This window comes from Triticum urartu, chromosome 1 (genome assembly GCF_003073215.2).
Source record: "Triticum urartu cultivar G1812 chromosome 1, Tu2.1, whole genome shotgun sequence".
NCBI classification, from domain to species: Eukaryota; Viridiplantae; Streptophyta; class Magnoliopsida; order Poales; family Poaceae; genus Triticum; species Triticum urartu.
In genome coordinates, this window is record NC_053022.1 from 209161156 (window position 1) to 209233244 (window position 72089).

Consider the following 72089-nt stretch of genomic DNA (forward strand, 5'->3'; position numbering starts at 1 on the left):
GCGGAGTGTTTTACAACTTTGATAACCTCCGTGGTATTATTCCTTTCAAGTTGTTCAACTTTTCAAGGTTCTTTGGTTTCACTCGTTTGTCCAATAAGCAACTTAATTTTACCTCTTCTCTTTCTCTTCCGCTTGCCCTCCGGTGCCATTCTAGATCTCGGGTCGAGATCCTCTCATAGTGGTGGAGTTTTGTAACGCCCCGAGACCGATGTGCCAGGTGTCCTCTAGTTATTCGTTGTTGTTGCATTGTCATTGCTTGCGTGTCATGCATTGCATATCATGTCATCATGTTCATTGCATCATCATGTTTTCAAAACTTGCATCCGTCCGGGTTCCCCCAGTTCCGTCTGTTGTCCGTTCTGAGCCCAGACACACTTGCACGCGCCCGCGGCACATCCGAAATATTATTTTATAAGTGGTCGGAAAATGTTCTTGGAATGGGATGAGAGTTGACGTATGGTCTTATTATAGTGTAGATAGACCGCCCGTCAAGTTTCATCGCATTCGGAGTTCGTTTGATAGCCCAACCGTTAAACTATAGCGGCATTATAGCCGGTCTAACATCGGACGTTTTCGTTCTCCGGAAACAGTCGCCGGGTCTCTCTCTCCCCTCTTCTCTCAGCCCAAACCGCTCTCCACCGTCCTCCTAGGCCCATGCCTACCCCTCTCTCGGTTATGCCCGTGGCCCTCCTCGCACGCGCGCCTGAAAGCTGTCCTGGACCCGACCCGGACTGTCGCTACCGTTGTGTCCGGATCATCCCCAAAAATCTACAAAATATCATTGTTTTCTCATTTGGACTCCCTAACCTATTCATCTCCGATCGTACGATTTTGATCAGATGATCCAAAATACTCCTTCCTCTCTACATTCTGGTATATATAGCAGTCCACACCTAGCCCAACCCTAAAATCTAGCTCCCTTATCCCATCACCCGCCGCCACTTTCCAAACCCACCTCAGGATCCTCCTAGATCCTTTCTCACCCAACCAGCAAGCCCCCCTCCTCTGCTCGACCTTCCCCGTTCCCCAATCCATCGGCCCCCTGCTCAAGCCCTTCTCCCACGCCCGCGTGCCCGAGGAAACGCACGAGGCTGCGCCTCCTCGTGCCGCGCCTCTGCCTCGCCGGTGGTCGCCGTCCACCCAAACAGGAGCAGCAGGTCGAACCAGCGCCCTCTCCCTCGGTCCCTCCTGCCCGTCTTTCCTTCTCCAGCTCTCTCTCTCTCTCACATCGCTCTCTCTCTCTCGCAGGAGCTTCTCGCGTCAGCCATGGCACCTGCAAGAACAAGTTCGCCGCCGCCAGAACCTTGCCTCACCGGATCCACCGCCCACTTCCGGGAATCGGTTCCCGTCGGTCTCGCCCCGCATCCGATGGTCATCCCGCCATCTTTTGTCGCCGGAAGCACCAGCGCCGCCGCCCTTGACTTCCTGGAACACATGCGTCCCGAGCACCCCTATGCTGCGAGCTGCCTCCCGCGCCTCGATCTCCTTCAAGACCGTCCAGATCCGCTCCATGCTGCTATTCCTGACCTTCTCCATCGCCCGCTGATCTCCTGCCTCTGCATCGTGCCGCCACCATTGCACGTCGTCTGCATTGCCGGCCTCCCCTACTTCCTGCATTGAGGAGGAGAAGAGGGAATGCAGTCAGCGCCGCCGCTCTGGACCTCGCGCTCGCCCGCTCGTCCAGCATTGACCGCGCACGTTGCCCGATTGGGCCAGATCCGCGTGTGGGCCTCCTTACCTCGCCCAGGCCTAGCGCCCTGCCGGTCTCCCTGCGCCACCGACCGGCCCATAAGGCCTGGTGAGTAGCCCCCTGTTCCTGTGCACTATTGGGCCGGCCACTGTATCGGCCTAGTTCCTGCTTTTTTCAGATCTGCGTTTTTAGTATTTTTTTCAGAGACAACAGTTTTGCAAAAAACCAATAAAAATTCATACGTCTAATAACTAATTAATCGTGGATCGGAGTAAAACAATTTATATATAAAATATGCTTAGTTTTTCATCTATTTTCATAATATGCCATTTCCATTCATGTTCAAAAGGTTTTAAATGATGTTTGGTTAAATTTGCTCCTATGCGATGTTAAAATGCTTTTATTCATAACTAAATAACCGTAGCTCCATTTTAAATAAACTTTATATGTAAATGGTGTAAAAAATGCCTAGTTTAACATGGTGTACTCACTTTGCATGTTTAACAACTATAGAATATGGTTTAGGGCAGAACAGTACCATAACCAAATATGCACATGAGGAGTTTCCGGACTTCTTGTTTATCGTTCCGGCCTCATTTAAACTTGCCTAGATAGGTAGTTTTCATTTGCTTCACCCTCTTGCCATGTTTAACAACATTTAATATTGTTGGGTACATAAACGAGATCGAACTAAATAACTTGAACGTGGTGTTTCGTCAATATGCAACGGAGTTGCATATTGAACTCCACTTAATTTGTAGGATTGTTTGTGCATTTTGCCATGCCATGCTTCATTAAACCGGACATGCATCATACTTGGTTGTGCATCATGCCATACTTATGTCATGGTTTACTATGTTGTTTGCTTCTTTCCGGTGTGCTTCTTCGGGTTGGTTCCGATAACGTCGTGTTGTGAGGACCCGTTTGTCTACGTCCGTTTGTCTTCTTCATGGACTCGTTCTTCTTCCTTGCGGGATCTCACGCAAGATGACCATACCCTTGAAATCACTTCTATCTTTGCATGCTAGTTGCTCGCTCTTTTGCTATGCCTATGCTGCGATACCTACCACTTGCTTATCATGCCTCCCATATTGTTAAACCAAGCCGCTAACCCACCTTGTCCTAGCAAACCGTTGTTTGGCTATGTTACCGCTTTCCTCAGCCCCTCTTATAGCGTTGTTAGTTGCAGGTGAAGATTGAAGTTTGTTCCTTGTTGGAACATGGAGATGTTGTTCCTTGTTGGAACATGTTTACTTGTTGGGATATCACAATATCTCTTATTTAATTAATGCATCTATATACTTGGTAAAGGGTGGAAGGCTCGGCCTTATGCCTGGTGTTTTGTTCCACTCTTGCCACCCTAGTTTCCGTCATATCGGTGTTATGTTCCTGGATTTTGCGTTCCTTACGTGGTTGGGTAATAATGGGAACCCCTTGACAGTTCGCCTTGAATAAAACTCCTCCAGCAAGGCCCAACATTGGTTTTACCATTCTCCACCAAGCTTTTTCTTTCCCTTAGGTTCTGCAGACTCAAGGGTCATCTTATTTTAACCCCCCCCCCTCGGGCCAGTGCTCCTCTGAGTGTTGGTCCAACTAAGCGATGTCCGAGGCTACAAGGGGCAACTCTGGGCTGGCTTACCCGACGTCTTGCTCATCCTGTGTGCCCTGAGAACGAGATATGTGCAGCTCCTATTGGGATTTGTCGGCACATCTGGGTGGCTTTGCTGGTTTTGTTTTACCATTGTCGAAATGTCTTGTAACCGGGATTCCGAGTCTGATCGGGTCTTACCGCTAGAAGGAATATCCTTCGTTGACCGTGAGAGCTTGTTATGGGCTAAGTTGGGACACCCCTGCAGGGTATTGATCTTTCGAAAGTCGTGCCCGTGGTTATGGGCAGATGGAATTTGTTAATGTCCGGTAGTAGAAAACCTGAAGTTGGCCTTAATTAAAATGCATCAACCGCGTGTGTTACCGTGATGGTCTCTTCTCGGGGGGTCCGGGAAGTGAACACGGTGTTGGAGTTATGTTTGACGTAGGTTGTTCTAGGATCACTTCTTGATAATACTTTTATTGACCGTGCTTTTCCTTCTCTTCTCGCTCTCATTTGTGTATGTTAGCCACCATATATGCTAGTCGCATGCTGCAGCTCCACCTCATACCTTTACCTTTCCCATAAGCTAAAATAGTCTTGATCGCGAGGGTGCGAGATTGCTGAGTCCCTGTGACTCACAGATACTTCCAAAACCAGCTTGCAGGTGCCGATGAGTCCGTGCAGATGACGCAACCAAGCTCAGGAGGAGCTCGTTGAAGATCTTGTCCTTTGTGTTGTTTCGTTCTAGTTGATCAGTAGTGGAGCCTAGTTGGGGTCGATCGGGGATATGTGTAGCATTTGGGGTAGTCTTCTTTTATTTTGGTTCCGTAGACGGACCCTGATTATATTTAGATGATGTAATGCTTTATTCATGTATTTGTGTGAAGTGGCGATTGTAAGCCAACTATGTATCTTTTCCCTTATTGTATTACATGGGTTGTTTGCGAAGATTACCTCACTTGCGACTTTGCTTTCAATGCGGTTATGCCTCTAAGTCGTGCTTCGACACGTGGGAGATATAGCCGCATCGAGGGCGTTACAAGGAGAGTGAAGAACAAAAGGAGGAAGAGCGGGTTAGCTACCTGTGCCCACCTCCTAATGAGAGTAACTCTTCAACTCATACATTGATTAATATTCCTTCGTGCTTACCGAAGGATGATTGCTATGATGATTGTTATGATCCCGTTGATTCATTTGAAATATCCCTTTTTGATGATGCTTGCTATTCTTGTGGCCAAGATGCCAATATGAATTATGCTTATGGAGATGAACTTTCTATAGTTCCTTATGTTAAACATGAAATTGTTGCTATTGCACCCAAGCACGATAGTTCTATTATCTATTTGAATTCTCCCGACTACACTATATCAGAGAAGTTTGCCCTTATTAAGGATTATATTGATGGGTTGCATTTTACCGTTCCACATGATAATTCTGATGAATATAATATGCATTTGTTTGCTGCTCCAACTTGCAATTATTATGAGAGAGGAACTACATCTCTGCCTCTCCATGTTTCCAATATGATAAAATTGCAAGAAACTGTTTATACTATGCATTGGCCTTTACTATGTGTGCATGAATTGTTCTTCTATGACATGCCGATGCATAGGAAGAGAGTTAGACTTCTTCATTACATGATAAATGTTGTTTTGTGCTCACTACTAAATCACAAATCGTTGTTAATTAAAATTGGCTTTGATATACCGTGGGATCCGGGCGAATTCATTAGTTGAGCACCTTATGCCTAGCTTAATGGCTTTCAAGAAAGCGTTGCCAGGGAGACAACCCGGAAGTTTTAGAGAGTCATTTATTTCTGTTGAGTGCTTTTATGTAGTTTAAAAACAAAAAAATAAAGAGGGGAACCCATAACTTTTCAAAAAGGAAAGTGAAAGTGAGAGAGACAAGCATTGTTGAAGTGGGGGAGCTCCTCGAACTGTGTTCATGCTCATGGAAACTTTGTGAATCTTGATTACAGAAACTTTCCAACAAAAATAATTATCCCAATGCTCTTTTGCTTCACTTATATTTTTTAGAGCGTGGGCATATCTTTTGAATAAAGAATTAAACTCTCTTGCTTCATCTATATCTATTTAGAGAGATGACAGGAACTGGTCATTCACATGGTTAGTCATAAAATCCTACATAAAACTTGTAGATCACTTAATATGATATGTTTGATTCCTTGCAATAGTTTTGCGATATAAAGATGGTGATATTAGAGTCATGCTAGTGGGTAGTTGTGGATTGTAGAAATACTTGTGTTGAAGTTTGTGATTCACGTAGCATGCACGTATGGTGAACCGTTATGTAACGAAGTTGGAGCATGAGGTATTTATTGATTGTTTTCCTTATGAGTGGCGGTCGGGGATGAGCGATGGTCTTTTCCTACCAATCTATCCCCCTAGGAGCATGCACATAGTACTTTGTTTCGATGACTAATATATTTTTGCAATAAGTATGTGAGTTCTTTATGACTAATGTTGAGTCCATGGATTATACGCACTCTCACCCCTCCATCATTGCTAGCCTCTTCGGTAACGTGCATTGCCCTTTCTCACCTCGAGAGTTGGTGCAAACTTCGCCGGTGCGTCCAAACCCCGTGATACGATACGCTCTATCACACACAAGCCTGCTTATATCTTCCTCAAAACAGCTACCATACCTACCTATTATGGCATTTCCGTAGCCATTTCGAGATATATTGCCATGCAACTTCCATCATCATCATACACATGACTTGAGTATTTATTGTTGTAGCGACCCGACCTCAAATGGCCAAGCGTCTATGTATCCATGCCATCCCTGGATCGGTATGCTGGCACACACAGTACATCAATGTATATATCAAAGTGCAATCACATGTATCAATAACGTAAGGCAGATATATATACCTCTTAAGTCTCAGCGGAAACAAACATAAGGGTGTGGAGTCCCATCAACACCAACGGCAAGTTGAGTGTAGACTGTAACTTTACAACATAACTCTTACTCATCATAGAAATTCCTCCAACATAAGATGTTGCAGCCCTATAGGTCAGTACATTGAATGTACTGGCAAGTCACATCACAAGAATAATGAACCTATTTGTACATGCAATTTGGCTGGTGAAAGCTCTAAGTTTTGTTTTTGCATAAAGCTAGTTTTTCCGTAGAATAAAAGATATTATTCTACCACTACTGTATAGCATAGGATGAGTTGGCAAACCCAACTCAATCCATTCCCAAAGTTTCATTTAAAACCCAACTTTTAATTAAGAGTGATGAGATCTCCCAGCATTTCCACTACTAGATGCTCAAGTTGTCTGTAACCAGGGACACGGCTAATCGATTAGGTTTTAACACTCTGCAAAGGTTTGCGCACTTTTCCCATCAAGACTCGATCGCCTACCTTGAAGTTCTCGCACTGCCTGGCGTTTCAAAACAGGATGACCGAGACATAGTCTTTAGAAAATGTCCCCCTTAACCCACGGATAGGCCGGTACACCTACATCATTCTACATCTGCTAGCCCAGCCTGGAAGGGGTCACACTAACTACTCAACTAAGCCAGCACCCATATTGGCTTGTGGCTGCACATGTAAGCTTCTAGACATGAGAATACAATTGATCTCTTTGAGCCTGGGAGGCCGACCACTAGTGGTGCACCACCATGGATTAAGCATGCATGCTCCTACTGTACTTCGCCACCACTCAAACCAAATACCGCCCAGGTAGTTCATTTACAAGTCTTGGTCCGGATTACTACTTTTTCACTCATGTCTCACCATGAACACTTCCCAATTCCACGTATACATTTGCGATGCAGAAATAAACTTACACGGTGGTGACAAGGTTGTATAGATCAGACCTACGTCAAATGAACTACTAGGTAACGGCATAGCCATTTGGCAACAATAAATCCTACCATGCAATCCTACCACAAAAGGACTAAGTGCATAATATAAAACATAGGTGATTGGAAGAATGGTCAAATGTGAACTTGCCTGGTAATAGTTGATGAAGATAATATCGCCCTCAGAAATTTACTTAATGGAACTATTCGTCACTCTCCGATGAAAATCTATAAAGTCAAACACTGCACTCACATAAGCAATCATTTCAGAGAACCAAGAAGAACATGCAAAGAAAAAAGTCTTGGAAAAACCAAATGAACATTCAACACACTTAACTAGCATGGAAATATGCTAGGTACAAAACAACATGTGACATAGGGTACAAATATGTGATGTGTACTAAAGTGCATACATTGTTGGGGGTCGTTGCAACAATTTAAAATTTTCTACGCGTCACCAAGATCAACCTATGGAGTAATCTAGCAACGAGGGGAAGGGGAGTGCATCTACATACCCTTGTAGATCGCTAAGCGGAAGCGTTACAAGAACGCGGTTGGTGGAGTCGTACACCCAGCGATTCAGATCGCGGTCGATTCCGATCTAAGCGCCGAACAACGGCGCCTCCGCGTTCAACACACGTACAGCCCGGTGACGTCTCCCGCGCCTTGATCTAGCAAGGAGAGAGGGAGAGGTTGGGGAAGACTCCGTCCAGCAGCGGCACGACGGCGTGGTGGTGGTGGAGGAGCGCGGTACTCCAGCAGGGCTTCGCCAAGCACTACTAGAGACGAGGAGGGAGAGAAGTAGGGCTGCGCCTTGGGAGAGAGAGAGACTCGCGTGTTGTGCAGCCCCAAAACCTCCACTATATATAGGGTAAAGGGCAAGGGGAGGCGCCCTAGGGTTTCCCCTAGGCGGGCGGCGGCTAGGGCAGATGGGATCTCCCCCATGGGTGACTTGGCCCCCAAGCCAGGAGGTGGGAACCCTAGATGGGGCGCCCCAAACCCCCTGGTCACGCGGGAATAGGTGAGGGGGCGCACAGGCCCTTTGTGGGCTGGTTTTCCCCATTCCCTTGGCCCATGAAGCCCCCCAACACTTGCAAGGGCTCCCGAAACACCTTTCGGTCATGCTGGTCATCACCCGGTACCTCCGGAACACTTCCGGACTCCAAAACCCTTCGTCCAATATATCAATCTTCACCTCCGGACCATTTCGGAACTCCTCGTGATGTCCGGAATCTTATCCGGGACTCCGAATAACATTCGGTAACCGCGTACATAATTTCCCTATAACCCTAGCGTCATCGAACCTTAAGTTTGTAGACCCTACGGGCTCGGAAATCATGCAGACATGACCGAGACATCTCTCTGGTCAATAACCAACAGCGTGATATGGATACCCATGTTGGCTCCCATATGTTCCACAATGATCTCATCGGATGAACCAAGATGTCAAGGATTCAGTCAATCCCGTATACAATTCCCTTTGTCTACCGGTATAGTACTTGCCCGAGATTCGATCGTCGGTATCCCGATACCTTGTTCAATCTCGTTAATGGCAAGTCTCTTTACTCGTTCTGTAACACATCATCCCGTGATCAACTCCTTGGTCACATTGTGCACATTATGATGATGTCCTACCGAGTGGGCCCAGAGATACCCCTCCGTTTACACGGAGTGACAAATTCCAGTCTTGATTCGTGCCAACCCAACAGACACTTTCGGAGATTACGGTAGTGCACCTTTATAGCCACCTAGTTACGTTGTGACGTTTGGTACACCCAAAGCATTCCTACAGTATCCGGGAGTTGCATAATCTCATGGTCTAAGGAAATGATACTTGACATTAGAAAAGCTTTAGCAGACGAACTATACGATCTTGTGCTAGGCTTAGGATTGGGTCTTGTCCATCACATCATTCTCCTAATGATGTGATCCTGTTATCAATGACATCCAATGTCCATGGTCAGTAAACCCTGACCATCTATTGATCAACGAGCTAGTCAACTAGAGGCTTACTAGGGACATGTTGTGGTCTGTGTATTCACACATGTATTATGGTTTTCGGTTAATAGAATTATAGCATGAACAATAGACAATTATCATGAACAAGGAAATACAATAATAACCATTTTATTATTGCCTCTAGGGCATATTTCCAACAGTCTCCCACTTGCACTAGAGTTAATAATCTAGTTCACATCACTATGTGATTGTAATGAATCCAACACCCATGGGGTATGTTCATATCTTGCTTGTGAGAGAGGTTTATCAATCAATGGGTCTGAACCTTTCAGATCCATGTGTGCTTTACAAATCTCTATGTCATCTTGTAGATGCAGCTACCACGCGCTACTTGGAGCTATTCCAAATAACCGCTCTACTCTACGAATCCGGTTTACTCCTCAGATTCATCCGGATTAGTGTCAAAGTTTGCATCGACGTAACCCTTTACGATGAACTCTTTTACCACCTCCATAATCGAGAAAATTCCTTAGTCCACTAGTTACTAAGGATAAGTTCGACCGCTGTCATGTGATCCATTCCTGGATCACTCTTGTACCCCTTGACTGACTCATGGCAAGGCACACTTCAGGTGCGGTACACAGCATAGCATACTATAGAGCCTACGTCTAAAGCATAGGGGACGACCTTCGTCCTTTCTCACTCTTCTGCCATGGTCAGGTCTTGAGTCTTACTCAATACTCACACCTTGTAACACAGCCAAGAACTCCTTCTTTGCTGATCTGTTTTGAACTCCTTCAAAATCTTGTCACGGTATGTATTCATTTGAAAGTAATATTAAGCGTTTTTGATCTATCCTTATAGATCTTGATGCTCAATGTTCAAGTAGCTTAATCCTGGTTTTCCATCGAAAAATACTTTTCAAATAACCCTGCATGCTTTCCAAAAATTCTACATCATTTTTGATCAACAATATGTTAACAACATATACTCATCAAAAATTCTATAGTGCTCCCACTCACTCCTTTGGAAATACAAGTTTCTCATAAACTTTGTATAAACCCAAAATCTTTGATCATCTCATCAAAGCGTACATTCCAATTCTGAGATGCTTACTCTAGTCCTTAGAAGGATTGCTGGAGCTTTGCATACTTGTTAGAATCTTTCAGGATTGACAAAACCTTCTGGTTGTATCACATACAACCTTTCCTCAAGAAAAACGTCGAGGAAACAATGTTTTGACATCCTATCTGCAAGATTTCATACATAATGCAGTAACAGCTAACATAATTCGAACAGACTCTTAGCATCGCTACGAGTGAGAAAGTCTCATAGTAGTCAACTCCTTGAACTTGTCGGGAAACATCTTAACGACAAGTCGAGCTTTCTTAATGGTGACACTTACCATCATTGTTTGTCTTCCTTTTAAAATCCATTTGCACCCAACAGCCTTACGACCATCAAGTAGTTCTTTCAAAGTCTATACTTTGTTTTATACATGGATCCTCTCTCGGATTTTATGGCCTCAAGCCATTCATCGGAATCCGGGCCCACCATCGCTTCTCCATAGCTCGTAGGTTCATTATTGTCTAGCAACATGACTTCCAAGACAGGATTACGTACCTCTCTAAAGTAATACGCATCTTTGGTAGAGACTTGATCCGAAGTTTCATGATCACTATCATAAGCTTCCACTTCAATTGGTGTAGGTGCCACAGGAACAACCTCCTGTGCCCTACTACACACTAGTTGAAGTGACGGTTCAATAACCTCATCAAGTCTCCACCATCCTCCCACTCAATTCTTTCAAGAGAAACTTTTCCTCGAGAAAGGACCCGTTTCTAGAAACAATCACTTTTGATTCCGGATCTGAAATAGGAGGTATACCCAACTATTTTTGGGTATTCTATGAAGATGCATTTATCCGCTTTGGGTTCGAGCTTATCAGCCTGAAACTTTTCACATAAGCATTGCAGCCCCAAACTTTTAAGAAACGACAGCTTAGGTTTCTCTAAACCTATAGTTCATACGGTGTCATCTCAACGGAATTGTGTGCTGCCCTATTTAAAGTGAATGTGGTTGTCTCTAATGCCTAACCCATAAACGATAGTGGTAATTCGATAAGAGACATTATGGTATGCACCATATCCAATAGGGTGCAGTTATGATGTTCGGACACACCATCACACTATGGTGGTCCAGGCGGTATTAGTTGTGAAACAATTTCCACAATGTCTTAATTGTGTGCCAAACTCGTAACTCAAATATTCATCTCTATGATCATATCATAGACATTTTATCATCTTGTCACGACGATCTTCAACTTCACTCTGAAATTACTTAAACCTTTCAATAATTTAGACTTGTGTTTCATCAAGTAAATATACTCATCATCTACTCAAATCATCTATGAAGTAAGAACATAACAATATCCACTGCGTGCCTCAGCACTTATTGGACTGCACACATCAAAATGTATTACTTCCAACAAGTTGCTTTCTTGTTCCATCTTACTTAAAACGAGGCCTTTCAGTCATCTTGCCCATGTGGTATGATTTGCATGTCTCAAGTGATTCAAAATCAAGTGAGTCCAAACGATCCATCTGCATGGAGTTTCTTCATGCATGTCTACCAATAGACATGGTTCGCATGTCTCAATCTTTTCAAAAACGAGTGAGTCCAAAGATCCATCAACATGGAGCTTCTTCATGTGTTTTATACCAACATGACTCAAATGGCAGTGCCAAAAGTATGTGGTACTATCATTACTATCTTATATCTTTTGGCATGAACATGTGTAATTGAGATTCAATAAACCATTCATTTTAGGTGCAAGACCATTGAAGGTATTATTCAAATAAACAGAGTAACCATTATTCTCCTTAAATGAATAACCGTATTGCGATAAACATAATCCAATCATGTCTATGCTCAACGCAAACACCAAATAACAATTATTTAGGTTTAACACCAATCTCGATGGTAGAGGGAGCATGCGATGCTTGATCACATCAACCTTGGAAACACTTCCAACACATATCGTCATCTCACCTTCAGCTAGTCTCTGTTTATTCCGTAGCCTTTTATTTCGAGTTACTAACACTTAGCAACTGAACCGGTATTTTAATACCCTCGTGCTACTATGAGTACTAGTAAAGTACACATTAATATAACATATATCCAAAATACTTCTGTCGACCATGCAAGCCTTCTCATCTACCAAGTATCTAGGGTAGTTCTGCTTCAGTGACCATTCCCCTCATTACAGAAGCACTTTGTCTCGGGTTTGGTTCAACCTTGGGTTTCTTCACTAGAGCAGCAACTGATTTGCCGTCTCATGAAGTATCCCTTCTTTCCCTTGCCCTTCTTGAAACTAGTGGTTTAACCATCAACAATTGATGCTCCTACTTGATTTCTACTTTCGCGGTGTCAAACATCGTGAGTTGCTCAAAGATCATCATGTCTATCCCATATATGTTATAGTTCATCACGAAGCTCCAATAGCTTGGTGGCAGTGACTATGGAGAATCATCACTATCTCATCTGGAAGATTAACTCCCACTGGATTCAAGCGATTGTAGTACTCAGACAATCTGAGCACATGCTCAACGATTGAGCTTTTCTCCCTTAGTTTGCAGGCTTAAGAAACTTGTCAGAGGTCTCATACCTCTTAACGTGGGCACTAGTCTGAAATCCCAATTTTAGTCTTTGGAACATCTCATATGTTCTGTGACGTTTCAAAACGTCTTTGGTGCCACAATTCTAAACCGTTAGCATTACACACTGAACTATCATGTAGTCATCAAAACGTGTATGTCAGATGTTTCCCAACATCTACAGACGATGCTCGAGGTTCAACAAATTGAGCGGTTCATTAAGGACATAACCCTTCTGTGCAGTAATGAGGACAATTCTCAGTTCACAAACCCATTCCGCATAATTGCTACTGTTAACTAAATTTTCTCTAGGAACATACCCAAAATAGTAGAACCAAAGCGTGAGCTACGACATAATTTGCAAAGACCTTTTTGACTATGTTCATGATAATTAAGTTCATCTAATCAAATTATTCAATGAACTCCCACTTAGATAGACATCCCTCTAGTCATCTAAGTGATACATGATCCAAGTCAACTAAGCCGTGTCTAATCATCACGTGAGATGGACTAGTCATCATCGGTGAACATCTTCATGTTGATCGTATCCACTATACGACTCATGTTCGTCCTTTCGGTCTTCCGTGTTCCAAGGCCATGTCTGTACATGCTAGGCTCGTCAAGTTAACCTAAGTGTATCGCGTGTGTAATTCTGGCTTACACCCGTTGTATGCGAACGTTAGAACCTATCACACACGATCATCACGGGGTGCTTTGGAACAACGGACCTTAGCAACGGTGCACAGTTAGGGGAAACACTTTCTTGAAATTTTAATGAGGGATCATCTTATTTATGCTACCGTCGTTCTAAGCAAATAAGATGTAATCATGACAAACATCACATGCAAATCATAAAGTGACATGATATGGCCAATATCATCTTGCGCCTTTGATCTCCATCTTCGAGGCGCGGCATGAACACCATCGTCACCGGCATGACACCATGATCTCCATCATCATGATCTCCATCATCATGTCTTCATGAAGTTGCCTCGCCAACTATTACTTCTACTAGTATGGCTAATGGTTAGCAATAAAGTAAAGTAATTACATGGCGTTTTCATTGACACACAGGTCATAAATAAATTAAGAAAACTACTATGGCTCCTGTCGGTTGTCATACTCATCGACATGCAGGTCGTGATTCTTATTATAAGAACATGATCAATCTCATACATCATATATATCATTCATCACGTCCTTTTGGCCATATCACATCACATAGCAAACCCTGCAAAAACAAGTTAGACGTCCTCTAATTGTTGTTGCATGTTTTACGTGGCTGCTATGGGTTTCTAGCAAGAACGTTTCTTACCTACGCCAAAACCACAACGTGATATGCCAATTTCTATTTACCCTTCATAAGGACCCTTTTCATCGAATCCGATCCGACTAAAGTGGGAGAGACAGACACCCGCTAGCCACCTTATGCAACTAGTGCATGTCAGTCAGTGGAACCTGTCTCATGTAAGTGTACGTGTAAGGTCGGTCCGGGCCGCTTCATCCCACGATGTCGCCGAATCAAGATAAGACTAGTAACGGCCAGTAAATTGACAAAATCGACGCCCACAACAACTTGTGTTCTACTCGTGCATAGAAACTACGCATAGACCTAGCTCATGATGCCACTGTTGGGGATCGTAGCAGAAATTTAAAATTTTCTACGCATCACCAAGATCAATCTATGGAGTAATCTAGCAATGAGGGGAAGGGGAGTGCATCTACATACCCTTGTAGATCGCTAAGAGGAAGCGTTACAAGAACGCGGTTGGAGGAGTCGTACACGCAGCGATTCAGATCGCGGTCGATTCCGATCTAAGCGCCGAACAACGGCGCCTCCGCGTTCAACACACGTACAGCCCGGTGACGTCTCCCGCGCCTTGATCCAGCATGGAGAGAGGGAGATGTTGGGGAAGACTCCGTCCAGCAGCAGCACGACGGCGTGGTGGTGGTGGTGGAGCGCGGTACTCGAGCAGGGCTTCGCCAAGCACTTCGAGAGATGAGGAGGGAGAGAAGTAGGGCTGCGCCTTGGGAGAGATAGAGACTCGTGTGTTGTGCAGCCCCAAAACCTCCACTATATATAGGGGCAAGGGCAAGGGGAGGCGCCCTAGGGTTTCCCCTAGGGGGGCAGCGGCCAGGGCAGATGGGATCTCCCCCTTGGGTGACTTGGCCCCCAAGCAAAGAGGTGGGAACCCTAGATGGGGTGCCCCAAACCCCCTGGTCACGCGGGAATAGGTGAGGGTGGCGCACAGCCCCTTAGTGGGCTGGTTTGCCCCCTTCCCTTGGCCCATGAAGCCCCCCAACACTTGCAGGGGCTCTCGAAACACCTTTCGGTCATGCTGGTAATCACCCGGTACCGCCGGAACACTTCCGGACTCCCAAACCGTTCGTCGAATATATCAATCTTCACCTCCGGACCATTCCGGAACTCCTCATGACGTCCGGGATCTTATCCGAGACTCCAAACAACATTCGCTAACCGCGTACATACTTTCCCTATAACCCTAGCGTCATCGAACCTTAAGTGTGTAGACCCTATGGTCTCGGGAATCATGCAGACATGACCGAGACATCTCTCTGGTCAATAACCTACAGCGGGATCTGGTTACCCATGTTCGCTCCAATATGTTCCACGATGATCTCATCGGATGAACCACGATGTCAAGGATTTAGTCAATCCCGTATACAATTCCCTTTGTCTACCGGTATAGTACTTGCCCGAGATTCGATCGTCGGGATCCTGATACCTTGTTCAATCTCATTACGGGCAAGTCTCTTTACTCGTTCCGTAACACATCATCCCGTGATCAACTCCTTGGTCACATTGTGCACATTATGATGATGTCCTACCGAGTGGGCCCAGAGATACCTCTCCGTTTACACGGAGTGACAAATCCCTGTCTCGATTCGTGCCAACCCAACAGACACTTTCAGTGATACCCGTAGTGCACCTTTATAGCCACCCCGTTACATTGTGACGTTTGGTACACCCAAAGCATTCCTACGGTATCCGGGAGTTGCACAATCTCATGGTCTAAGGAAATGATACTTGACATTAGAAAAGCTTTAGCAGACGAACTATACGATCTTGTGCTAGGATTAGGATTGGGTCTTGTCCATCACATCATTCTCCTAATGATGTGATCTCGTTATCAAGGACATCCAATGTCCATGGTCAGGAAACCATGACCATCTATTGATCAAAGAGCTAGTGAACTAGAGGCTTACTAGGGACATGTTGTGGTCTATGTATTAACACATGTATTATGGTTTCCGGTTAATACAATTATAGCATGAACAATAGAAAATTATCATGAACAAGGAAATACAATAATAACCATTTTATTATTGCCTCTATGGCATATTTCCAATATACATGGCATAATAGTAAAACTATCATAGACAAACCATTTTTGTGTGGAAAATGTGTGACAATGGTCCAAGTGGTAGGGTTTGGCTACGGTGACATGGTGCAAAAAGAATCACATCAATTGAAGCTACGGTTTAGGAGATATGGCCAGTTGAAGTTTGAATTCAAACCTAAATAAATTCAAATTTTAAATTAGCCTAAAGTTTTCAAAGTTGGTTCTTTGGATAAAGCTATTCGAGACGAACATTTTGCCGCTGGTTTTGTCGAATTTGGAATTACGGTTAAAAAGATACAACCATTCGAAGTTCAGGGACTAATCTCAAAACTCAAGGACTTCACTGTGAAAATTTTATTCACGACCAGGTCCTTGGCCACGTGGCGGCTCGTGGTTGGCCGAGGAGTGTTCGCTACAGAAGCTATGCCGCAAACGACCGTAACTTAGGCAAAACAGCGGCGACGGCTAGAAAAATAATTGAACCAGAGATCGGTTTGACTAAACCGAATGGTTTACTAAAGCCCACGGTTAACCGATCTAATTCAAATATATATAAAAACTTAAACTAAGAGAACGGGGCAGTGTCTCATGGTGGTGACGGTGACGAACAGGAGACGATGGCGTGGGCGTTGGGCGGTGGACGGGGCGGCGGCTCCGGCACTCCTCGACGATGGGGAAGGAGGCGTCGGGGTCCGGCGCGACGTGGGCAATCCGGTGGTGGCGGCGGCTCCGTGCTCTGGTGAGGACGCAGGTCGTGGGGGCGGCGTCACCGGCGGTCCTAGGGGCACAAGAAGATGTTAACGGGATGCGCACGGACTCGGGTAGTATCTTGGTGAAGAACAACGTGTTCGAGGCGGCCTTACGGATGACGGCAAACTCCGGCGACGGAGCTTCGGCCGGTAAGATCCACACGGCGATGGCAAGCGGTGCGAGGGGCGAGGGGGTGTGCGAGTTAACTGAATGGATAGAGGAGGTCGAGGGCTCTTTATAGGCGAGCTTAGGGCGTCGGGGAGCAGTGGGATAAGCCTCATCCCGACAGCTTAGCCCAGCGGTTGCGGCATGCGCGCACGGTGTTGCGTGTTTATCCAAGCGGGAGGTTAGGGACGATGGGCGGGCCCCATGCGTCAGCGGCAGCAGTAGGTAGCGAGCGAAGGGAGGAGCGAGCGGCTCGTGCGTTCGGCGCTGTGACGCTGCCCTCCAGACGCTTCCGTGGGCTGGCTGCCCTAGCGCTGCGGCTGGGCCTTGGCCTCGTCGGCTTGTGGGTAGGCCGGTGGGCTCGCGCGCGCGTGCGTTTTTTTAAACAGAAAGAAAACTCCAACAGAAGTAAATTAAATAAAAAATATACATAGGCATATCATATACCAAAATGTTCAGAAAAATACCCCGAATAAGATGAACTATTTTTCAAGTTCAACTAAATTCCATAAAAAATCATAAAAGTCAAACAGTGCTACTATTGCATTTAAAATCAATAAAAATCAATTTTAAATAGCAAAATAATTTCAAAATTATTTTCTCCTAATTTTATATTGAAGGGAATCATTCTACCCTTATTTCCATTTATTTATTTTTAGGAGAAAAATATTTTGAATAGAAACTCAAATAACTCCCAACTGGATTTTAATTTGGAATTTCAAACAACTTCAAATGGAAAATGAGTTTCAAATAACTTCAAAGTGACTTCCAATTTATTTCTTTGAAACTTCCAACTCTTTTTCTTGAAATATAAAGAAGTCATTTTATCTTCCCTCATGAACTCATTGAGTTGCTTAAAGTTTCCAAATTTAAAAATATTTCAAATGGAAATTCAAATCATTTTCGAACCCCTTTTCATTTCTTTAAATGGAAGAAGTCATATTATCTTCACTCTAGGGTTTTGTAATGAAATGAATTTTGAACTCAGGGAGATCAAAATGCAAGATGAAAAGGTTGGGGAAAGTCCTTTTATTCCCTCTCATTCAACTTTCAAAAAGTTTTCAATTGCCAATCATTTTCACATAATCAAGCACACAACAATCAAACAAACAATCATAATAATTTTGTTTAATATAACATTCCAAAATTTAGAATTTTGGGATGTTACAAACTACCACCCTTAAAATAAATCTCGTCCTCGAGATTCGGAGAGGCTAGAAAGAGGTTAGGTTTGGCGGGTCTCCTTGCAAATCCATTCATCAACACACGGTATGGGGTGCTACCACCCTTAGAAGCATGGTCACGGTTCCAACAAAAGTCATGTACTCCATCCTTTGCATTGACGGTGTCGGTCTTCCCATATTCTTCGAGATAACTCCTTCACTTTTGCTCTTCTGGTAAGGGCATGGCCTTTTCCTCAAAATCAGGAGTCCTTGCATCAAAATAGGATCCTTATGAGACTTGACAGGTCTGGCGCCAATGCGAAACAACTATCGAAAACCTCATGGTGGTCGACAATTTTTGGTTTCTCTTGCAGGAAATGGGTCTGGGTTGAACCTCACCGCATAACCTATAATTGGCAATAGGTGCATGTACAGGGTTTCCATCATCCTACCATTCTAAGGTTTTTGGCTTATCGCGTCAACACTCTTCTAGGGTTTCAAGGCTCTCTGGTTTTCTATCAACATATGATAGCTCATGATAGAAGTCTCTGGTATGGGGGCCAATCCATCCTGTACTTGAATCATTACCATATACGCAGATAGTGAATCACATTTGCTAACACTTGGGCATCCTCACAAGCATTGTAGAACTTCTCTTCTCCACGAACCGGGTTCGGGTAAATCCCTTGGTTCTGCAAGCCACACAAAATCTCTATCGTTTCTTCACAACTCTCAGGTTTTACGTAACCTCCTATGAAACGTATGCTGATGAAATCATAGCTTCTTTCAGAATTATTTTCTTCAACGAGATTGTGCTTCTTTCCTTATCAAATCCTGGGTCCTGTGGCTTATGGCCCACTTCAACACTTGTATATCTTTAACTCGTCCTTGGAGTTACTATTGGTCCATATTCCAACATTACATCTCCTTTAAATCCAATAGTACTTCATTCCTTCATACTCTTGGGGTAACCATCATAACTAAAACCCAACTCCAACTCATTTGTCCAAACTTTACTCTATGGAATACATTTTCTTTTCCATTGGTCAGGTGTTCACACAGACAAGTATCGCCAAAAAATGCACTAGTTCATCCATAATTCTCTTCATATCAAATCCTTTATTACATCCTTAACCACTACTCAAAACTCAAATTTCAAAAGTACTCTATTACAAAAGATGCCATCCACATAGTTTGGTATGGTCAAGCATTACTTCCATCTTTATTCATTTGCCCTTTTTCAAGATGCTTCAGTCCCACTAGAATTGTGCGATGTGATCCTTCAAATCATCGAGGTTTTGCTTCATTGTGGTGGCCATGAGCTTCATCTCCATCATCTCTGCATGCACCTCCCTCAGGTATTCCTGAGTGTGAAGGAGTCTTGCTTCTAGTATTTCTCCAATCTGACGTATGGCTTCCATAGCAGCTTCACGAACAGAATCAAAGAATGTTGCTCGTGGCACTCGAGAAATGAAAAAGTGTTGACCCATAGCCTTTGGGCAAACTCCCTTCCCATGGTGGAGGTGTACCTCCACATACCAAAGTTCAACTCCCTTCTCCATGAAAGGATAACCCTTGTAGACTGCATCTCCATCAAGAATAATATGCTTCATCATGTCCCTCAGGATCTTCGGGTAATCCTGATCACTGGTCAGGGTCATGATTGTTTCTGGGCCCTTCAGAAAAGACTCGTAAAGGGTTGTCATCTGTAGGTCTAAGATAGAAGGGGTACTCACGATACTGTATGTATTTCCTTGGGTGAAATGTGGTTATTTTTTGTGGAAAGGTTTGGGGTCAGCTTGTCCATGGGTTCAAGGTTTAAGTCTGGGTGACATAGTGAGAGAGGCACTCACAATCAACTCATAACATTTCATATGAGATTCCAAACACCTCAACTTTTATTGCTTTACGAACAATTACAATTTCCATTTCATAACTCAACTCAACATCCCCAAATATAAAAGTGTATTCCACATTTATTACATGCTTTATTCCAATATCAAGATCTCAACTACTCAGCTCAAGCTTTCCTCCGATCTGAACATTCCCTGGCAAAATGTCCTACTCCTTTGCAGCGTAAACAAATGACGTCAGACAAATATAGGGGCTTCCTGGTGGTTATCTTGGCCCCTTGGGTCCTTGGCTTCCTTGCTGGGCATTTGCTAGCATAATGACCTAAATCCTTGCACCTGTAACAAGTGATATGACTTAGGTCCTTTTCTGCTGAAATTGGGTTGTTCTGGGGACACATGCTCCTTCTCTTACTGGACTTCTTTGTTCTGATCAATTCTTCTATCTCATGTGGATCAAACTCCACTTCTTCTATCGGGAAGTCTCCCGGATACTCTTGGTTTTCCTTCATGCAATACTGTGAAATATGTCCTTCTTCTCCACATGAATAGCAAGCATTGGAGTAAAATCTGTTTAGGCTTTCTCCATCAGGGTCGTCAACATCTTCTTTCATCACCCGTTTTCTTAAACTTTCCCCGAGGGCTTCTTTCATTGCTTCCTTCTGTTGCTTGGAAATTTCTTGTACCTTGGGGAAAATATGACACTGGGCAGTGTAGTGCATAGTTCCTTCAGACAAGAAACAAGCAACCTGCCTAGTTGGGCATTCTTCAACTCGGTGATTTGCTTCACAATGAGGGCATCCATCCTTGTGTTCCTCATGGGTATGTCCTATCTCACTGCAAATCTTGCATGCACAAGGTTTCTTCATTTTATTGCCATAGGGCTTCTGAATAAGACGAGATCTCAGTAGAGTCATCTTGAATTCCTCCCATGTTTTTGCTCCATTACATCCTTGTATGGCCTGATGCATTTTCCACCAGGTTGCGGCACTTTTTGTAAAGTACTGAAGAGCGTATTGAACCTCATACTTCCTTGCAACGAATTCCTCCTGAAGTGATTCTCCATGTTTTGAGTCCATAGCTCTGCCTCTAACTGAGTGATCGGTCCAGAGAATACAATACATCTTCATTTATCATCTATTGGGTCCAAGGGTTTCGGGATGAGATAAGATGGATAGAGAGAGATAGACACAATACGAACAATATAGTTTTGAAAATAAGTTTTATTTGTTGCTGTCAAAAAACACACACATAATATGACAGATCCCAAATCATCGCATCTATCATGAGTATACAACAAGGGTTTGGTATTCTAAAGGTCATATAAATCTTGGAATTCTTCTAAATCGTTAACGCCGCCCCACCATATATGTGAATTTTGGGAAGTGAAATCAACGTGAGACAATGCACGAGGACGGCACGAGGCAGGGGAGCGCGCCCGGGCCCTCGTGCCCTTCTTTCGCCGCAAGAAAGCTAATATCCGGATAGAGATCGTGTCCACAATTCAGCCCGATCAGAGTTACGGATCTCCAGGAATTTAAGAAACGGTGAAAGGGCAGAATCAAGGAGCGCAGAAACAGAGAGAGACAGAGAGACAGATCCAATCTCATAGGGGATCTCGCCCCTCCCACGCCATGGAGACCATGCAACAGAGGGGAAACCCTTATCCCATCTAGGGAGAAGGTCAAGGAAGAAGAAGGAGGGGGGCTCTCTCCCCCTCGCTTTCGGTAGCGCCGGAGAGCCGCCGAGGCCATCATCATCACCGCAATCTACACCAACAACTTCACCACCATCATCACCAACTATTCCCCCCTCTATGCAGTGGTGTAACCCCTCTTTTACCCACTGTAATCTCTACTTAAACATGGTGCTCAACGCTATGTATTATTTCCCAATGATGTATGGCTATCCTATGATGTTTGAGTAGATCCGTTTTGTCCTATGGGTTAATTGATGATCGTGATTGGTTTGAGTTGCATGTTTTATTATTGGTGCTGTCCTATGGTGCTTTCCGTGTTGCGCAAGTGTGAGGGATCCCCGCTGTAGGGTTTGCAATATGTTCATGATTTTCTTATGGTGGGTGGCGTGAGTGACGGAAGCACAGACCCGAGTAAGTAGGTTGTTTGCGTATGGGAGTAAAGGGGACTTGATGCATTGTAATGCTATGGTTGGGTTTTACCTTAATGATCTTCAATAGTTGTGGATGCTTGCTAGAGTTCCAATCATAAGTTCATATGATCCAAGAAGAGAAAGTATGTTAGCTTATCCCTCTCCCTCACATAAAATTGCAATAATGATTACCGGTCTAGTTATCGATTGCCTAGGGACAAATAACTTTCTTGTGTGACAACAAACTCTCTACTAAAAATAACTTAGTTGTGTCTTCATCTAAACAGCCCCTACTTTTGATTTACGCGCTCTTTATTATCTTGCAAACCTATCCAACAACACCTACAAAGTACTTCTAGTTTGATACTTGTTTTAGGTAAAGCAAACGTTAAGTGTGCGTAGAGTTGTATCGGTGGTCAATAGAACTTGAGGGAATATTTGTTCTACCTTTAGCTCCTCGTTGGGTTCGACACTCTTACTTATCAAAAGAGGCTACAATTGATCCCCTATACTTGTGGGTTATCACACGTTAATAGGCAACATATGTAGAACTGCAATGTTTGTTGTACCTCCCTTTGTTCACATAATGTTTTTGTATTACCACAGCCTATTTAATGGATAACATGTAATATTATTTTTAGTACTACTCGCCTTCACTTACTTGTGGGTTCCATGTGTGTTCTCTCTCTCTCTCCTCCCATTCTGCGTTTAGACGCATGGGCAAACACGAAGAACTCGCGGGCGATGTTGCCGTTGACCATATCTGGATGCGTTCACAAGTTACGACACCAGTTTCACGTACTAGCAGCACTAGTCAGTGTGTACATGCAATGCATGTTAATTTGGAAGTATATTAAGTGCATGCGGATATTAAGTAGGATATTATTTGCATGTTGTTACGTGATTAGCACTATTTTTGGCATAAAATTAACTGCACGCTAAACAATTTGAGCGCTCGACATTGAAGTAGTCTAGGTCGTTGGATGACAAGAAATGCATGTGGCTTGATGACGTTATATATTTAATTTGATACGGCTCTAGCAGAACATTCAATCGATCGAACCATAGGTTTCGCTCAGTCTGACTTTGACTTCAAATTATACGATGATCGATCTAAGGTAAACGGAAATGATAAATGTTTCGATTTTAAGAATGGCAATCCGAACGTTTTTCATGGTAAATTTAGATTATGCAGCGGCGGCGGGGGCGTCTTGCGGTGGGAAGTGGCTCCTCTGCCGTGCTCTGTGTGTTGTCGGGCCACTAACCGATGGTGACGGCGGCGGCTTGCGCCTTTGTTGGCGTACTCCTGGACGTTGGACTAGCTTCAAGGAAGACCAAAATGTTCTGGACTTCGGAGAGAGTTAACTCGCAGGAGGAGGCGACTGGCATTGGTGCAAGGAAGCGGTCGACGGCGGCCATCCATGCTGCTGAGGGGGCACTGGCACCCGCACGGGGACATGCACTGTCAATGGTGCGGCGGAGACATTTGTGTGCATGGGCATTGGCTCGGGCGCACACGTTAGTGCACGCGCAGGCGCATGCGCTAGCAGGTGCACGGGTACCGGCATGGGTGTGCATGTCAGTGCACGCGCAGGCGCATGCGCTGGCAGGTGCACGGGCGTGTGAAAGTCGGCGGGGACCTCGAGGAACTCCATGGCATCAAGATCGGCGACAATGTGCGGATCCCAGCCCATCAATGCCACGGGGATGGGCGCTGGCGCAGTCGGGGCGACGGGAGCCGGAACGGGAGTGGGGACAGGCGCGGCGTCTTCCCGCAAGGCCAGTTCAAGCTCGTCCCAAAGCGCCTTATGTTCTTGAGACTCCGGCTGGGTGTCTTCCTTGGGAAACTAGAAGACTAAGGGCAGACCATCGTGATGCGGCATGGCGTATGTTTAGGTCAGGCTAGTTGGTGGTAGACGACAGGAGAATCGGAGAGGAAGAGAGAAGATTGTAGTGATACCGGGTAGTGCGGGGTTGATTTTAAACTGCAGCGCCCGCGACATTAAAAGTGGGAGCAGTTGGGACAAAGGTGGGCGGCGGAGCCTGGTCAAAGGGCTCGCCTCCCGGTGAGCCTGCACACCGGTCTGCTCGCACGCCTCCCTGTCAGCCGGCGCAGCGGTCTGCTAGCACGCCTCCCGTCGACTCACATGCTTGCTCGGACGGCACCTGTCGATGAGAAGCGGGACTCGTGGCGGCACATAAATGCCCACGGTTTCAATAGTGAAAATGTTTGCCTTAACGTGATAGGTCTTTGTTCCAAAATACCTTGGCTCTTCATTTGTGCAACTTGTCATAAGTAGCTTATCTCACATTGAAGACAAAAATTACGAAGTAATTTTTGTGCCATATCACGTGACCATGCTCAGTTTCAAGAATTTATGGTCACTTTTGGATTTTGTGAAATTTAAGATCCAGGATTCAAAACAATATCATAACCTGCTTCATGCAATAAATTTTCAAGCCTACATCTGTCCTGTTGTATTTCTTAAGAAAGGATTTGGTTAAACATTTTGCTTAGTTAGACTTCAGACAAGTTATATATGCAGAGTAAAAGGATAATCCCTCTGTACCAGTGCTTTGCCTGATATATTAACTCAAGTACTAGGCACGAACAAACTGGCTCAATTTTGTGCTCATCCCGCTGTAGTAGTAGTAGTAGTAGTAGTAGTAGTAGTAGTAGTAGTAGTAGTAGTACTAGGCAATGCAGTTGACGGGTGACCTTGGCGAGCGGCGAGCGAGGGAATTGAACCGTGCTCGGCATGGTAGGTAATGTTGTCTAGTTACTAAAGCATCCCTCCGTTGTTCATCGGTAGTCATTATGGACCGGGGACATGAGGGGAATTTCCTAGGGCTGGAATTCTGGCCGCCAGATATTTCGACTCGAAACACGGAGGCTCGACTGGTTGGGGTTTCCTAATGTGCGTACCACGCACGCCACCATAAGGACACGAGCCCGGTTTTTTTTGAGGATCGACACGAGCCAAGGTCTGGCTAGTACGCTATTGGGTCCTACCATTCGAGAATACGAAAGGAACCTTTTAAATTGCTGAATGAATCTATGTGTATTACAATGCCCGTATTTTCTTTATAAATACTAATGTCAATGTGCTAATTGATTTATGACGAGTTGTTGAATCAGAGTGAGTTTGTGATATAGTGATCTCAACATGGATTTCACATTTCATGGTATCCCTAGTAAGTTTTTCAATGCAAATTCAAATTTAAAAGATGAACAATATGGAGGTGAGAAAACTTTGTATGTACCAAGCATATGACCACACACACACACACACGAACACAACAACGATCCAATAAGTATAGTGCATCTATTTTTCCAAACCATGCATGTATGAAACGAATTGAAAAATACTGTTTCTGTTCCTAAATATTAGTCTTTTAGAGATTTCAACAACTGACTACATACGGAGCAAAATGAGTGAATCTACACTCTAGAATATGTCTATATACATCCGTATGTGCCAGTACATTTGAAATCTCTAAAAAGACTAATATTTAGGAACGAAGGGTGTAAAATATAAGACATGCATGGTCCTCAATTCAATATTTGAAATGAACATGAAACTGAAACATGAATATTAAGTCTAATACTATAGTACATGCAAATGTTGTGTTTAATTAGGCGGAGCTATGATTGTCGGGGGTCAACCCCTCCACCTTAGATAAAATTGTGAAGCTCTCTTTAGGGTTGTTTAGAACATATTTGTCCCCACCCTCCCAACCACCGATTGGTTGTGCACCCCCACCCCTGCTCCCCGGAAGAATATCATGTGCCCCCATAACTTAGATGCTATATGCCGATATGAGTTGCTTGGAGCTTGTAGATCTGAGATATAGCAGCTCACATGATGTCTTAATATTTTTACAGGAAACCTTGAAGAGTTTGAGAATTTCACACAATTTGTACAAAAACTACTTAGATGCCCTTAGATCCCATATCCAACGACCTTGAAGCTCGTATCACAGTAGCATCTAAGATGAAGGAGGACATCATATTCTCCTGTATGTAAGAATATCATGTGCTACCACACCTTAGATGCTTTGGTCATACAAGATCTTTGGAGCCGTTCGATTTGTGTCCCAACACCTCCTCGGTGGTTCGAATGATTTTTTGCAGAAAAGCCCCCAAAGACTTTGGCCACTGCTTACAAGCACAAAGACTGCTCAGATGCCATTGGATATTAGATCAAACGACCTCGAAGATCGTATCACCGTAGCATCCAAGCTGCGAGAGCACCTTATGTTTTCTCACACGGGAGAATATGAGGTGCCCCGCACCGTAGATTCTATGGTGCTACGAGCTCACAGAGATCTAGTGGCCCACACTAGGAGGTTTGAATGTTTTTGCAATATATGGCTGAGAGAGTTTGGGAATTGCGCAGAAAGTACAAGTACTATGCATGTGTCATCTGATCACTGATCATACGACCTAGATGCTCATATCACTGTAGCGGGTAATTAAGCTACGGGGAGCACCTAGTATGAGGTACGGGGAGCCGTTGGATCCAAGATGCAGTGGCACACATGAGGCCTGAATGTTTTATTTGCAAAAAAACCTTTGGAGAGTTTGGAAATTGTGCTTCCAAGACTACTCCCACGCCATTGGATCTCACTTCCAACGGTGTAAAAACTCGTATCACCATAGCATCTAAGCCGCGGGGTGGATGTGATATTCTATGCCGCTATCATTTTTGTTCGTAAACTTGCAAAATATGTGTAACTCATGCTGTTACTTGTCTAACCGTGCAAAATGTTTGTTCAAAAAAACCATCCTACACTAAAATATTGGAACAACACACGGGGGTCCCACTTGTCATTAATCAAATTTGGACCTAAAACTAACAAATCTGAAAGACGAGATTCGAACTCTCAACCTGGACTACAAAGCTTCGATAGCCTAAAACAACAACGGTTGTTGGCATTGTCCCATAACTTGATTTTATACAGTATTACATTGAGTAGAGTAGTGTAGAGGGAGTGCCTTGTCAACACGTGCATGACCATTGACTCACTTACTGGTGGGTCCCAGGTCTACGACCTCTCTCTTCTCTCCATCGTCTAACCTTTGCACGGGCACACACGAAGAGCGGCTCTAACTTGCCGTGGTGTTATTATAACTAAAAAAAGCTTGGAAAATAGAAGAATCACCTAGATCAAGAGACGCTGTGGCTGGTCGAGACGGAGCTAACGAAGCAAGTAAATGAGTCGTCAAATCATGAAAGACCACCTTTCCCGCCGAGTACATCAGTGAAGCACGGTGGCTAGCTAGTTGGGCTAGTTCGACCGATTAGATGGGTCGCCGCCACATTTGTTTTTTACCCCTTTTTTTATCTAATTGCCGGCACATAAATTTAAATATTCATCGCGGCGTTGCTCTAGTGTTTGGGTGCAGCGGGATTTTTAATTTTTTGATTGACGGGAGTAGGCGCGACAGGATTTTTAATTTTTTGATTGACGGGAGCAGGCGCGGCAGCAATTAGTCACGATGACTCCGCCTGTAAAACCCATTGCTCCCTGATGTGAGAAGTCGTCGACTGGTGTTTTACCATGGTGAAAACCAAAAGATTCCCCACTGCTCAGCTGGCTCCCTCCGCCTTCCCGTAGATTGCATTGCCTTTCAGCCGTTTCGCCCCCTGCATCACCAACGTCGTGTGCCTCGAGAAGAAGAGGGACTTGGGTGGTGTTTAGGCGCCCTCTGCATGGGCATGTCCATGTCTCGGCGCAACATGACCGTTGGATCAAACTCAGACGATGCAGATCAGCCACTGTAGCACAAAGCGTGTGGGTGTGTTTGGTTGCATTCTCATATCAATATAGTTGTTTCCTCTTCGTGTATTTGTGTTAACCTACTAGTGTGGACTCATGCACCCTTCATGCACTCTGCCAAACACCCGAAAGTGGGTCGAGAAGGGATCTTTTTCTCCCATCCCGTGCACCCTTCATACACCCTGCCTAACACTATTCGTGCTTCATATGGTTCATGTTTCGTGGAGTACTGTAGCACCGTACTCTCCGTGCACTGTAGACCTAGTTCTGTTAACATTTATCTCACCGTTCATTCTCGACCGGACAGTCAAAAAAGCGGTACTATGTTACTACATTACTGTTCATATAGTTGACATGCGCACACCATCATTTTTTGTCATCACATCTTACTACACTAGCAACACGATTATGTAGTACTGACGTATGAACCACTGCACATGCATAGTAGTAGGGGCACTGTGTATGTTCAAGTGGCTGCCATGTTTCGCACTCCTCCATCGTAAGAGTGGAAATGCTTGCTTAATCATTTTTTTCTTTAGAAAACAGTGGAGACGCTCTACCATGTGGATCCTCCTCTAGCCATGCCCTAAATTACTCACTTTCGCCGATGTGTGGGACAGCCAGCATCGGGGTCCACCAGCCGTGCACTAAATTACTCCGTAGTAGGGTGACAGTAGACTACCCTGATCGAAGCGCCGTCAAATCAAAAAAACCTCCTTTCCAGTAGTAAGTTGGACCGATGAAGCAACCATTATTTCACTCTTATCTCTTAGCTTCCTCTCTACCCAACTCGCTTCTCCCTCATCTTGTTCCTCATTTCTTCAAGAAAACCACGACCTGCTTCTATCATTGTTGTTCTCTCCCAAAGAAGGAAAGGTAAGCGCATCAATGGTGTTGATTCTGGCCAAGGCCCGGTCTTGCAACCCAGAGACTGATCCTATAACTCCCTCTTTGTTCTTCTTTTGGGTCTGTGATTATGGTTTCTTTTCTTTTATTTCTATTTGATAGTTTCTTGATGGACGCTAGAGCACCGGCCGAAGTGATGTCTATGGCTCTGGCCAAAATCGTCGAGGCTCAAGGTATGAAGAAGCGCAAGCACCCTGCCGAGACTACCGCAGACAAGCTCAAAGCCATCGCCCTGTCCAAGCCCCCCACTCCGGGATCCCTCATTAAGCAAGTTCAGGTAATATCCCTTCTAGACGATCTTTTTCTCGATCTTGATCGTGTTTTTTCATCTAACACGCAGTACTAGTACTAGTAGTACAACTTTCTGGCTGATCTTGCATGTGATTTTTGTGTGCCAAATGACGGTTCTAAATTCCACTTTTGACCAAAACACGCGAGAGGTTGACACTGATTTCTTATAGATTACTTTCAACTGGAGTACTTTATGAACATCAATGCTACCTTTGAAGAGGGTATATTTGCCTCAGTAACTTGTGTGATGGATATTGCAAGTAATCCCTCTACTCTCATGCCTTTGAAGACATGTTCTAGTGTCTTTGTTCACTCATTTCTATGCGTATATCTAGTCATATATGGAGTATAATATTGAAAATCATCTTATATTTCTGATGGAGGTAGTAATAAAATATGGTTTCCGTTTGAATTAGAACCAGGTCCATGATTGAGATGAAGTTCTCAAAGTCATGTCGTGTGAGTCGGAAAACCAGAGGATGAGTTCTACTGCTAAACTATCCAGCTATTGTGTCCTTGTCGCCACGTGTCCTGAACTAGTGTTTTCCTGTAGCATTGTTGTCAGGCGTGTTCTCGAGGTTGTACTAGACCACAACAATTTCCTGGCTGTGCCTTTGATTACGAAGGGTGTGGTTCTTATAAAGCTTCCCAACAAATCTGATGCGGCCTCTCTTCATCATCATGCTTATGAGTGGAAAGACCACTCTGTTAGGTTCTCCAAGGTTGACGAGATGGTGATGGTGCATGTAGACATCTCTCACGAAGTCCATGGCCTAGTCTGTTATGCGGGGTTCATCCCGTAGGTCGGTGGCAAGAAATAGTCTACAGAGTTTAATTAGTGCAACTTTGCTTGTCTTTAGTAAGTACTATTGTTCAGTACTTGATTTGCGTTTGTGAACCCTGTATTTTTCATTAGTACTACCACTTTTGGTGTGTGGTCAGTCCTGAGAATAGTCTATGTTAATGTCTGTCCACTCAATTCAGTCTGTATATTTTGAAGTATCCAGATCATCTTTTTTGTGAGGACGGTTTATCAATTATGGTTACACTCCAATATCTGTATGCATTGCAGGGTTTATCGCACCCACCAGGATTTCCACTCCCATGGATGTTCGGTTCATACGATTTGTCACGACCTTCGGACTGTCCTGCTTGTGGGAGTAGGCGGGGCCCTTGCATGCCGCCCGTAGTTGGACGATGAATCTTCTGTTTAGTACTTCAACATAGTGATTTCCTGGTAAGGATTCACTCATGTCACATCAAGTAAGTCTTATTGATTTACTGTCTAAATCTTATTGATTTAATGTCATGTTTTCTTTCTTTTCCTGTAATTTTACGATGTAGGTTTTGCCATGTGAAATTCATCATAGAATAAACCGTTTGGTTTGCGCTACGATTGCTATTTTTGCAGGTTTCACTTCTGATGTCGTGTCAGTAACGAAGGCACTGTCCATCACTTATATTACTGGAAAAAATTGGATCAGTCTATTGTCTGAGTACAAGCTGAATCCCTATGATGAACCGCAGTTTGGTTTAACAAAAACGCCACAATTAGTCCTTCTCGCGTTTAAAAGAAATGAAGAAAAAAACTGGATCACGGTCACGGAGCCTAGTCAAGTTAGAAAGCTGATCATAGCAGACCAGACACAATCGTCGCTGTCTCGCACATCGGTACCACCTTCAGCAACGGATCGAGCACCGGTAGTTTCTCTAGCACCGACAGCGGTAGCAGCTTAGTCTGATCCAGCTGAGGATTGGGCACCAACCGCACCAGCGGATCAGGCTGATCTACCAGAGGATCGGGCATCGACACCAGCACCTGCTCCGACACCGGCACCATCTCTACAAGGAGCACCATCTCCGGCAGTAGCAACGGCTTTGGCACCTGCACCAACACTTGCACTTGCATCTACTCTGGCCCGTGCAGCGGCAACCGAAAGAGCAGTTGCACCGGCAACAGATTGGGCTGCAGTTTGCACTTCATATACCAAAGTCCTTGCAAAAAACTAACATGTCCACCTTCTTGGTAAGCATTGGCCGCCCAAGTGCTTCGTTCTTTTTTCTTTCCATGTTGTTTCACATGATTCACTGTGTTGATCTAACTGTTTGGGTATGTCTTCTTGTTTGCAAACAGAGAACTCCTAGAGCAACGAGGGAGTCGTTCAACAATCCGGGCGACAGCGGCCAAGTTTCTCTTACCATGCGCAGCGTTGGTGTGAATGAACCTACTCAATATACCCTAAGTACAAAGGATGGTCACATGAGGATTGATGCTAAAGGATGGCCAAGGTTCAAGTCTAAATCATATCTTGCGGTAGGGGATGATCTCAAAATCAAACTTTCTCGGCAAGGAGAGCTGGTCCAAATCAACTTTGAAATTCTTCAGTAGCAGCACGCAACTGCCGAACTCATCTATCCTCCGAGAGATTTTGATGTAATAATCTGGCATGGTGAAACATGTGTCATGTGTGTATAAGTAATATGATAGTATTATTTATCACATGGTATATCGTTGATAGAGTTGCAACTCTCATTGTTGGTTAGGAACTGTCGTTCAATTTCATTCCAATAGTTGTCATGCTTTATTCAATTTAGTGTATTTGCCTTGCGACAGCATCTAAAACCAGCACTGTACCGATCACTTGCAATATGAAAAGCGCTGAGGTAGAACATATGGGCCCCCAAACATGGAGGATGGGCCTGTGGCCGAAAGTCCAGAACCGTGAGCCTGTCCGAGTATTATATTCTTAGCTGAACCCCCATAATGCCCGTGCGTTGCACGTAACATAAAGATGCATTTGCATGAGTATTTTATCTTGTGAGAGAAAAGGATGAACGAGGGCAGGCCTTATTTGCAAATGTGGAGAGGTGTGTGGGTGCCTTTTTGCAAAATTACCATAGTTTCCTTCCTATCCGTCAGATATAAATCGGACGGCCTATATTGTAGGATGGCAGGCACACCATCATCACCAACTCGTCTATACTTTGTTAAAAACAACTCTATTTTTTATAATTATATATGTTATATATATTCCCCTTGATTTTTCTTATGTATAAAGTTGTGATATAAAAGATTTGTATATTTCTTTACAGAGGGAGTATCTCTCTATCAAAAATATATTTATGTGTAACTAGTTACTCCTGTCTTTCTACTTCCTTTCGCTGATATGTGGGGCATCCGGCAACGGGGTCCACATGCCATATGCACAAATTAGAGTGCACAACTGCACGGTAGACACACCCCGGTCGTAGCGCCGCAGTAATGCCAAATGAGCCATCAAATCACAATCCCCCCCTTTCCAGCTTTAGCAGTAAGCTGGACGGACGAAGCGGCAATATTTCACTGGGCCTGAATCCCCTTCTCCCTCGTCTGCTTGTTCAGAGAAAACCCCCTCTCGGCGATTGCATAGGGTTTTCTCATGGAGAACCGGGTATGAATTCTTCATCCATCCCCGATAAATCCAAGTCCCTTGATCGCGGGTAATCCTAGGATGGAAGCCACCGCCGTTGATGCATTTTTCTTCCTACTGAATCTACTGTGTTTCATTTGCAGTGCCCAAAGTGCGAGGACCCTACATGTTTCTGCACCCTCGGCGAGACGCCACACTTGTTCCTTCTCATCCTAACACATGATTTTAAAATGCGCACAATATGTTCCTAGAATCCTCTTTTCTACCCGGGAGGGTGGGTTTTTTTTGACCATGCTGTCGACTAATTTGGAAATTTGGATAAAAGTTACTACTAGTACGATGGTCAACACTGATGTGAAGGAGGAAGTTATTTCTAGATTTGGATAGGGAATACACTGTGTTCTCATATTATTTTTCCTGCAGTGCATTATTTGCTCTGCCAGAACACAAGTACTCAAGATGCTCGACCTTGCCATAACTGAATACACCAGTTTAATGGTCACAGTGAAGATAAGCCATGGATATAAGTTCCGAGTTGGGTTCATGAACTTGGATAAACTTTCTCAAGTGTTACGGACTGAAAGTTGGCGCACGAATGTTGATGGAAATAGCAGAACCTGGTCTCATCTTCACTGCGATCTTCCACCCCGACGTTGTTCCAATTTTTCATCCATCTTAGTTTTGTATCTGGTTCTTGCTTTTGCCTCGATTACTTCTTAATCCACCTATTCTGTCTAACTGATCACAATTTAACTTTAGAAGTAGCAACGAATATCTCATGAAGATGCTACTTCTAACTAATATTGTCTTATAATTTGTGGCACATGTAGGTTTTTTTAGAGTTACGCAGGCTGCTCGTTTGTTATTCTGTAACAACTCGGCTTTTACTGATGGCACTGAAGTTGACAGGGATGACATCCACAAGTTCCTACACTTTATTGATCGTCTTGAGGTCCTTGTGGGGCGTTTCAATGGTGGAAGGCCACGTGGGATATGTGTGCCACTGCTGCACTCATTGAACAGGTCCAACTGTGTGGAGAAACTTATGGTACGAGCTATTTTCTGTTATAAATGTTGTTCATAAACTATTGCTTATACATAGTTTTACAGCTGTGATCTTCTTGAAATAGAAACTGCCCAGTTCTATTGTTCCTATATAGATGCCTGACCATGGTCGGGATAGACTTGTGCTTGGTCAAAACATGATTTAATGTCGACCTACTCCATTCCCCTTGGAGGTGAAAAGATACTTATTCATGGGTGGTCTCAAATAATGAAGGCCCATCCATCTTGGAGAATAGGATAGAAGATTATGTTCCTGCTTTTCCATTGCTCTAAAGCGAATATCATGTTTATTGACCACATTGCAAGATGAAGCCGCTTTCAGAACGTTGTGGATGCGCGGGGTGGCGCCTGGGCCTTGTCCTGGGGCTTGGCGGCCTCACCCTTGGTTAACTATAGGCAAAGTAGCACTGTTCGAGGCATGCTTTGTACGGTTGAACCTTTATAAGTACTCATACTGCTTTCAACTATGGTTGTTAAGTGCCCCTGCTGGTTTCAGTTAAGGTTGTTAAGTACTCTTGTTGCTTTTACAACCTGCCGTGTTTCTTCAGTCCTGTCTTCCTCCAGCCACCAAAACGAAACCAGCACCGGAGGGGCTGCCTGCTTCCACCTCCCGCGGCTGGCTGCACCTCAGCGCATGCATCGCCGCCCCACCGTCTCCTTCCGCTGTTCGTGTGTGATCTTCCGTCATGTCCATGGCTGACGCTCGTCGGGCTCGCGCCGAGCGCCGGGCTGCTCACGCCACTCGCGTCGCTCAGACGGCGCCCGTCGGCGGCCCCCTCGTCGTTCCCCATCGCCCGCCGCCAACGCCGCCACCGGCCCGGCGGGGAACGAGCAGCAGACCTCGTCCCAACACCCCTCGGTGTAGCGGGATGGCCGCACCGCCACCACGTCGCTGACTCCAGCTGGCTCGTCGTCCCACGCCAGTCGCGCACCCATGGACGTGCACGCCTCACTGCTCTGGGCGCGGGAGCTCCTGCACCATCACCCCATCGACGACCTCTACGAGGACTGGCTCGCCCGCATCACCGAGCTTGTCAGTGCCGCAGGGGGCTCCCCCTTGCAGTCCCTCTCGCTGCCTCGCCCTCCATCCCATGCAGGGGGCGAGGACGAGGAGGCGCCTCCTCCGCCTCCTCCCCAAGAAGGTGCCTTGGTTCCAAGGCATGCAGCCCCAGGGCGAGACCCTCCATGTCCGGCGCCAGCATAGCAAGAAGGGAGCTGCCAAGAGATCCCACGTCCCCGGGAAGGTGCTCGCGCGTTCCCAGCGCCGGCGCGCCAAGATCGCGGCCCAGCGCCTCCACGACAAAACCTCGCGCTGCTCCCAGTGGCGGCGCATGGTGACCCGCAAGAACGAGTCCAGCACCAGCAAAGGGCGCCGGTGGCCACGGCGGGCTGCCTCGCCTTCACCCCCGAGCTGCGGCGTCACATGGCTAGGCAAGATCAAGCCTGACCTCCCTCCCTGCTACGATGGCACAGCGGACCCCGCAGAGTTCTTGTAGCCCTACGAGCTGGGCATCGTAGCCGCCAATGGAGACGAGAAGTTCATGGCGAATTGGTTCCCCATGGCGCTCAAGGACGGCGCCCGCACCTGGCTCCTGAACCTGGCGCCCGACCCGATCTCCTCCTGGGGCACTCGCGATCGGGCCCCGGCCGTGAGCGACCTGCGCCGCATCAAGCAACAGCCAGGAGAAACCCTGCAGAAGTACATCCAGCGCTTCAACTACGCTCACCTCAAGATCCCCAACGTGACTGAAGAAGCCATCATCTTAGCCTTCTCCGACGGCGTGCGTGACGTCAAGATGAAGGAAGAGCTAGCAATCCATGAAGACCTGTGCACATCCCTGGAGCTGTTCAACTTGGCGACCAAGTGCGCCATGGCTGAGGAAGGGCCTCTCTCCCTTCTCGAGCTCCTGGTAGCCAACCTGGAAGAAAAGAAGCTCAAGGCCAATGACGTGAAGCGCAAGGGGGCTGTCGTGCTAGCAGCGGAACCGGACACCAAGCGAGGCAGGGATCAGCCTGAGTCATCTAAGGGCGGACGGTACTGTGTGTACCACGACCTCCACACCCACAACACCAATCAATGTCAAGAGCTCAGAGCTGTGCGAGATGGGCGAATCGGCCGACGCCCAGAGCGCAACGACAGGGGCTATGGCCGAGGAGGAGGAAGAGGCGGTGGATGATGGGAAGACCGTGGCCTTCGCCAGGGATGGCGTGACCGCCCTCGCGAGGACCACTGGCAGGACCAGCCTCACGAGGGAGGCTGGAGGGACCAGCCTCGTGTGGACCATCCCCACGACAACGCAGGCCTCCCTCCTCTGGCGCCTCCACTGAGGAGGAACAAAGACCAACACCAAGACGATGGGGCTGGGGGCTACCAAGAGCCGCGTGCAATTGCTTGCATCTTGGGCGGCGCCTAGGCTCCAGCCTCATAGCGCATCTTCAAGCAGTTTGCTCGCGAGGTGAATGCAGTCCTTCCCAAGCTTGAGGCCACGCGCCCTCTCAGGTGGTCTTTGTGCGCGATCACATTCAGTTCCGCAGACCAGCTCAAGTGTGCGGCAACGGCCGGAGTCCTCCCGATGCTTTGCTCCCCAGTCATCAGCAACGTGGAGGTCACCAGGACCCTCATCGATGGCGGAGCAAGACTCAATGTCCTGTCCGTCGAGACGTTCAACAATCTCCAAGTGCCATACGACCAGCTTCAGCCGACCAAGCCTTTCTTAGGAGTCACCCATGGTTCCACTGTTCCAATTGGGCAGGTTCTCCTTCCGGTCACCTTCGGGCAATGCAACAACTACCGCACCGAGCTCATCGACTTCGACGTCGCTCACATCCGCCTGCCGTACAATGCCATCCTCGGGTACCCAGCCCTAGCCAAGTTTATGGCAGTGACTCACCATGGTTACAATGTCCTCAAGATGCCAGGAAGCGGTGGAGTCATCACCGTACCCTATGAAGAAAGGGATGCAGTGTGCTCGCTCGAGCGTGCGTTCCAAGCCGCAGCAATCGAAGACCCAGATCGCAGGAGCGGGAGGCCTCCCGAGGCGACCCTCAAGAAGAAGAAGACCTCACCTGGCCAGAGCCACAATGAAGCAGGCACCTCCGGAGGTATTGCGTCAGGATTCGCGCCCGATCAGGGAGCGTCGCCCTCTCGCGCATAGGAAGGCGCGCCCGGCGCCCTCCTCAGGCAGGGCTCGGGGGCTCTCTCTTGGAGAGCCACCGACCTTGCCAAGGTCGCGGGGGAGGCGCTCGGGCACCACTTGGAGGGGTGCTTTCAGGCACGCTTCCCTCAGAAAGGTACAAGTCAGAGGAGACCAAACCCTCAGGAGTTCGTCGCAAGGAACACCCAAGAGCTACAAGAGTCCAGAGTCATGCGAGGCAGCCGCCGCTTACCTGCCACGGCCCTGCATCTAGGCGAGAATGGATGACTATGCATCTGCGTCGACGTACTAGAGCTCAACCGAGCTGCGTCCCAGGAGCGCCTATGGCCTTCGGCCGTAGGGCGCTACGTGGGACCACCCCACAGCTACGTTCGCATGCCCTTCGTCCTGCCGAGCGCGGTCGCCGCACATCAGAGCCTGTTGAGGAGCATTCTGGAGGCTCGGGAGGTCAGGCATCATGCGGTCCTGGCGGAGGTGGCGATGGTCCCCGAAGACCTGCACGTGCCACCATAGCCTCCTGAGGCACCTGGGCCTGGGGGCTCATGAGGGCCGACATCTTAACCATGTATCGCTCACTTCCTCAGCATCACTTCATCTTCAACAGCACCAGGTGACATCTTTCAGAGTTCTACTTTCAGCTGGGAGCGCCCACAGGGCTGCACCATTCCCAGGCCGCGTGGGTCCGTCCCCGCGGCATGTATCCATTTTGTTTATGCTCTTTGTTTACCTTGTTGCGGTCGCCCCTCGGGCTGCATCATCCCCACGCCGCTCGGGCCCAACCCAGCGGCGGTTGCTTTTACCTGCGCTTGCTTGAAATTGGATTTCCTCCTATGTGCTTAACATACCTGACCTAATCACCTGCTCGATCCACGCCTATTTGAAGAGCCGCTCGCTCTGGCATGGTGCGTGCGCACCGGTCCGTCCCTGCAACGTTGATAAACCTGAGTGGTCGAGCTTTGGCCGCGGCAGCCCCGCACGGCGCCACCTCACCAGGCCCTCAGTGCCCTGACCGCTCCCTCAGAGTGACCATAGGTTGGCTGGCGACCGTAACGACAGGCCTTGTTTCTCCTCATGATTGGTGTGTAGGACCTACTCCAGGAGCAAGATTGGGGGCATCGTGAGCTCTCTCTCCCTCTCTTCGGCATGGACCGCTTGCACGTTAAAAGGGGGGTACCTGAGTATCGTGACTTGTGGGCTCCTACTGGCTCTCCAGCCCTCACCCCCTGGCCTTGACCCACGGCATCGCGACCTGTCATACCAGCGGCGGCTGAGCTCGCTCGAGGGCCGGGACCTGAGGACGTAGAGCATTAAGGAAAGTGTAGGGGAGTGGGAAGAAGCTCGCAAGGGCCTAACCCAGCAGTACCTCCACCACCGCCTCCCGGGCCAGGCACCTCTCCGAGGAACTACGTCAGACACACAAGATAAGTCACGATGTCGCAAAAGCTAGACCAACACAGTGCTAAATCCCCGCCTAGTGCAACTCTTTCATGGCGACGCTACCTTCCTTTCTTGCCCAGCAAGGATTCCTTGAGCGCTAAAGGGGACCTCCCAAGCATCGCGACTCGGGGGCTCTTACCGGACCTCGGGCTGCTCACCTCCTGGCCTTGACCACGGCATCGCGACCTGGCATACCAGCGACAGCTGAAGCTTGCCTGGGGACTGGGACCTGTCAGCGTAGAGCGCCAAGTCCTCGTGAGGATAGAAAGGGGGAGCTTAGACGGAACAGAACGGACACCTCATGCTAATTCATATTAAGGATATAGTAATTACAAAAGCACGGCAGACGCCTTACATACCCCCGCGGGGTGTTGCTTTAATTACTTGCAGGGAACAAAAGGTGCTAACCCTAAGGAACGTTACTTGCTAGCACCTCCCCAGGCGACACCATCATCAACAGTGGGCTGCCCAGCGCCGGCGCCAACCCCATCCAGATCAGTGGCGTCGGCGGCCCGAGGCGGCTGCCTCACTCCCAGCGCGGCGCGAGCTCGGAGGCTCGTAGCTATCGTCGCTCGTCTCCGGGGTCGCGAGGAGTTCGGGGGAGCCGCTGAAGCCCGCAGTCCCTCCGCTGCTGCCTGAGGAGCTGCAGGAGGACCAACGGGCGGGGCTGGTCCTCGCCAGTTCGTCACCACTGCCACTTCCCTTAGGGCAGCATTCCAGCCGGCGTCCTTCTGCATCAAAGACCTTGAAGAACATCAAGGAGGCGCCGTCGTATTCAAGATGGATCACCAATGCGCCGTCCGCGCGAAAGACCCGGGCAATCTCACCCCAGCCCCGGGTCATGAAGACCTTGCCCGGAGCGACGATCGTGACCTCCGCTGCGGTTGCAGGGGTGCCACAGTCAGCGTGCTGCAGCCAGAGCTCTAGGGCCCCGCTCGGCGGCATCTCGAAGGCGAAGGAGGGAGGAAGGCGGATCCACGAAGTTGGAGGCATGGCGGCGTGAAGCACAAGCTCGCGAGAGGAGCGCTCCGCGTGGACTCCAGGGGGGACGACACGCACCATTGTGACTCGCCGGCATCGGTGGCGACACTGTCGGTGTTGCTCGGCGCCCTCCCCCCTAGGGCCTACGACGCGGGCATGCAAGGGCAACGGAAACCCAGGCGGCGGCCGCTCGTACCACGGCCTCGACACCACCTGCCAGGTGCCTTCGTCCCGGTGACAAAGGATTGGCCGCTTCTTCGGCGGGAGGGGGTCAGGACCCTCTCTGGGGGCTTTTCCCTTCTCCTCAGCTGAAAACCGGCGGATCGGTGCCATTGGCGCAAGAGGAAGCAAGGATGAGGAAGAAGAAGAGGAGGAGTGACGGAAAGAGGTGTACCGGCGAAGCTCACGTGGCCCCGTACTTATAGCCGGGGAAGGCCAACCACCGAGCACCATGACCTCAGGTAATCATGACCCATATCTTTGCATGCAGGGACTCGTCAAGTCGTGCAGTTGCCGAGGCGTCGTGGGAAGTGCAGATGCCCACGCCCATTCAACCGCCAGCGGCGCCCAAGGCCGCAGGCTTTTAGGGCCCGCGACGCTTCACACTTGCCCCTTTGCTTCTCTACTAAGCCAAACCCGCACGCGCCTTGGACCCGGGGGCTACTGTCGGCATTCTGGGAACGGGGGTCCCCAGACTTTCCTGCCTGCGGTCTGCGGCGTGGCTCAAGCACGGGCCAGCGCGGCCCATGTTCATCAGCTCAAGCTCAAAGACCCTCGCGAGGGGCCAAGCCTCGCGGGGCGGACGACAGGAAGCTTCCTCAGAGGCAGCCTCATCAGGCAGGCTCGCGAGGGGGCGGAGAGATCAAGGCAGGGGAACCTCGCGAGGAACTCGTGAAGCAAGCCATGACGATCGAGACCAGGCGGGCGCCAGGCAGTCGCCGGCCTGCGCAGTGTCCTTGTTTCCCCTTTGGTGCAAAGGGGGCAAGCACAGGCCAAGGCATCAGGCAAAGGTTACCATTCCGATGCAACGAGACCAAGACCAGCAGGACGACAGGATGGAGGTCATCGTGGAGCCCAAGACGGCGTCATCGCCAGTGCTTTTGGCAGCCGAAGACCACCTTTGGTCAGGATAACTTGTACTAGATGTTCCCCTTCAAAATGGCCAATTGTTGGCGCCCTTCCCGCTCATTATTTGGGGAGAGGCCCAGGGCCCCTATAAATAGAGCTAGCCACCACAAAGTAGAGGCATCTAGACACCCCAAGAACATCAAGAGATCTGGTAGAACCCAAGCAGAGAGAGAGAGAGGCGATGAACTCACCCTAGCAGTTCATCGCACCAGCTGAAGAACACCTCTCGCGAGGCTGTTCTTCCCTTGTACTGTCCATCATCAGTCCAGAGGCAATCCACCACATCACACACTGGAGTAGGGTATTACACCACAACGGTGGCCCGAACCAGTATAAACATCGTGTCTCTTGTGTTGTTCATCATTTTCATCTTAGTTCGCACGAGAGGATCGGACGTAGATCGGTAGGGGAGAGATCTCCGCGCGCACCCCAGTGTTCGAACCTCAAGGGTCTGCCGGAACCCGAAACCCGACTACAGCAGGGACCCACCGGACGGACAACCGTATTTCACGAAAAAATGTTTCCCCTGACTGCTGGGACCTACCAGCTAGATCTTCGCACGCAAGGAAGTGCGTCCGGGCAAAAAAATGATTCGCCCCCCTGACTGCTGGGACCCACCAGCTACATGTTCGCACGTAAGGAAGTGCCTGACAGTCGGGACACACCTGGTCGAAGCGTACGTAGCATTGTCATCCTGGTCGCGAACGTGTACGTACATACTGGTCCATGTAGAGGCATGCACGTGTCGTAGTAGAGCTGCGCACGTAGCATGTACACGTACGTACATCGGCCAGTGTGCAAGAAAGAAAATACGGCCACGTACATACATACGGGCAGTGTCTCGAACGCCTACTCACGCATACGTACGGCCAGGGCTCGTGTACATAGCAGGGTCGGAACGGAGAAACAACATCGTCGTGTTCATGGGGAGCCAACCGGCTGGGTCGGAACGGAATGCGTCATCGTGTTTATCGGGTTGGCTTGGACGGAACAACCGATGGAAACGAGTCATGGCGTACCGCACAACGGAGGAAACGGCCTTGTGTTCGACCGGCCATGGTCGAAACGGGATCCTGTTCATCGGGAGGGGTCTGGCGTACCGTAAAATGGAGGAAACATACCTCCTACAGTCGAAACGGCTGTCCTGTTGATCAGGAGGGGTGTGGCCTACCGCAAAACGGAGGAAACAGACTTGTGTTAGAGCGCTAGGGTCGAAACAGGGGTCCTGTTCATCGGCAGGGGTGTGGTGTACCGCAAAACGGGACTCCACGGGATACTGTACATCTCCACCATCGACCCCATCCAGCCTCCACAGGCTACTGTTCATCCACCGTCGACCTCCTCCAGCCTCCACATGCGACTGTTCATCCACGGGCTCCTATTCATCTAGCCTCCATCGCGTGCTACTCCACCGGCTACTGTTCAACCAACCCTCTCCACGGGCTCTTGTTCAACCACCCCTCCAAGGGCTACTGTTCATCCAGCCCTCCACGGGGTCCTGTTCATCCAGCCCAAACCGGATCGATCGATCGGGGTCCTGTTCATCCAGAGGCAACACCACGGGGTCTTGTTCATCCAGCCCCACCAGGAACTGTTCATCCAACCCCCCCCCCCCAGCAACGCTCACTGTTCATCCAGAGGCAGCATCGATCAGCTTCAGTTAGCAGCAGTAGCGAAGGAATCGCTCGATCAGGTTCAGTTAACAGCCATCGATTGATTGCTCAGGTTCAGTAACGCCTAGACTGCAGTGCAATCTCTCGGGTTCAGCAGGCGAACGCCTTGCTCGGGTTCAGTTAGAGCCCAACGCCTCACACCCACGCGCGTGCGTGTACGAGAGAAACGCGCAAACCTCCGTGCATCGCTCGGCCCCGACCACCCACCGTAACCAGGAACATCCCGATATTTTCCTCACCCTTGCTTCTACCATGGTTTTTTCCATCATGGACGGCCCAAAGAATGTCATGCAGCTGCGTCTCCAGCCTGCCCAGGACGAAAATCCCATTTTCTGTCATGATTTTTTGTCATAGAAGTGGGAGCCCACAACATCTATGATGACACCGGGTTTTGTCACAATTATCGTCATAGAAGTGTCATAAGTATGACAGAAAAAAATTGCGTTCCTCCCAAAATGTCACGGATGTGTCGTCTTTTTGTAGTGGCCGTGGGCCTATAGAATCCTTGCCGGAATGCTTTCCCAACTAATGCCCTTGATCCAATGTGGGAATTGCACATTCCTCTGTGAATCTTAGCAAGCAGTTCCTTTCCATCCTCCCAGCAAACACACTTCAATTTCACACCGTTGGGCCTTCTTCTGTATAGAGTGTCATCGAGAAACCGATACATACTGGCCCTCCAGGCTACTCTTTCAGCTTCATCTTGGTTGCCAGGGAGTTCTCCGGTTTGGAGGAAGTGGACAATGTGCCTTGCCCAAGTTGGAGCCTGAGGCTCGACAACGAGGACTAGCGGCACGTCCTCTGCTACAGGAGCACCAGCCTCGTATGCGGGATCCATAGGCCCGGCTAGAGGGGGCAGTCCGAAAAGCAGTGAGGAGTTGTTTCCGGCAGGGTCTCTGCCGGGAGCGGATGGCTCTGCCGAGAAAGGCTTACCATAGTCCAACTTTCTCCTCTTTCGAGCCATTGTGGCTCGTGATATGGAGGGTTGAGAGAGATGAAGAACAAAAGTTCTTGGTTCCATAGGAAGCTTCTGCGCATCACACTTTGACAGGTGATCAGCTATGCTATTTTCCGCACGGGGTACGTGCTTTGTTTGCAACCCGTCGAAGTGCTCCTCCAATCTCCTTACTTCCTCGACGTATTCTTCCATCAATGGGCTTTTGTAATCCTTGTTGACTCATCTCACCACGAGCTATGAATCTCCTCGAATGACCAGCTTCTTAATTCCCAATTCTGCTGCAATCCTGAGCCCAACACGGAGCCCTTCATACTCTGCTATATTGTTGTTGGCTTCTTCCTGGGCAAAGTGCATCTGGACGACGTACTTGAAGTGCTCTTCGGAGGGGGCAACAAAAAGCATGCCAGCCCCTGCACCTTGTAGGGAAAAAGCACCATCAAAATACATAATCCATTCTTGGGGTGATTCCTTGTCGGGGAGAGACGTTTCTGTCACTTCCTCGTCAGGGGTTGGCGTCCATTCCACAATAAACTCTGCCAATGCCCTGCTCTGAATAGTTGAAGTGCTCTCAAACTTCAAACCAAATTTGGATAACTCCAAAGCCCATTCCACTATTCTGCCAGCTGCCTTAGGGTTTCGGAGTATCCTTTGCAACGGGAAATGAGTGACAACCGTGATCTCATGGGCATGGGAGTAGTGGCACAGTTTCCTTGAGGCCATAATGAGACCAAAGATCAATTTTTGCACGCCAGAGTACCTCGATCTAGCCCCTTGTAACAAGGAGCTGATGAAGTACACTGGGCACTGCACCACTTTATTCCTTGCCGCGTCCTTGGGGTTGCTCTCGTTGCCGTGCTAATTGCTGCCCTAATTCGTCTCTGACTCTGTTGTTCTCTGTTCAGTTCCTAACTCATCCACCTCTCGTCGTGCTACCAAGGCCGCACTGACCACCTGGTTGGTTGCCGCCAAGTATAGCAACAATGGTTCTTGGGGTTTCGGTGCAACAAAGGTGGGTACGGATGACATGTAGGATTTTAACTCTTGCAGAGCTACATCTACTTCCGGCGTCCACTTCATGGGTCCTGCCTTCTTCAAAACCTTGAAGAACGGTAGGGTGAGGGAGTCCTGGATTAGGGGGTGAGGGAGTCCTGGATTAGGGGGTGTTCGGGTAGCCGGACTCCTGGACTATGAAGATACAAGATTGAAGACATCGTCCCGTGTCCGGATGGGACTTTCCTTGGTGTGGAAGGCAAGCTTGGCGATGCGGATATTCAAGATCTCCTACCATTGTAACCGACTCTATGTAACCCTAACCCTATCCGGTGCCTATATAAACCGGAGGGTTGTAGTCCATAGGCAATCAACTCCATATACAACAATCATACCATAGGCTAGCTTCTAGGGTTTAGCCTCCTTGATCTCGTGGTAGATCTACTATTGTACTACCCATATCATCAATATTAATCAAGCAGGACGTAGGGTTTTACCTCCATCAAGAGGGCCCGAACCTGGGTAAAACATCGCGTTCCCTGCCTCCTATTACCATCCAGCCTAGACGCACATCTCGGGATCCCCTACCCGAGATCCGCTGGTTTTGACAACGACATTGGTGCTTTCATTGAGAGTTCCTTTGTGTCGTCGCCTTTAGGCCCGATGGCTCCTTTGATCATCAACAACGATACGGTCCAGGGTGAGACTTTTCTCCCTGGACAGATCTTCGTCTTCGGCGGCTTCGCTCTGCGGGCCAATTCGCTCGGCCACCTGGATCAGATCGAAAGCTACACCCCTGGCCATCAAGTCAGGTTTGGAAGCTTAAACTACACGGCTGACATCCGCGGAGACTTGATCTTCGACAGGCTCGAGCCACGGCCAAGTGCACCGCAATATCTCGAGGGGCATGATGTAGCTCTACCCCCGGACAGTGTCCTGGAGGCCGCAAACACATCGGTTCCGACCCCTAACTCGGAGCCTATTGCCCCTATCGAGGATGAGCGGTTGGACATCACCTCGGGGGCTGCGATCCCGAAAGCGATCGAGCCGAACGCTAGCCCCGCACTCTGCACGACCCGTGACTCCGAGGATCCGGACTCCTCCCCGGACTCCGAACCCCCCGCGCCCCTGCCAATCGAATCCGATCGGGCGCCGATAATGGAGTTCACCACCGCAAACATCTTTCAGCATTCGCCTTTTGGCGACATCCTGAATTTTCTTAAGTCTCTCTCTTTATCAGGAGAGCCCTGGCCAGACTACGGTCAGCAAGGATGGGATACGGACGATGAAGAAATTCAAAGCCCACCCAACACCCACTTGGTAGCCACTGTCGACAATTTAAACGACGTGCTCAACTTCGACTCCGGAGACATCGACAGCATGGATGACGATGCAGGAGATACCGACGAACCAACGCCCATAGGGCATTAGACAGCCACCTCATCTCACGATGTGTACATGGTGGATACCCCTAAAGGAAGCGACAATGAGGAAAAAGGGGATGGGACGGGAGATCGACCCCCCGAAAAGCAATCAAAGCATCGGCGTAAACGCCGTCCCAAGCCCCGCCTTGACAAAAACCCAGCCATAGAGCAGAACGAGCCGGTAGACGACGAACAAGACTTAGAGCAACCGTCCGAACAGGGCAACACGGATAGAGAAGCCGAACATCCCTCCTCCGGCGAAAATAGCATTCCGGATGACCTCACGCCGAATAAACCTATGGACCAGAAGAATCTCCACGAGAGGCTCGTTGCAACTGCACGCAGCCTAAAAAAGCAGAAGTAGAAGCTAAAAACAGCGGAAGATGCACTCCGGATTAGATGGAGCAAAGTAATCAGTACCACAGATAAGTACGGCGACAGTCGCCGCACTAAAAGCTATCCGAAAAGAAGGCTACTGCCTGAATTCGACGAAGAGGCCCTAGAGCCCTCGCATTCAAAAAATGAAAAAGCCACACGGTCAGATAGACGACCCCATAAAGCGGCAACCGGCGCCGCACCTAAATCGGCATGCGACCCACTTAAGGATTCGCATCATGGCCCAGTCAGGTCCATTTATGGGCCAAGAAGGCAAGCTCTCGTAAGCAACACTATGAAGCCATCATCAGAATTCGGCACACCCAAATACAGGGGCGCCGCACACCCCCTATGTTTCACCGATGAGGTCCTGTACTATGAATTCCCAGAGGGATTCAAACCCATAAACATAGAGGCATATGATGGAACAACAGACCCTGGAGTTTGGATCGAGGATTATATCCTCCACATACACATGGCTAGAGGAGATGATCTCCATGCCATAAAATATCTACCCCTTAAGCTTAAAGGGCCAGCCCGGCATTGGCTTAAAAGCCTTCCTGAAAACACAATTGGAAGCTGGGAAGAGCTCGAGGATGCTTTCCGAGCAAACTTTCAATGGACCTATGTCCGCCCTCCGGATGCAGACGATCTTAGTCACATAACTCAACAACCCGGAGAATCAGCTCGGCAGTTCTGGAATAGATTCCTCACTAAAAAGAATCAGATAGTCGACTGTCCGGACACCGAAGCCTTAGCAGCTTTCAGGCATAACGTCCGAGACGAATGGCTCGCCAGACACCTCGGCCAAGAAAAGCCAAGAACAATGGCCGCACTAACAAGCCTCATGACCCACTTTTCTGCAGGGGAGGACAGCTGGTTGGCAAGGTGCAGCCCCAGCGACCGAGGTACATCCGAAACTAGGGATGGAAACGGAAATCCGCGACGCAACAAGGACCGTCGCTGGACTAAGGACAAAAGTCCGAAGAGCACGGCAGTCAATGCCGGATTCAAAGGCTCACGACAAAATCAGGAAAAATCGCCCCCCAGGATAACAGGGACGATCCATCCAACCTAAATAAAATCCTAGACAGGATATGTCAGATACACAATACTCCCGGGAAGCCTGCTAACCATACCCACAGAGACTGTTTGGTTTTCAAACAATCCGGTAGACTCAATGCCGAACACAAGGGGCTCGACACACCAAGCGAAGACGAGGACGAACCCCAAAAGCAGAGCACCAGGAAACAAAAGAACTTCCCACAAGAAGTAAAAACAGTGAACTCACTTCACATAACAAAACATGCGGCGCCCGTAAAGGTACGCACCACACGGCCCATCCCCAAAGGGTCCTGCCACTGGTTGTCAAAACCGATCATCTTCGATCAGCTAGATTATTCTAGGAATATCAAGAATGTAGGCTGGACTGCCTTGATACTCGATCCAATAATTGGCGGACTCCAGTTTTCAAATGTCCTTATGGACGGCGGCAGTGGACTAAGCCTGATATATCAGGATGCAATCCAGCACATGCGGATAAACCCAGCAAGAATCCGCCGCAGCAAAACATCCTTTCAAGGGAAAATACCTGGTCCGGACACCCATTGTATGGGTTTTCACCCGCTCGAAGTCATATTCGGCTCTGCCGATAACCTCCGCCGTGAAAAGCTGACCTTCCATATCGTCCCGTTCTCAAGTCGCTATCAAGCACTACTGGGACGCGAAGCTTTCGCTCGCTTTAACGCAATACCGCATTATGCATCTCTTACGCTTAAGATGCCCGGTCCACGAGGCATCATCTCTTTGAAGGGGAAGCACTAAAGTGCGCCTTCCCAAGCGGAGGACTGTGCGGCCGCTTTGACAGCCCAACAGCAAAACGGCCTCACCGGCCAAAAAAAACTTCGAAATAGGTCATTCAAGACCACGAATGCGGATAGACGAGTTCAGTGCAAAATCATCATTGATGCAGGCCTAGAAGCCATATACCCCCGCACTAGGGGCTCCACGCATATAAAATAAGAGACAATAAAGCTCAATCTTATATATCTTACTTTATACTTTGCTTATTTTAACCTTTTTCGGCACAACCCGTTTTCAACTCAGTTCCTCTCTTTTACAGATGAACGTCGTGCGGCGCCCGTCCAGGATACGGCACAACGGAGACACAGGCGCAGACATGCAGTAGGGACCCGTCCTAAAGGATTCTTTTCAGATTAAGACCCTGCGTAAACCTTTTTTACTGTCTCTTGTTGCTACACATCCCCTGGTTTTTTCTTTCTGATATAACCAAGGAGGAGGCTGGCGTCTTAGCATGTGGCCACGTCAGAATTTTTGCATGTACCTGGACACTAGGGGCTTTTTTAATAAAGAGTCTTGTTTCGCCCGCACTCAAAAAGACCGAACACCTTAGGGAGTGTTCGGCGTCGCGAGTTTTGGCATTATATGCATCAGCTCCGAATCATGTCTTTGGTCAAATGTTGGGTTGCCCGGCTCCTGAGTTCGGCTACCTTACATTCCACTCTATCGGCTAAGGTAGCACCAGGAGAACTACTGTGATTGTGCCCCGGTTCGGCCGGGCGAGCACCTCAGTAGAGAAAGACGAAAACTGACTGTCATGATGTAGCGTGAGACTGGTCAGCCACTCGATGACCTATCGGAATCTATCGGATTCCTCCGCTTTAACGAAGGGCCGCTTCCCGGTCAGGCACATACGCGCCCCGAACTAGAATGAGCGCAATTGCCACCCAGTGGCTACCTAAATAGTCTCACTGTCAAACTCCTATGGCTAAGTGAAAGTGTTAAAGCATTATAGTCCGGTTGCCTGGCCCGCTGCGCTATCACCTCCTTTGTAGGACCAAGACGTTGGGTTAAGTGTGAAACTGCGTCTTCTGCGAGCACCCCTGCACTATGTGCGTGGGGGCTGAAGCCAACGACTGCCATCTTTCAGATTCTATATATATATATATATATATATCTTAAAACGGTCGCATAGGAGGTGTTCCCAATACTTGGAGGCACAAGTATAAAAAAGGCCACTACAGTTTATCAAAATATTACTTTATAATTACATATGCTATCATAACATAGCATCTTTCGGGCACTGCGTCTCTATTACACGAGCGCCTTCAAGAACTTCCTGAAAATAGTGCTCAGAGGGTACTCGGCTTTTGTTCGAATCTCAGTACGCAACAACGGTGGTCTCCATCTCTGCCCAGTATGTCTTAACACGGGCAAGAGCCATCCTAGCACCCTCTATGCATGCTGACCTCTTCATTGCATTTATACGCGGCACCGCGTCAAGGAATTGCTGCACCAAGCTGAAATATCTCTTCGGCTCCGATCTCCCCGGCCACAGGTGACCCATGACGTACTTCATGGCGAGTCCAGATATCCTATTCAGTTCGGCCCATTGAGCCAAACGATCATCCACTGCCAGTGGACGCTCTGGATTGTGAAACTGCGACCAGAAAAGCTTTTCCACTTGCGATCTTTCTGATCTCGAAAGTGTTTGGTCGCATCAGCAGCACTCGCTGCCATGTCCAGATAGGTATCCTCCACACTCCACATCCGGTCCAACGGAGCAAACTTCGGAACACAAAATTTCCTTCGTAGCATAAAGGGCTTTCCAGCCACAATCTGTTCGGCCTGACGCAGCTCCTCCTTCGTAGCTCTCATCGCAGAGCGCGCGTCCTTCGCATTGGCAACGGCCTTCTCTAAGTCCGTCTGTTTCGCCTGGTCTTCTTTTTCAAGAAGTCTGCAACGGTCTGTAGCGCTTTTTAACTTTTTGGCCATCTCGGCCATCTCTTCTTTGCTTCGGCAATGAGCAGCCTGTTCGGCTCTTAGCTCTTCAAGGGCTTTCCTGGTGGCCGCATCACTTTCGCTGGCTTGTTCTTTAGCTCGGGCAAGTTCTGCCCTAAGACTCTCCACGGCGGCTGCACCATCTGCGTCAAGCACACACATCGTAAGACACAGGCATAAAACTGTTCTTACCTGATGCCGCCTGAGGAATTACATACCTTGAGCCTCATCAAGCCGCTTATCGACAAGTGTGATGTCGGCATTTGCCACTTCCAGTTGCCGCTTTAGTTCGGCAAAATTGTCAGTTCGGCTCGATTCCGGACACCCTGCCGCCTACATTCAAAGGCGACATCTTAGACCTGGGATTATGATCCTCCGCGTGCCGTCATTTCTTGGCGACGCGCAGAGTCTCAGGGGCTACTATCTACACAGGGCGCATCTTATTCATGCGCAACTGACAAAAGTATACATTATCTAATGTACCTCGAAAGCCGTCCGTAAACTTTTGACGGCCTCATACAATCCGCTCTCTACGGATGAAATCCTTTCAATCACCGTGCCCATCAATGCGCGGTGCTCCTCTGAGATAGAAGCTCGCCCCAGCAGAATCTTTAGCTCCTCCGGCCGAGCACAAGACGGTGTCGGGCTCGTCCCATGACCTCTTTCGAAGGCCGGACGCGGAGAACCTCGGGGGGGGGGGGGTGCATAGCCACCTTCCGCCCCTGCCGGATTTGGAGAAACCCTCCGCGACGACACCTCAGGGTCGCCCGCCTCGCTAGGCGGCACGGCAGGGGGAGGCGTCCCGCTCTCCATCATCTCCGGAAGGAGATCCCCCAAAGACGAGCTCTGCTGAGAAGGGCTGAGGTCCGAGCTACAATATAAAGGTTTGGTTAAATCTTCTTAGATATAAATCAAGGACTTCCCTCATCCCTCAAAAGGAAAATCATTTCTCCACTTATGGCTCGCTGGAGGGCTGATCCCCTTGAGGGCGTAGTCCGGCCGAGGAACTCCCGGGCGTCGGACCCTCTGACGAGGATTTTCTCCCCCGTTTCGAGGCCATGATTTCTGGGTCGTCAGAGGCGGCTCTCTTCTTCCCCTTAGGAGAGGAATTGTCGGTTCCTTCCTTCGGAGCAGCCTCCTTCGAGGAGGCCATAGCTTCCTTGTCCTCCCCCTCCAAAGGCATTATCTCTAGCATCCTGACCAGCACGGGATCCGGCCTGGTTTCAGGAAGGGGAGCCGGACACCTGATCAGCTTTACCTTCGCTATCCACTCCAGTTTAAAAGGACGGCTCTTTTAGGGGCAAGTTTATGACAAATATACGGATAGAAGGTCCGGGTACAAGGTTGCTTACTTGAGTATCCGGGCGATTGCAGCTTAGGCCTGCGTCCTCGGTTAAATCCGGACACATCTCTTGTGATCCGAAGAACAGTCTATACATCTCCGCGGGCGTTGCGCCCATAAAGTTCTGGAGAGCTCGCGATCCCTTTGGATTAAACTCCCACAGGCGAAGGGGGCGATGTTTGCCGGGCAATATTCAGCGAATCAGCATGACCTACGTCACCTTGACCAAGCTGAGGTCTCCTTCCAAGAGATCCTTAATTCGACCCTGTAACAGGGGCACGTCTGTGGGCAAACCCCAATCTAACCCTCTGTTAACCCATGATGCTAGCCGTGGTGGGGGACCCGAGCGAAAGGCAGGAAGCGCCACCCACTTGGTGCTCCGGGAAGCGGTGATATAAAACCACTCTCGTTGCCACAAGCCTAGCTCCTCTTGAAAAGAGCCCTCGGGCCATGGAGCATTAGCATTTTAGCTTATAACAGCGCCTCCGCACTCTGCGTGCCGTCCCTTAATCATCTTCGGCTCCACTTTGAAAGTCTTGAGCCATAATCCGAAGTGAGGGGTAACATGGAGGAACGCTTCGCATACAACGATAAACGAGGAGATATGGAGGATGGACACCGGAGCTAAGTCGTGGAATTCCAGCCCGTAATAAAACAACAGTCCCCTCACAAAGGGGTCCATCGGGAAGCCTAACCCCCGAAGGAAGTGAGACACGAACACTACGCTCTCACCGGGCTGGCGACTGGGGATAGCCTGCCTTTGAGTAGGCAACCTGTGCGAAATTTCGGCGGTCAAGAACTTAGCCTCTCTCAACTTTAGCACGTCCTCCTCCGTGACGGAGGAGGGCATCCATCGGCCTTGAAGGTCGGAATCGGACATTGTCGAAGGTCTGAGGCGCCCGGAATCTGGAGCCTAGGGTGTTGGAACTCAAGGCGACGGGCGAACTTGTTTTGGGATTGGAGAAAAGGAGTAAGGCCCTGGTCTCTTTATAAGAGGTTGAATACCAGGAGCCCTCCCCGTAACTGTTTGGGACTCGCCTTTAATCGAGAAAACATGCTAAAGGGCACGATTGGGTTACCCACGTCCGTATTGATGAGAATCCCGTAAAAGGGGGGCACACGATCTCTGCTTTGACAATACGTGCCAAGGAAACCGCCTCGCAAAACACGCTGAGGTGGAAAAGTGAAAACAATTCGAGTGAAGGACTTGGCTGTAGTGTGATGACGCACTCCGGAATACGTCAGCAGATTTGATTTTTGTCAATATTATTCTCTCTATGGCAATATGTGGAAGCTTATTTTGCAGAGCTGGACACCACTCTTGGTGTTTACAATCTTCTATGAAGGACTTGGAGGAGGAACCCGCCTTGCAATGCCGAAGACAATTTGCGCGCCGGACTCGTCGTCATTGAAGCCTGGTTCAGGGGCTACTGAGGGAGTCCTGGATTAGGGGGTGTTTGGGTAGCCGAACTATACCTTCAGCCAGACTCCTAGACTATGAAGATACAAGATTGAAGACTTCCGTCCCGTGTCCGGATGGGACTTTCCTTGGCATGGAAGGCAAGCTTGGCGATGCGGATATTCAAGATCTCCTACCATTGTAACCGACTCTATGTAACCCTAACCCTATCCGGTGTCTATATAAACCGTAGGGTTGTAGTCCGTAGGCAATCAACTCCATATACAACAATCATACCGTAGGCTAGCTTCTAGGGTTTAGCCTCCTTGATCTCGTGGTAGATCTACTCTTGTACTACCCATATCATCAATATTAATCAAGCAGGATGTAGGGTTTTACCACCATCAAGAGGGCCCGAACCTGGGTAAAACATCGTGTTCCCTGCCTCCTATTACCATCCGGCCTAGACGCACAGTTCGGGACCCCCTACCCGAGATCCGCCGGTTTTGACACCGACAGGGGGTGTCCAGATAGCCGGACTATACCTTCGGCCGGACTCCTGGACCATGAAGATACAAGATTGAAGACTTCGTCCCGTGCCCAGAAGGGACTTTTGTTGGCGTGGAAGGCAAGCGTGGCGATACAGATATGTAGATCTCCTACTATTGTAACCGACTTTGTGTAACCCTAGCCCTCTCCGGTGTCTATATAAACCAGAGGGTTTTAGTCCGTAGGACGAACAACAATCATACCATAGGCTAGCTTCTAGGGTTTAGCCACTCTGATCTCGTGGTAGATCTACTCTTGTACTACCCATATAATCAATATTAATTAAGCAGGACGTAGGGTTTTACCTCCATCAAGAGGGCCCGAACCTGGGTAAAACATTGTGTCCCTCGTCTCCTGTTACCATCCGCCTAGATGCACAGTTCGGGACCCCCTACCCGAGATCCGCCGGTTTTGACACCGACATTGGTGCTTTCATTGAGAGTTCCTCTGTGTCGTCACATTTAGGGCCGATGGCTCCTTCGATCATCAACGACGATGCGATCCAGGGTGAGACTTTTCTCCCCGGACAGATCTTCGTATTTGGCAGCTTTGCACTGCGGGCCAATTCGCTTGGCCATGTAGAGCAGATCGAAAGCTACGCACCTGGCCATCAGGTCAGATTTGGAAGTTTGAACTACATGTCCGACCTCCGCGGAGACTTGATCTTCGACGGGTTCGAGCCGCAGCCAAGCACGCCGCACTGTCACGATGGGCATGATCTAGCTCTGCCGCCGAATAGTGCCCTGGAGGCCGCACCCGCATCAGCTCCGACCCTTAATTCGGAGCCAACTGCGCCAATCGAGGATGGGTGGTTGGACACCGCCTCGAGGGCTGCAATCTCTACGGCGATCAAGCCGAACACCAGCCCTATTCTCTACGAAGCCCGTGACTCCAAGGAGCCGGACTCCTCTCCAAACTCCAAGCCCTCCGCGCCCCTACCAATCGAACCCGATTGGGCGCCGATCATGGAGTTCACCGCCGCGGACATCTTTCAGCACTCGCCCTTCGGCGATATTATAAATTCACTAAAGTCTCTCTCTTTATCAGGAGAGCCCTGGCCTGACTATGGTCAGCAAGGTTGGGATGCGGATGATGAAGAAATTCAAAGCCCACCCACCACCCACTTCATAGCCACTGTCAATGATTTAACCGACATGCTCGACTTCGACTCCGAAGACATCGACGGTATGGACGCCGATGCAGGAGAAGATCAAGAACCAGCGCCTATAGGGCACTGGAAAGCCACCTCATCGGATGATATATACATGGTGGACACCCCAAAAGAAGACAATGGCGATGGAACCGCGGAGGATGACCCCTCCAAGAAGCAGCCTAAGCGCCGGCGTCAGCGGTGCCGCTCTAAATCCTGCCAAAGCAAAAACGGTGATTCTGGCACGGGAGATAATAACATCCCGGACAGTGCCAAAGACAACCACCTCCAGCAAGATTCATCATAGGAGGATGGAGAAGCCAGCCCTCGTGAGAGAGCGGCAGACAGAGAGGTCGAGGACGATAATTATATACCTCCCTCCTAAGACGAGGCAAGCCTCGACGACGACGAATTTGTCATGCCAGAGGATCCCGTTGAACAAGAGCGTTTCAAATGCTGGCTTATGGCCACGGCGAGCAGCCTCAAGAAAAAACAGCAACAGCTTAGAGCTGATCAAGATTTGCTAGCCGACTGATGGACTGAAGTTCTTGCGGCCGAAGAGTATGAACTCGAACGCCCCTCCAAGAGCTACCCAAAGCGCAGGTTGCTACCTCGATTAGAGGAGGAAGCACCTAAACCTACATCACCAGCGCATGATGCGGCCGACCGGCCACCCCGTGGCCGCGACAGAGAGGCCTCTTGGCCCTCCACTCAAGCCGCACCCCGCCGCCGCTAAAAAAATACCAAGGCACGGGAAAATGTGCCAGACCTGCGAGATATATTGGAGGACAAGGCAAGGCAAACAAGATCGATCTACAGATCGCGTGGGTGCCCCACGACACGAGACGGTAATCGTCACTCCAGATACAGTAAATCCGGCTGGGCCGAACACAATAGACAAAGCTCGTTTCAGTTTTGTCGTGATATAGCCCAATACAGAGGCGCCGCACACCCACTATGCTTCACAAATGAAGTAATGGATCATCAAATCCCCGAGGGATTCAAACAATGAACATCGAATCATACGATGGCACAACAGATCCCGCGGTATGGCTCGAGGACTATCTCCTTCATATCCACATGGCCCGCGGTGATGACCTACACGCCATCAAATACCTCCCACTCAAGCTTAAAGGACCAGCTCGGCATTGGCTGAACAGCTTGCCAGAAGAATCAATTGGTTGCTGGGAGGACCTGGAAACCGCATTCCTCGACAATTTACAGGGCACTCATGTGCGACCACCAGACGCCGATGACCTTAGCCACATAATTCAGCAGCCAGAGGAATCGGCCAGACAATTCTGGACACGGTTCCTAACCAAGAAAATCAAATCATCGACTGTCCGGACGCAGAGGCCCTAGCAGCCTTCAAGCATAACATCCGCGACGAGTGGCTTGGATGGCACATAGGACAGGAAAAGCCAAAATCTATGGCAGCCCTCACGACACTTATGACCCGCTTTTGCACGGGAGAAGACAGCTGGCTAGCTCGCAGCAATAACATGACCAAGAGCCCTGGTAATTCGGATACCAAGGACAGCAGTGGCAGGTCGCGTTGCAACAAGCAAAAGCGCCGCATTAACGGCGACAATGCTGAGGATACGGCAGTTAATGGCGGATTCAGAGGCTCTAAACCCGGTCAGCGGAAAAAGACATTCAAAAGAAATACCCAGGGCCCGTCCAGTTTGGACCGAATACTCGACCGCTCATGCCAGATACATGGCACCCCCGAAAAACCAGCCAATCACACCAACAGGGATTGTTGGGTGTTCAAGCAGGCAAGCAAGTTAAATGCCGAAAGCAGAGACAAGGGGCTGCATAGCGACGACGAGGGGGAGCCCCGGCCGCCGAACAACAGTGGACAGAAAGGTTTTCCCCCACAAGTGCAGACGGTGAACATGATATACGCAACCCACGTCCCCAAGAGGGAGGGGAAGCGTGCGCTAAGGGACGTATACGTGATGGAGCCAGTCGCCCCAAAGTTCAACCCATGGTCTTCCTGCCCGATCACTTTCGATCAAAGGGACCACCCCACTAGCATCCGTCATGGCGGATTCGTCGCATTGGTTCTAGACCCAATTATTGACGGATTTCACCTCACTAGAGTCCTTATGGACGGTGGCAGCAGCCTGAAACTGCTTTACCAGGATACAGTGCGGAAAATGGGCATCGATCCCTCGAGGATTAAACCCACTAAAACGACCTTTAAAGTTGTCATACCAGGTGTAGAGGCCAACTGTACAGGCTCAGTTACACTTGAAGTGGTCTTCGGATCTCCGGATAATTTCCGAAGCGAGGAGTTAATCTTTGACATAGTCCCGTTCCATAGTGGCTCTCACGCACTGCTCGGGCTAATCGCATTCGCCAAGTTCAATGCGGTGCCGCACTACGCATACCTCAAGCTCAAGATGCTAGGCCCTCGAGGCGTCATCACGGTCAATGGAAACACCGAACGCTCTCTCCGAACGGAGGAGCATACGGCGGCTATCGTAGCGGAAATACAAAGCAGCCTCTCAAGGAAATTCTCCAGTCCAGCCATTAAACGTCTGGACACCGTGAAGCGCGCCCGGTGTAACCTACAACAAGACCGCCTGGCACGTTCCGAGCAAGTGTAGCAATGTGGCCCCAACCCCAGCCCACGCGAACTTGTGAAACCAGTGTTGCAAGTACATAACTACACTCTAGAAATACCATGGGCCCAGGGGTATCGGCACCATCACGGCACGCCCGAAACGCAGCTTAAACTGCACTAGGGGCGGCCAATTTCTTAATTTTCTCTTATTTTTCAAGACTCCGTTCTTCGCAAGGCTTGTCCAGCAGTACAATTGCCGCACAAACGATACAACCAGGGAAGTAGAAAGCTACGCCGCACTATGGAACTGTAAGGTGGTCTCTATAACGAGCAGTATACCTGTTTCACATAACATTCCCTAGCTTGCCCCTGGAAAGGACATGTTAAATAGTCCCATCTTTTGCTTATTGCAGTATTTTTATCGTCCTGCTTTGATCACAGCTTTTTTAAATAAACAAAGCATAGCTTCCATCTATTATTGCATTACTCTTTTTTACGAATATATGTTCATTAATGACATGTTGCACCCATACAAATTGGTACGGCCAATACGCCAGGGGCTTAAGTACCCCACAATACGGTGTGAGAAGTCCGAACACTTTCACAAGTGCGGCACCCCGAACTTTTAGCATTATATGCATCGGCTCCGAATCATGTCTTGGGTCAATAGTTGGGTTTGCCCGGCTCCTATGTTTTGGTACCTTACGTTCCTTTATATCGGCTAAGGTAGCACTAGGAGAACTACTGCGATTGTGCCCCATTTGAGCTTGGCTAAGCACCTCGGTAGAGAAAGCTGAAACTGACCGTCATGATGAGGCGAGAGCTGGTCGCTGTTCGAGAGGTTTTTGAGTCCCTAAAGACTTATGCCGCTTAGAGAGAGGAGTCGGCTTTGTCCGGCCTAGGCGTGGATAGCGCCCCGAACTCGGTCTTCCGAACACTAGGGGCTTCGCCGAAATTTAAAATTATAGAACTCTATGGCTAAGTGAGAGTGTTCAAGCATTATAGTCCGATTGCCTTGTTCGTTGTGTTGAGCGCCTCCCTCAAAGGACCCAAGAATGGGAAAAAGAGCGCTCATGTTTATCCCGAACACCCCAGCACTCGTGGCATGGAGGCAGAAGCCGACGACTCGCCATCTCTCAAATTTGATAAACGGCCGCACAGAAGGTAATAGTTTAAATTCAAAAGCGTTGCTTAGTGCATATGAACACGTTTTCAGCGTACAGGATCACAAATGCGAGTTTACTCAAATATTACATCTTTGGGGCATTCATCCGCTATAAGGCGGGCACCCTTCAGGGTGCCCTCATAATACGCTTCCGGGACGTGATGCTCCTTGCCTGGCGGCGGCCCGTCCTTCACCAGCTTCCACGCATCCATATTGCGCCAGTGCAGTTTAGCACGGGAAAGAGCCCTACGGGCACCTTCGATGCAGACGGAGCGCTTGATTACTTCAAGCCGTGGACAGGCATCCACCAGCCGCCTCACCAGCCCGAAGTAGCTCCCAGGCAGAGCCTCTCCAGGCCAAAGCCGAACTTTGATGCCCTTTATGGCCTGTTCGGCCACCTTGTGGAGCTCGACCATTTGCTTCAGCTGGTCGCTCAAAGGCACCAGGTGTCCGGCCTCAGCATACTGAGACCAGAACACCTTCTCCATCGAGCTCCCCTCCTCGGCTCGTTAGTAGGCGGCGGCATCAGACGCACTTCGGGGCAAATCTGCGAATGCTCCTGGAGAGCTCCGAACTCGGGTAAGTAACAAGTAATTCACTTTCACGAGCTTGCTTTGCATAAGGAATTCCTTACCCGCCGCTATATTCTTCATATCTCCAATTTCTTGAAGGGCTTTCTGGGCTTCGGCCGTGGCAGACTTCGCGCTTTCGAGTGCTGCCGCAAGCTCGGACGCTTGCGTCTTTGAGTCAAGCTCCAAACTCTCGTGTTTTTTCATGAGAGCCTGGAGCTCTTTCTGCACCTCCTCCACCCGCGCCTCCCGCTTCCCTCTCTCTGTGCACTCCGCGGCCGCTCTGTTTTCGGCCTCGGACAGCGCTTTCTTAAGGGTTGCCACCTTGGTCGTGGCCCCTATAATAGCACGTTGATCCTGTCATTTTTTGCAACCACATCTTCTCTATATACTTGCGCAAGGTATTACTTACCTTCCTTCTCCTCGAGTTGCCTCTTGGCATGGCCGAGCTCGTTCTCGGACCGCGCGAGGTTTTGCTTCAGCGTATCCACCTCCGCAGTCAGTGCGGCGGAGGCCAGCAGCGAAGCCTGCATACGCATATTGACTTGATTATGTTAGACTCCTGCGAATGTTATTAGATCCTCTATTCGGCTTTTCTTTCCGAACGCCGAACAGAGCATCAGGGGCTACTGTCTATGCAGTAATATTTTTACATATTCTTTACTTACCTCAAAGCCTATTAGAAGGCTGGCACAGGCTTCAGTCAGTCCGCTCTTGGCGGACCGAACCTTCTGGATCACCGCACTCATAATAGTGCGGTGCTCCTCGTCGATGGAGGCGCCGTTAAGCACCTCCAACAAATTGTCCGGTGCCACCGGTTGGACGGAGGTCGCCGGCTCGGTAGGCTTGCTCCTCTTGGAAGGAGGATGCCTACCGGAGTCCGGAACCGTTGAAGGTTCCGGCGCGGTGTCCGGCTCAAGGCCGGACTTGGAGCCCTTGGGGGTTCTATCCCCTTTACGCCTGGAGTCCGGGAGGTCGCCTTGTGGCGCCTCCAGGACCAAATCCTCCTGGCTTGGAACCTGTTGGGACGCCACCGCGGCGTCGTCCGTAGGATGGGGGGAGGTAGCCGTCGGAAGCAAATTCACATCTGACGAATCCAGGGAACCGCTCGACGACACGTCAAGCCGGTCGTTGGGTGGACTGCATAAACATGTTCGACGTAAGGAAAAGTTGTGCAATGGGGGAATACTATGAATCACTCTGGTATCCAGATACTTACGATCTCGCCAGGGGCTTGGCCCTGTGTGGCCACTCCTCTTCGCCGTCGTCGGCGTTGGTGGAGTAGTCCGGAGGAGGGGTCTTCCCCTTCTTGGACCCTTCGGCTTCCCTAGTTGGGCCGGCCTTCCTTTTCTTCTGTCCCCCCGCTGGAGGGGGAGAGGTCTCTTCCTGCTCCTCCTCGTCTTCATGGGAGGAGTGCGCCTTGGAGTCGTCGGATGATGAATCCGACACCTCCTGGCGCCGGGCACTCTTTCGAGTCCCCGTGGCCTTCTTGGCCTTCTTCTCCAACACCACATAGGGTGCCGGAACCAGCAGCTTCGCCGAGCGAGCATCCGCTGGGCCTTCGGGCAAAGGAGCCGGACAGTTGATCTGTCCGGACGTCTCCTGCCAATCCTGTCAAAGGTAAGGGAGCTTAGATCCCGCATGGAGTCAAACTATGAAAAATTAATACCCTGTAAAAGGTAAAAACAGCTTACCGCACGAGCGTGACGCTGCATGCTGAATCCGCGATCCTCGGTAGCGGATGCGGGGGCCTCGGCGCCCTTGAAAAGCACCTTCCAGGCATCTTTGTACGTCGTGTCGAAGAGCTTGCTCAGAGTTCGGTGCCGCGCTGGGTCGAACTCCCACAGGTTGAAAGCCCATTGTTGACACGGGAGGATCCGGCGGATGAGCATAACCTGGACTACGTTGACAAGTTTGAGCTTCTTGTCCACCATGGTTTGGATGCATGTTTGGAGTCCGGTCAGCTCTCCTTTTTTACCCCACGACAGGCCCATCTCTTTCCAGGAGGCGAGCCGTGTAGGGGGTCCGGATCGGAACTCGGGGGCTGCGACCCATTCAGGGTCGCATGGCTCGGTGATGTAAAACCACCCCGATTGCCACCCCTTTAGGGACTTCACGAAGGAGCCCTCGAGCCATAGGACGTTGGGCATCTTGCCCACCATGGCGCCTCCGCACTCCGCCTGGGTGCTGTGCACCACCTTCGGCTTGACATTGAAAGTCTTGAGCCATAGGCCGAAATGGGGGCGGATGCAGAAGAAAGCCTCGCACACGACGATAAACGCCGAGATGTTGAGGACAAAGTTCGGGGCCAGATCGTGGAAATCCAGGCCATAGTAGAACATGAGCCCCCGGACAAATGGGTGGAGAGGGAACCCCAGTCCGCGGAGGAAATGGGGCAGGAACACCACCCTCTCATGGGGCCTAGGGGTTGGGATGAGCTGCCCCTCTTCGGGAAGCCGGTGCGCAATGTCGTTAGACAAGTATCCGGCCTTCCTCAGTATTTTGATGTGTCCCTCCGTAACGGAGGAGACCATCCACTTGCCTCCCGCTCCGGACATGGCTAGAGAAGGTTGAGGTGGGGTGTGCGGACTTGGGCGCTGGAGCGCGAGTGCGCGGAAATGGATAGGCAAAGGAGGAAGAAGGCGTGGATGAAAAGGTGGATCCTTATCCCCTTATATGGGTGGACGCGACTATGCGTCCCCACCAGCCTGGTAAAACTCGCTTATCTCCAAAGCATCGTAATCAATGGCGCGGTTGGGCTACCCATGCCTGTATTGATGAGAATCCCGGAATAGGGGGACACGATCTCTGTTTTGACAAGACGTGCCAAGGAAACCGCCTCGCTAAACGCGCTGAGGTGGGACAGTAAAACGATTTGAATAAAGACTTGGCCGTGATGTGATGTCACGCTAAGGAATACATCAGTAGATTAGATTTGTTTAAATATTATTCTCTCTATGGCAATATGTGGAAACTTATTTTGCAGAGCCGGACACTACCTTTGTGTTCAAAATCTTCTATGAAGTACTTGGAGGAGGAACCCGCCTTGCAATGACGAAGACAATCTGCGCGCTGGACTCGTCGTCATTGAAGCCTGGTTCAGGGGCTACTGAGGGAGTCCTACATTAGGGGGTGTCCGGATAGCCGGACTATACCTTCGGCCGGACTCCTGGACCATGAAGATACAAGATTGAAGACTTCGTCCAGTGTCCGGAAGGGACTTTTCTTGGCGATACGGATATGTAGATCTCCTACCATTGTAACCGACTCTGTGTAACCCTAGCCCTCTCCGGTGTCTATATAAACCGGAGGGTTTTAGTCCGTAGGACGAACAACAATCATACCATAGGCTAGCTTCTAGGGTTTAGCCTCTCTGATCTCGTGGTAGATCTACTCTTGTACTACCCATATCATCAATATTAATCAAGAAGGACGTAGGGTTTTACCTCCATCAAGAGGGCCCGAACCTGGGTAAAACATTATGTCCCTCGTCTCCTGTTACCATCTGCCTAGACGCATAGTTCGGGACCCCCTACCCGAGGTCCGCCGGTTTTGACACCGACACAAGGCACGCTCGGCAGACTTGGAGATGAATCCTCTTAGCGCAGCAACGCATCCCGTCCAGCGCCTCACATCCTTAACTGTCCTTGGCGCTTGGATCTGCTCAATGGCCTTGATCTTGTCGGGTTTGGCTTCGATCCCCCGATGGGACACAAAGAACCCAAGTAGCTTGCTGGAGGGAACACCAAATACACACTTCTCCGGATTACGCTTCAGATTGATCTTGTGTAGATTAGCAAATGTCTCTTCCAGATCTTGGATAACGGTGGCCTTATCCTTGGTTTTGACCATGATATCATCCATATATGCTTCTATAATTCTATGCAACTTTGGCTCAAAACCGATCTGGACTAACCTTGCAAAAGTGGACTCGACACTTTTTAATCCAAATGGTATGCAGACAAAGCAATACGTACCACAAGGAGTGATTAATGATGTCTTCTCTTCATCTTCCTTGGACATGAAGATCTGATTATATCCTAAGTATACATCCAGAAAGGAGAGCAAATCACATCCCAAAGTAGAATCCACGATCTGGTCGATGCGCGGCAAGGGAAATGGGTCCTTCGGGAAAGCCTTGTTGAGGTCCATGAAATCAATGCAAAGCCTGCACTTCCCATTAGCCTTTCGGACCACTACTGGATTTGCTAACCATGTAGGATGCAGTACTCCTGTGACCAAACCAGCTGCCTCCAATTTCTTTATCTCTTTGGAAATGAACTGATGCCTCTCCAAGGCTGCTTGCATACTTTCTGCTTGACGGGTCGGGCATGTGGGCAGACAGCAAGGTGGTGCTCAATTAGCTCCCTGAGAACACCGGGGGTATTAGATGGTTGCCAAGCAAACACATCGATATTCGCCTGTAGGAAGGCAACGAGCGTGATTTCCTATTTGTCATCGAGGGTAGCGCTGATAGTGAAAGTACCATAAACGCCAGCCAGCCCTGTCGGGAGCTTCTTCACTTGGGTGAGGTAACCTTGGATCTCTTACTGTTGGAACACTCCAAAATATCGTCAATGGGTGTTGTGCACTCGGAGGGGGCATGCTTCCCGGACTCCTTGCTGGAGGTCCTACTATCCCACTTCTTTCATGTGCTTTCCTTGGTGCGAACTGCTGCTGCTGCAGCTTCTGCTGCGACTGGATCCCAGTACATCTTGTCCACATAGATAATTGCATCCTTTTCATCTGATGGGATAGTGATGACTCCTAGTGGACCAGGCATCTTCAAAGTGTTATAAGCATAGTGGGATGCTGCCATGAACTTGGCCAGGGCCGGGCGTCCCAGAATCCCATTGTACGGCAGGGAGAGATCAACCACATCAAACACAATCTTTTCAGTCCGATAGTTCAATTTTCCCCCAAACGTCATCGGCAACATAATGTTCCCCTTAGGATGACTCATGTCGGGATTAACTCCTTGAAACGTGCCGGTGACCTCTAGCTCTTCCTCCCCTATCTGAAGCTTGCTGACAACTGCTGGGAAAATCAAATTCAACCCTGCCCCACCGTCCACTAGCATCTTTGTGACCTTGAGGTTGCGAATTGTTGGGGAGACCAACAACGGCAAACACCCCACCGCAGTGGTGCAATCAGGGTCATCCTCTTCGTCAAAGATGATGGGTGTGCGGGACCATTTGAGCTGTTTCCGGGCCTCTAGCGCTGGTTCCACATCATTGACCTCTCATGCCCATCGCTTGAGTTGGTGATGAGAGGAGTGCAAAGACGCACCCCCATCAATGCATAGGGCATCAGTGGCCTTTTGGAATTCCTACTCGCTGGTTTCCTCCTCATCCCCTCCATCACTGGCATCATCACATGTTTCCTTCTCTTCACCCCTAGCGGGTTTTCCTTGGTTCCGAAAGGGTTTGTCGGGGCGATTTGCTTCACCACCTCGACCCTTACTGCTAGCAGCATTCTGACCTTTTTCCTTATCATGCTTATCATACTCTTCCCTCTGTTTCTTGACAAGCTGCTCCACCTGATAACACTCCTGAAGGTCGTGGCCTTTGGTCCGGTGGATCTTGTAGTACGGCCCATCACCTTTCCCAATTTTTTCCGCGGCAGCGGCTGCCCGATTGGCAGTGGACGCTACCGCTTCCTTGCCGGGGGCCTCAGCATTGGCCTTCTTGCAGGTACTAGGTGTACCCGAACCTTCTACAATCATCACTGCCTTATCTCTTGGCTTCTTACTACGCTACTTGCCCTTCTTCTGACTAGTTGATTCATCTTCATCTTCTGAATCAACATTAATGCAATCTTCTTCTTTGGGAAACTTCCTTCCGTCCTCCATCCGGGCACACTTATCCACCAGCCTATATAGTTCTTTCATAGTCTTGGGCAACCGCACGTTCATATTGGAACAAATGCGGTGGTTGCTCACATTGGACTGGAAAGCTGCTATAATGGCTGTTGGATGGATATTTGGAATATTTCTATCAAGTTTACTGAATCTCTACAAATACTTACGGAGGGTTTGTCATTCTTTCTACTGGAGAACCTGCAGGTCGCTGGGCCTGCCGGTCTCTTGGTAGCCACCGATGAAGGCACCGTTGAACTCGTGGCACAGGTCTACCCATGACGAAATGGAGTTCTCCGGCAGGTGCATCAGCCAAGACCTCACATTAGACTTGAGGGCCAAAGGGAAGTAGTTGGCGAACATTCTCATCTCTTCCCCCGGCAGCCTGAACAGCGATGGTGTACATGCTTAGAAAGTCTGCAGGGTTCAGCCGTCCTGTCGTACTTGTCAGGTATCTCTAGCTTGAACGTGCGAACGGATGGCCAACGGACTTGCCGCAGCTCTCGTGTAAAGGCAGGGGCAGCCGACCTCGAAAGGTAGGCACCCGCCAACACCGAGCGCAAGCTTGTCGATGTTAAGGCGTCGCACCCGTCGGTCTAGCGGGGGTCGTTGCGGTGTCGTTCGGCGACGACACGCGCATCTCCCCGCTGCCTGTCTTTCGGGGTACGACGTTGACCTGGACATGCTCGAGGGTCAGAAGAGGCCATCGAGACATCGTCGGGGTCTTGATTCTACTGCGCCCTCACCGGCTGCCATGGTGGGGACTGAACCATGGGGATGGCCCCCTCCATACGGCCAGTAGTGCGGGAAGTTGCTGTCGCTTGGGGAGGTTGTAGTGGGCAAGCTCGTCATGAGCCCCCAGCTTCGGCGAAACCGAGCAGTCTTTGGATTGTGGCACGCCACTCATCCATCTACTCGGCTGCTGGTGGGAACGTCAGTAGTAGCTGAGCTCGCGCCATGGCTGTGTTTGACATGGATGTCGATGTCGTCGACCGCACCGTCGCCCAGCTTCGGATGGTGCCAGCAGCGGCGATGGTGGCGACGGCGGCAGCGCCACGCTCATGGTGCTGTGGGATGACCACCGGGGCAGCGGGGTCCCGCGGCAGTTGTGCTCGAAGATCAGTGGCTCCGTTGAGTGCAGCGGCCTGGTTGGCTCGTCCGGGAGGAGGGGCATGCGCCGCGGCAGCTCCCGTGGTGGGGGCGACCGAAGGGCGATGGCTCGCCGCTGACCGAGCGCCGTTGTTGCGGCTGTGCTCGTCGGTGATAGGAGGGGGCGCGGACGGAGTCACCCCCTCGCCCGTACGTTGTAGAGTTTGATCATCGAGACGCTCTTGGTGTTGTTCTCCTCCGATAGCTCCGACCCCCGTGTCGGCCGCAGGGGAGGTGGTAATGGCGCCACCTGCTCCAACCACACCCCAGCAGCATCCACGTCCTCGCGGTCAGTGGAGCCTTCGAGGTGGATGGATGGGCCGAAGTGCGAGATTTCTTCTTGGGCGCCATGGTTGATGGCGCTGTCGAGGATGAATATGTCGATGAAGATGATGCACAGCGTACACTTTCAGGTTTGCGCAAGCACTCCCCCTACCTGGCGCGCCAAAGATTTCATGGGATGTCCGCGACCACCTATGGGCTGGGTGGCCCCTTTTTGGTTCGGCAGGGGACGACGCGTTGCACAAAGAGCAGACCACCGTACGGCAGCACGGCAGAGAGCACTCAAGAAATTTGCCCAGGTTCGGGCCGCCGTGAGGTGTAAGACCCTACTCCTGCTTTGGTGGATTGATGGTGGAATGAACGTGGTGGTGTGTACTACACTTGCCCGGCATGGTTTACCTCAGGGCCGCAGCGACTACGCTCGAATGGTGGCTTGGGTTTGTCAACTTTCCAACCTTCTAACCCCCCTACATGGGTCATGGGCCTCCTTTTATAGATTAAGGGGTCACCACAATGGGAAGGTGGTCATTATCCACTGATATGACAACGAACAGTGCTATCATACCTAACTCTGCGGGCTGATAGGGTGCATTAAATGTGCCACTGAGTGTCACGTCACTAGTCGCTTCTGGGTTTGTCAACTTTCCAACCTTCTAACCCCCCTACATGGGTCATGGGCCTCCTTTTATAGATTAAGGGGTCACCACAGTGGGAAGGTGGTCATTATCCACTGATATGACAACAAACAGTGCTATCATACCTAACTCTGCGGGCTGATAGGGTGCATTAAATGTGCCACTGAGTATCACGTCACTAGTCGCTTGGCAAGTTCTGCCGGGCTATCTCAACAGCTCCGCACCTGCTCTCTTGACACGTCATAGGACGGGTGTCATCTGTAGGATTCTTCTGTAGAAAATGGCTGCCATCTGGGGGTCGACTGCCACTTAATCATCTTGCGGCTTGACACCGCACTGATTGACGGCGTGAGTCATGCTTGGGTGGTTGGTGGGGTAGTTCTGCCCCAGCGAGCCCCGGCAGGCTCTGCCGAGGAGCCTCGGTTGCTTGCTTATGGTGGTGCCCTCGCCCCTTTCCGGGCTCGCCTGCATGGCAAGGGAGGCCCTTCTCTTACCGATATCTTGCTCTTCTGGCTCGATCTTGGTCTCTCTAGACTGCATGTTGGTTCTTCAAATCTCTTGGTCCATCAATCTCTAACTTAAGTTGGTGCTTTAATCTCGATCTTGTGCATGTGCACAGTTGGTCAATAGACCCAGGGTTTGTTGAACCAACATTGTCATATCTATAATTTTTGATTGTTTCACGCCAATATTCTACAACCTTCATATACTTTTTGCAACTTTTTATAATATTTTTGGGACTAACATTTTGATCCAGTGCCCAGTGCCAGTTCCTGTTTGTTGCATATTTTTAGTTTCGCAGAATATCCATATCAAACGGAGTCTGAACGCGATAAAAACTTACAAAGATTTTCTTGAATATATGTGATTTTTGGGAGAAAGAATCAACGCGAGACGATGCCCAGGGGGTCCACAAGTCCTAGGGGCGAGCCCCCTACCCTGGGCGCGCCTAGAGGGTTGTGGGGCCCCTGTAAGGCGGTTGGTGCCCTTCTTGCACCGCAAGAAAGGTAATATCTGGGTAAAAATTGTGTTAAATTTTCAGCCCAATAGGAGTTATGGATCTCCCGGAATTTAAGAAACGGTGAAATGCCAGAATCTAGGAACGTAGAAACAGAAGGAAGCAGAGAGAGGAATCCAATCTCGGAGGGGCTCCCGCCCCTACACTGCCATGGAGGCCAAGGACCATAGGGGAACCCTCCTCCCATCTAGGGGGGAGGTCAAGGAAGAAGAAGGAGGAGGGGGGTCTCTCCCCCTCTCTCCCGGTGGCGCCGGAACGGCGCCTGCGCAATCATCGTGTGACGGCGATTTGCACCAGCACCTCCTTCATCGTCCCAGCATCTTCACCACCTTCCCTCATCTATATTCCGCGGTCCACTCTCCCGCAACCCGTTGTACCCACTACTTGAACATGGTGCTTTATGCTTCATATTATTATCCAATGATGTGTTGCCATCCTATAATGCTTGAGTAGATTTTTGTTGTCCTCTCGGTGATCGGTGAATTGCTATGGTTGGTTTAATTTGCTTGTGGTTATGTTGTTGTCCTTTGGTTCCCATCATATGAGCACGTGTGTGGATCACACCATAGGGTTAATTGTATGTTGAAAGGACTATGTATTGGAGGGCAAGGCTGATAGCAGCTTCAGCCTATCATAGAAATTGATACATACGGGATTGAAGAGGGACCAATATATCTTAATGCTATGGTTGGGTTTTACCTTAATGAACTTTAGTAGTTACGGATGCTTGCTAATAGTTCCAATCATAAGTGCATAGAATTCCTAGTAAGGGATGACATGCTAGCACTAGCCTCTCCCACGTAAAACTTGCTATCGGTCTAGTAACATAGTCAATTGTTTAGGGACAATTCTGCAACTCCTACCACCACTTTTCCACAGTTGTTATATTAACTTAATTGTTTATTTATCTAAACAGCCCCTAGTTTTTATATACGTGCTCTTTATTATCTTGCAAACCTATCCTGCAACACCTACAAAGTACTTCTAGTTTCATACTTGTTCTAGGTAAAGCAAACATTAAGCGTGCGTAGAGTTGTATCGGTGGTCGATAGAACTTGAGGGAATATTTGTTCTACCTTTAGCTCCTCGTTGGGTTCGACACTCTTACTTATCAAAAGAGGCTACAACTGATCCCCAATACTCGTGGGTTATCAAGAACTTTTTCTAGCGCCGTTTGCTACCTCTTGAGAACTGCGTTGGTTTTCCCCGAAGAGGAAGGCATGATGCAGCAAAGTAGCGTAAGTATTTCCCTCAATTTTTGAGAACCAAGGTATCAATCCAGTAGGAGGCTACGCGCGAGTCCCTCGCACCTGCACAAAACAAAAAAAATCCTCGCAACCAACACAAATAGGGGTTGTCAATCCCTATAGGGCCACTTACGAGAGTGAGATCTGATTGATATGATAAGATAATATTTTTGGTATTTGTATGATAAAAGATGCAAAGTAAAATAAAGGCAAAGTAAATAGCAAAGGAAATAACTAAGTAGTAGGAGATTAATATGATAACGATAGACCCGGAGGCCATAGGTTTCACTAGTGGCCTCTCGAGAGAGCATAAGTATTCTACAATGGGTGAACAAGTTACTATTGAGCAATAGACAGAATTGAGCATAGTTATGAGAATGTCTAGGTATGATCATGTATATAGGCATCACGTCCGAGACAAGTAGACCGACTCCTGCTTGCAACTAATACTATTAATCCACTCATCGACCGCTATCCAACATGCATCTAGAGTATTAAGTTAAAAACAGAGTAACACCTTAAGGAAGATGACATGATGTAGAGGGATAGACTCATGCAATATGAAGAAAACCCCATCTTGTTAACCTTGATGTCAAAAATACAATATGTGCCTTGCTGCCCTTACTGTCACCGGGAAAGGACACCGCAAGATTGAACCCAAAGCTAAGCACTTCTCCCATTGCAAGAAAGATCAATCTAGTAGCCAAACCAAACTGATAATTCAAAGAGATTTGCAAAGGTAACCAATCATACATAAAAGAATTCAGAGAAAATTCAAATATTATTCATAGATAGACTTGATCATAAACCCACAATTCATCGGTCTCAACAATCACACCGCAAAAAGAAGATTACATCGAATAGATCTCCACAAGAGAGGGGGAGAACATTGTATTGAGATCCAAAAAGAGAGAAGAAGCCATCTAGCTACTAACTATGGACCCGTAGGTCTGAGGTAAACTACTCACACTTCATCGGAGAGGCTATGGTGTTGATGTAGAAGCCCTCCGTGATCGATGCCCCCTCCGGTGGAGCTCCGGAACAGGCCCCAAGATGGGATCTCGTGGATACAGAAAGTTACGGCGGTGGAATTAGGGTTTTTGCTCCGTATCTGATCGTTTGGGGTACGTAGGTATATATAGGAGGAAGGAGTACGTCGGTGGTGCAACAGGGGGCCCACGAGGGTGGAGGGCGCGCCCCCTACCCCGTGCCCTCCTGTTTTCTTTCTTGACGTAGGGTCCAAGTCTCCCGGATCATAATCTTCCTAAAAATCACGTTCCCAAAGGTTTCATTCCGTTTGGACTCCGTTTGATATTCCTTTCCTTCGAAACCCTAAAATAGGCAAAAAACAACAATTCTGGGTTGGGCCTCCGATTAATAGGTTAGTCCCAAAAATAATATAAAAGTGGATAATAAAGCACAATAATGTCCAAAAAAGTAGATAATATAGCATGGAGTAATCAAAAATTATAGATACGTTGGAGACGTATCACCGTTGCCAGGGAGCAATAGCGTGGGGTGAATATTCTCGTGTGTGTTTGTTTGCTTTATCACTAAGTAGATTTTATTTGTTGTTCTAAGTTGTTCTATATCTTTAGTTATGGATATGGAATGCGAAATACCAAAAAAATTAGGTGTGCTTGCTACTCATGGAGATGGGGAAACTCCTAAAACCCTCGATGCTCGTTATGTGAGAAAAATTGAACACTACTTTGATAATCCTGAGAAAAGCCCGTTCAACATGATAATTGCAGACATGTTGGATCAACATGAATACTTTAGGGATTATCACTTGACTCAAAAAGGGAAACTCTCATGGGATCAAATTCATATGTTGCATCGGTATGCTCGGAATTTATGCTTGAGATATGATTATACTTGTTGCTCTAGGATGCAGGCTCCACACCTTCCCTTTTCATGTAAATTTAGTGATAATGAAACCTTGGCTTCTTATGCTAATGGTATATATGATTACTATGGGATATGTGGAACAAATAGAAGAATTCGTTGCTTTTAAGGGTGCTTATGAAATTGAATCTTTGTTTGAAAAGTGTGAAAATTATGATGATGCTGTTTACAAACCTGAACATTTTGCTATACTTAAATATTTCTATGAGAATTATGAATATAATGCCGATATTAATGATTTTATTGAGAAATTCTCCGATGTCCAAGAAGAGACTAATATTTTACAGGAATCTATGGAAGAAGAAATTGATGATACTATGAGCTCATTGGATGAAAAAGATGAGGAGGAGAGCGAAGAACAAAGGAAGGAAGAGCAGATTGATCACTTGTGCCCATCTTCTAATGAGAGTAACTCTTCAACTCATACATTGTTTAATTTCCCTTCATGCTTACCGAAGGATGATTGCTATGATAGTTGCTATTATCCCTTGGATTCCTTTGAAATGTCCCTTTATGATGAAATTGATGCTTGCTATGCTTGTGGCCATGATGCTAATATGAATTATGCTTATGGTGATGAACTTGCTACAGTTCCTTATGTCAAGATTGAAATTGTTGCTATTGCACCCACGCACGATAATCCTATTATCTTTTTGAATTCTCCCTACTACACTATATCGGAAAAGTTTGCGCTTATCAAGGATTATATTGATGGGTTGTGATTTACTACTACACATGATGATTTTGATAAATAGAATATGCATGTGCTTGCTGCTCCTACTTGCAATTACTACGAGACAGGAACTACATCTCCACCTCTCTATGTTTCCAATACGATAAAATTGCAAGAAACTGTTTATACTATGCATTGGCCTTTACTTGATGTCCATGAATTGTTCTTTTATGACATGCCGATGCATAGGAAGAGAGTTAGACTTTGGTATTCCTTGATATATGTTACTTTGTGCTCACTACTAAATCACAAATCATTGTTAATTAAAATAGGCTTTGATATACCATGGGATCCGGGTGATCCATTACTTGAGCACTATATGCCTAGCTTAATGGCTTTAAAGAAAGTGTTGCCAGGGAGACAACCTGGAAGTTTTAGAGAGTCATTTATTTCTGTTGTGTGCTTTTATAAAGTTCAAAAAAATAAAAATAAAGCGGGGAACCTAAAACTTTTTCAAAAAGAAAAGTGAAAGTAAGAAAGATGAGCACCATTGAAGTGGGGGAGCTCCTTGAACTTTGTTCATGCCCATGGAAACTTTGCGAATCTTGAACTACAGAAACTTTTCAACAAAAATACTTATCCCCTTGTACAAATCCATTGTATTATAAAAATAATGTGCCAAGATTTTCCTTTAGGATGATTAGATTACTTGTTTGGTTTGTGCAGTGCAAAAACAGAAACTTTAGCTGTAGTGCGTGAATTTACATTTTTTACTGGAACGTCAAAAGTTTCTGAAATTTTTACATGGTACTACTCTACAAATTTTTTATTTTTTCCTAATTGTTTAGAATTTTTTGAGCTACATAAGTATGGTAGATGTTCAGATTGCTACAGACTGTCCTGTTCAAGACAAATTCTGTTTTTGATGCATTGTTTTGCTTGTTTTGATGAAACTACCGATTTTATCGGTGGGATAAGCCATAGAGAAGTTATAATACAGTAGCTACAATGCAATAATAAAATATGAATGGGTTTGCAACAATACTTGAAGTGGTGATTTTATT